The 72089-nt window shown below is 39.8% G+C and overlaps 1 protein-coding gene across 1 annotated transcript; it reads left to right on the forward strand.

Moving 5' to 3' along the window:
- The first annotated feature begins 26848 nt into the window (after positions 1 to 26848).
- LOC141627572 (uncharacterized) lies at positions 26849 to 27151 on the forward strand. Its single transcript, XM_074440811.1, has one exon. It carries the CDS (start codon positions 26849 to 26851, stop codon positions 27149 to 27151), a length of 303 nt encoding a protein of 100 aa, XP_074296912.1.
- The last annotated feature ends 44938 nt before the right edge of the window (positions 27152 to 72089 follow it).

The following is a 72089-nucleotide window of genomic DNA, read 5'->3' on the forward strand; positions in this document are numbered from 1 at the left end:
TTATTTTTGTGTTTTTTCTGATGAGAGGAGGCAAGAAGCATTGAAAAATTAGGTTAGGATTATTAGGGTAGAACAATGAGCTCCCTCTTCCTCTTATTCTAACCAAAAAAGAGGAGTGAATGGGGAGATATTTTTACCCTCCTAATTTTCGGCCCAATGCTAACCGAAATAAGAGAGATCCATTTCTTTTTTTAGGTTTTTCCAAAAATGTATAAAATGTGTTAAATTGTCATCTAATGAGGATCGAATCCATGACCTCTTGGTTTGAGTACCCTCACTATCACCACTATGACACATTCATCTTGTTGATATTGAATATAACCGATTACATTTAATTACGAATTAACAGATTAATTCGTCCAAGCTAACATTACATACATTTAATTAAATATAACTTATTATATTCAATTTACGAATTGACAGTTAATTCATCTCAACTAATATTATTTAATCTTCATTAACTAATTATCTAGTCAACACATTGACTAACTGTTTAGTCATATAAGGCATCAATGTGATTATATTTCTATAACCACATCTCTCAAACACATCCTATAGGTGTGACCTTTAGGGACCAGTTGATCACCGCCATCTGTATGATAATAACGTCAAACTTTCTAGCAAGCCAACCGTTATTAGGTAATCGTTAATCAACTGATTAAAATACGAAGTATACCCTTGTGAACCTTTAAGAGATTTATTAATGTTATAACACTAATTTGTGGAGGACACAAGCTCCAACAGTAATAGATGATTGTGTTGTGGTTATAGGCTTTGCTTGGTTGCTGGATATGTCATATGTTGGCATGGATTGGTTGCAGTTGCTTAAAGGTAGGTTCGTCTACTCAGTTTCTATAGATGGTCTAGTGCGTCGGTTGTTGTGGTTGTTGTGTATCATCGTAATTGTATTGTGAAGGTTGTTGATTGATTGCTGTTGATGGTTGTGATTGTTTGTCTCTGGTTCTCGAGATGCGTTCTCGACTGAGTGGAGTTACTTGCGGTAGTGGCTTCACGCCCTAGTTTCGCCCTTCGTGGAACCCGCCACGAAAGGGGATGTGCACATTAATGGGACAGGGTTATCGCTCGGTATGATGAGCGGGGATTTGGTGGGTACGGCTGCGGTCTCCCACTGGAAGGGCTTGTCCAGTGGACAGTCGGTGACGGAGATTGATCGGTGTGGGTGTGCTTGTGTGTGACTGATTTTGTTGTGTTTTATTTTTAGGTGTTGTTGGCATTGTTGTATCTTATCTCAGTACTGACCTTGTGTGGTTATCTTGTTGTTTTATGTGTCTGTCGTGATCCCTTATGGTGAGCAGTCTGTCTTAGCAGGTGTTGATATCGTTGATAGCTGGAGTCCAGGCAGGGATGAGTCTTCACGAGATTTGATAGTTATAGCGAGTAGTTTTTGGGTTGTATCGTTTATTTCATCAGTTGGTTTTAAATCACTTGTAATATAACATAATAGTTCTTTTATCGACATTTGATTATTACTGTCCTCGGGCAACCGAGATGGTAATGCCCTTATATGCTAAGGAAGGCCTAGTTAAGGCTCCTCTGGATATGGGGGTGTTACAAAGCTAGGAGCCGAGAAGTTATGGTCTACACCATTGTCATCACAATAAGAACCAAATGATGAGTTTTCGAATTTGGTTCCGTGATCGGTTCTTATTGAAACAAGTTTTAAATCAAGTTTGTTTTGAATCTTTCTTAACCAAATTAGAAACTCATCAAATGCCTCATTCTTAAAGCTTAATAAGAGTGCCCAAACGAACCTAGAGTAATCATCAACAATGACACACATATAACGACTACCACTTCTACTTCTAGTTCGCATTGGTCCACACAAGTCGATATGTAAAAGTTGTAAAGGTTGAGATGTACTCACAATTCTTTTAGATTTAAAGGAACTTCTAACATGCTTGCCTCTAGCACATTCATCACATACTTTATGAAAATCAAACTTCATATTGGGAATGCCTTCAACTAAGTCGAGTCTTTTAAGGGTATTAAGAGTTTTAATACTAACATGACCAAACCTTTTATGCCATAACTAAGAATTATTGTTCATTACACTCATGCAAGACATGGTGTGACCGGAAAGAGTGTTCAAATTAGTTAAGTACACGACTTTGAAACGTCTTCCTTCGAGTATTAGTTCATTAGTAGTGGCATCAATTATTCCACATATTAGCACTAAATTCTACAATATTACCCTTATCACAAAGTTGAGAAATACTAAGGAGATTATGCTTCAAACCTTTGACAAGCCGCACGTTGTCGACACAAAGTAATGGTGACTTACCAACCTTTCCAATGCCAATTACTTCACCTTTCTTGTTGTCACCAAACCTTACCGTGCCACCATTGTATGCTTTAAGTGAGAGGAATTCGCTTCTATCACCCGTCATGTGACGAGAGCATCCGCTATCCAAGTACCAATTGCGGCCACCTCTCACCAAGCCCTACATAAGATTAGATTTTGTGTTTAGGAACCCAAACAAACTTGGGTCCCCTTTTGTGATCAACATATCTTATGGTGTCTTTCCTAATCCATATTTGCTTTATTACTTTGATGTTCTTGTTAATGTCCTCAAATCTTTTTCTACAACCATTGAAAACATGACCATTCTTACCACAATAGTTGCAAATAATGTACTCAGGAAGACCAACGTATTTCCTTCTTCTAAAATCGTTTTAGGCTTACTCGGTGCAACAATCTGTCCATTGTTCCATTTGAAGCCCAAACTCGCAACTTTTTTACATCTCTCGGTTTGACTTGTGAGAAAGTTTAACACGATTTGACTTCCTTCCCATTTTTTAGTGATGTTTTTGGCTTTAACAAGTTCATTGGTCAAGTCATTGACTCTTGAGAGGAGGTGCAAATTCTTTTCTTTTTCCCTCTTGAGTTCATCATTGTTTACACTTTCTAAAGACAATCTTTTCTCAATTATGAAGTCATGGGTGTGGTTGTTGAGCTTAGACACGAGATATCCGACCTTTTCTTTGGACTCTTCATACTTAGATGTCATCTCATCAAGACGTTTGCTTAGATCAACGAATTCATCGGATCTATGATGAGAAGTGGATCTAGAAGTGCTATATTCGGGCATACCCTTTTGAAGAAAAGTAAGTCTTTCATGAAGATCTTCTATTTCTTTCTTGAGACAAACTACCTCACCTTTTAGACACTTGTTTTCATTTACTAAACATTCAATTTTCTCATTGGACTTGTCTAAATGTTTGTCAGAAGCAACAGTCTCAGACACTGTTTCTCTTAGGTCTAGAATCTCAACCACAAGGTCATAGACTTCATTTTCAAGAGCATCTTTGTCCTTCAAAAGATCCTCACGTTCCTTGGTTAGTGAGGAAACTTGCATCTCCAAGGTAGTGTTGACATTTTCAAGGTCAGAGACGTCCGTGGGGGTCATCCTAAGACGCTCTAGTTCTTTAGTCGAATGTTTGTTTAACTTGTTGACTATTTTAACTTCATCATAAGCCTCAGAGGTGACAGTGACACTGTCTGTTGCTTTTAGTTCATTTTTAAGATTAAAGTTCTCTTGAGCAATTTCTTCAATATCATTTTGCATTACCTCAAGCTTATCATTTTGAAACCGACACTTATCAAAAAGTTGGTCAAGAAGCTTACATATTTTCTCTTTGGAGTAAGTTCTAGCCTTGGCCTTTAGATGATTTACCTCGTTGTCGGAATCGGATTCAGAATCATCGGGATTAGCCATGAGGCATCTTAAGTGTTCGTTTTTTGAGGTTTTTGAGACTTTTTCTTTAAGATGACTTGTAAGACACATTTTAGCCTCTAGTTCCTCCTCGATGAGTTCCTCATCTTCCTCGGAGTCGGACATTCCCCAAATAGCACTCATGACTCTATGTTTATAGTCCTTTTTAACCTTTTCTCTTCTTTCCTTTGATTTGATATCATCCCACTTGGGACATTCTTTAATTTGGTGAGTTTTATCACCACATTTAAAGCATCTCACGGTGGAGTTAGGTCGTTTCTTAGGAAAGCGTTTTTTCGAGTAATTATTAGTGAACCTTTTGTTTCCTTGACCATTGACTAACCCGGCTAGATTCCTTGAGAACATATCAAACTCGTCTTCCTCCTCATCTTCTCCATCACTTGGAGAGGATGTGAGGGCGAGACTCTTTCCCTTTGAGGACTCACTAGAATGCTTGTCGAGATTAAACTCGTGAGCCATTAGTGATCCCATTAGTTCATGAAGAGATAGGGTTGACAAGTCTTTAGCTTCCTCTATGGCGGTGACCTTGGGTTGCCACTTGGAGGTTAGACTACGAAGGATTTTTCGAATGATGTCCTCGGACTCGAAATTCCTTCCTAGACTCTTAAGCTCATTAATAATACATGAAACTCGTCCTATGACATTCTAAAAATCTCATATTGTTGCATGAGAAGGTCAACACGGTGTTTTCTTACTTGGGACGTCCCTTCATATGCAAGTACAAGGGAATCCCAAATAGATTTTGCCGTAGGACATCCAGAGATTCGACTAACTTCCCCCTCACCAACACCACGTTGAAGAATCGACATTGCTTTGGATTTCTTTTCGGCAAGTTTGAAGTCATTTTCATTGTAATCTCTTTCCTCCTTTGTTTTGGTGAAACCGTTTAAGATATCGGTTTCCTCAATAACAAGAGGTCCATTTTGGATGATTTTCCAACATTGATAATCTATGCTTTTGATGTAATGTTCCATTTTGAGTTTCCACCATCCAAAATTCGCACCGGTAAAGACCGGGATCTTGGAGTGTTTCTCGGAATCCATTACCCACGAATCAAACTCTAAGGCGATTAGCCTCGATCAAGAGCACGAGTCTCTGATACCAATTGTTGAGTTTATGGATTCAAGTACCTAAGAGGGGGAGGGGGTGAATTAGGTACTATTTAAAAATTTTAACTTCAACTTTATTAATTTAAAGTGAGTTGAATGAATCAAAAGAGATGAGAGAATACTTCGAATAATATTGCAAGATTAAACGAGTATTAAAATGAATGTTTGCTGAAGTATGAAAGTAACAACTGTTCTGACTGTAGCTATTTGTCTCAGTTTATGGAGTACAAACTGCAGACCAAATGTGACAGTATATGGAACTGTTATTTCGAAAGTTAAGCAAAGCAAAGAAAACAATATAAAGAGCAGCGAAGTAAAACAAAGAAAATCAAACACGAGATTTTTGAATTGGTTCGGAAAGAACTCAAGTGCCTACGTCCAATCTACTTTTTATTGATTAATTTTAGTGATCTACTCCGACTACTAAAAACCCGTACAATACAAAGACAACAACCTACTCCGGTTGTGACACAAGTTCAAGAACTACTCCGTTCTAGAACAAGCCAACTAGCAACCTACTCCGGTTGCCAAAGAGTTGAAGACTACTCCGTCCTAAATTCTACACACAAACTTAGAATGTTATAAGGATCAAGTTTCCACTAGCTTATTCTTAAAAAAGAATTGAGATGGACAACTTTTACAAGATCAACAATTCATTAGTGAGAGAGTCTAGTATGTTAAAGTAACAGTAGCCATGATTGTAACACTTGAAGACTTTTAAAAGATTTGCAAAGTAAAGACTCGGTTTTTAAGCTTGAAAAACAATTTGCAAACTTAGATTAAATCTCAGAAAAAAAGTCTTGGAGTTTTGAGAGGGTGAGGCACGTGATGTGGGATGATGTCGTCACTCATCCAATCAAACACATTTATAATACTCAACAAACAACTAGTTAGCGGTAAGTCGAGGTCGATCCATGGGACGGTGTGCTTTGGGTTCTAAGCTTATCTATCTCAATTTATGCTAGTGTCACAATTGATGGGGTTTGTAGTTGTGTCTAGACTAATGCAAACAATAAGGTAGAACAAGTAATAAAAGGAAAGATGTAAACAAATGACTTAAAAGCACTAGGATGTCATGGGGTTATCGGGGATTCATGGTGTTGATCATACAAACATGTTTACAATTATAAGCAAGCAATTAGTGTTGTGGAGAAACCGAGTTGGTTTATGTCTTACGGTTCATAGGAAGAGTTGGGTCCCGGAGCCGAATCGATTAGATTGTACAACACCTACAAGTCGACTTACTTCCCTCATATTCAACTTCTATGCATGGTCTAACAAGACTCGAGTTGGTTTATATCTTACAAGTCAAGTTGAGTAGATAAGAGATGGTAAAAATGCAAGGATTCATAGGCTTAGCATTTTATCAAACATAACATGTGCATAAAGTTGACATCACAACAAGCAAGCAATTTGATTATGAAAACATATTAGATTAAGCATGAATCAATCCCATGTTGGTTTTCCCTAATTACCCATTAATCCTAGCTAAAGAAACTAGTCACTCATTATCATGGGAAACATGTCATTAATGGTGTCAATCATCACAACAAGTATAAACACGATAATAGAATGAAGAAATGAACAATAAAGATTAAAGAGTAAAGGAATTATACCAAACTTGAGATGATCCAAATAATAAAGCAAAGAATAATAGAAGAAACTTGATTGATTGATGAAGGGTTGTCAATCCTTCAATAATAACCCAATAATCTTCAATTACCCAAAAGTGATGAACTTGAAATAATAAACTTGAACAATAATTAAGGAGAGATTAATGTGAGATTTGTGGAAAGATTGAGATTAATCTATTCTAATCTACTCCTAATCTAATCTAATAAAGCTTGATTTAATCTAAGGAAACTTGATTATAGTCTAGTAAAACTTGATGGTTTGATTATTACAAATCGGGTATATATAGTGGGGATTAGGTGTAAGAATTAGGGTTAACTAAGGCTAGACTAGTAATTACACTTTTTTAGATTTAAGCAGGGAAACGCCGGTATTTTTCGAAGGATGGGCATCTTTCACGGAGAAAGAAGAGCACGAAAGTTGCTGTAATGGAGTCCGGGCGGATTGGTGTCCGGATGGGCGGATTGTAGCAGGGGAAGACGGGCGGATTTGAAGCAAGACGCTCGGGCAAAAAGAGGGGAAGACGGGCGTCTTTGTAAGAAGACGGGCGGATTCCTTCAGGGGACGAGCGTCTTCAGTCTCGGGACGCGCGGATTGGTGAACAGCTTCTTTGTTTGAGCTCGGATTGTAAAACGGACGTCATTTTCTCATCCGGACTCCTATTGGAGTGATTCAAAAGCGTAGATCACTTGTTTTTTCGACGCCGTTCCATCTAGCATATTTTTAGAGCCAAAGGAGCAACTCTTGATTTGGTTCCGAGCAATTTCTTCATGTAATGCCTTCCCTCTCGCCATTCTTACTTTTAACCCTTTGATCCTTCTATATACACTTTATTCCTACATCTTTGGTCATCATTCTTGCCTCCTCTTCATACTAGTCCATCTAATATCATCAATAAGCTTCCAAAAATGCACGAAAGACGGGAATTTCCGCCTTATTATCTCCTTTTCTACAAAATATATGAAATGCGAAAGAAAAGCAAATAGGAAGGTTTTGACGGATAAAATGGCCATAGAATGTTATAATAGTATGCAAAATAGGCTCAATTAGGGGACTAAATATGCTCAAATAATGGTCACATTAAATATCCTCAAACCGAACCTTTACTCGTCCCGAGTAAAGAGGTGACAAAAACTAGACCCTTATTTAAACTAACCTACTAATATAACCGATATGAGACAATTAGCGGGTCTCACTCCGCCCCTTCAACTCACAACAAGACAACCATGAGGTAGGATGCCTTCTTGCAAGGCAAGGTGGGCCTTGCCAAAATGGCGACACATCCAAACATTAAGCACACAAAATCAAATAATGGATGCATCTACAAAAGAATAGTCACTTTCCTCATCTAAGTGGCGGAAATTATCTACAAGGGAAGCAAAGGGTACACACTCCTTCATAGATATAAGTTATTCAAACTATTAAGCCTAGAAGGATACCAATAAATCACCTCCAAGTTGTGTCAAGCTAGGGTTCCTTTGTCCTCAATCGTTAAATGCTTTTGTCAAGAGTAGACTCCCTATGGTGTTAGAAACACTGGAGGATCGCGGAATTCCCCCTCTTGCCTAGACAAGAAGAAGGGTCGTCTCCTCTCTACCATGCATAAAAATGGATACGATGGATAAAGGGATCAATAGTATTTGAGTTTCACTTTGGGAGTTTGCTTTTGTTTTTGTTTTCCCCCCCAATTTCTTGTGGCATTTGACATTTTGAGAACACTTTCTTTTTTCCATTTCTTTTTTATTTTTGGCATTTCAACACTTGACAACTTTCAACTTTTCTTTGCATTTCTTTTTGAACATTTTCAAACTCACCTCATATGTAGTGAGGGTGGCTTATATTTGAAGCTTTAGGAGTTCTATTTTCGCTCCTCTTTTCATTTGATGCAATTGCAAACCTTTTTTCTTTTCTTTTCATTGAACTCAAATTGATTTCTTTTTGTGCCAATTCCCTTTGTTGACAAAAATGTGGTAGAACATGGATGATGGATGCATGGTTTCAAGGGTCACCTTGGAATAAACGGTAGCCAAGGAGTTATCACACCACAAGGTACTCTTGACTAGGCCTTAAACCATGGGTCAAAGGATACTAGCATGACACATCCTAGGGTGTTTCACAAGTATTCTAACAAGCAAAGTCTTAAGAAGAAAAAGCATCTACTAGGGCCTATATACACTTGTCAAGCTTCCCAAATAGACGGTTTCACAAAATTTTTCTAACCATGCAAACTACATGCCATGATGCAACTAACATATATACATCCTAATGCGTATGCTTCTACCAACTAGTATGTCATTTAAACTAAATGCAACTCCTAACAACACATAGATACACAAACCGCAACAACAAAATACACCACATCCTCCTTGACATGTAAGCCCATCCTCCTCATATAATGAAAAAGAAATGGAAGGGAAATAGAGATTAGAACGATCATACGAAGCGGTCTTCATTTTCCCTTGCTAATGCCTCAAATGTAGTGTTGTATCTATGTGAGAAGAGAACAAAAGCATAAGTATATACAATTCTACACTACTAAATTAAAGAACATGTTTTTGATTTTTCAAATTTTCAGATTTTTATGGATTTTTGTTTTATGAAATTAAAAGACATATTTTTGTGATTTTTTGAAATTTTTCAATTTTTATGCATTTTGGAATATAAATTCCCATCCTCCACTTTATTTTGGACATTGTCTTCAATGTACATGTAGGAGTAGGAATAAAAAGGAAATACATGTTTTTGAATTTCTGATTTTTTTTTTGAAATAAAGTACAAATGCAATGATATGATATGAATGAATGCATGCTCTAACTAAATGCAATTCTATATGACATATATAACAAATGAATGCAATCTAACCTATATTATATGATGCATGATTTCTAGTAAACTATGGTCACCTATGATCAAACCTCCCCAAACCGATTTAAACATTATTTCTAGTGTAGAAATGAATAGGTTTGGCCATTAGTGACTATGCATGAATTCTAATGTATATGCAACTATCTATATGAATCATGTGAGATATATTACAATGCGAACTATACTATATGAACTAACTAATGTAAATGCAATATGAAATATAATACAAATGCAAGCTAAATGTATATGTAAATAACTAAATGCAAGTGGAAATGTAATGCAAAGTGAAAGAAAAGAATATCTTACAAATGGTGGTTTGAGGGAGGACTCCACCAAACTGATTCCTTGTTGCCATGATTATTGATGTTGTCCATGTTGCTCAATGCTCTCAATAACCGGTCAAAGGCTTGAGCACAATCCTCAAATAAGCATGAATATGGTTTGTTCCAATTCAATATGAAGCTTGGCCAAGGTAGCTTGCCACTTACTCTCTCATTCACCTTGCCCTTGGCACTTGAGTCTTTGTAATGCTTCAAACCGATAAGCCCATGATTCTTGCCAACATAAGGTATGAAGTATGGCTTATTTTCATCCGGAGGTTTCCACTTACCACCTTCTCCTCTAAGTTCGGTGATGATAATAGCACTTTGATTTGTCAATCCTTCCAAAGTATAAGGAGAATTCTCATAACATTGATGATCGGATACCTTAGGAGTTGAGATTGTGGGTGCCAAACCTCCACAAGCACGTTCATTTGCAATTTTCTTCTTGAGCTTCTCCACCAATTACCCTTTATATGATGTTTTGACCTTTTGGAGAAGGTCCACCATATCATCTCCAACAATCATAGGTTCCATGGTGGGTGCGAAAAGGTCTTCATGGTCAATAGGAAAGAGGAATTCATCTTCTTCATGGAAGCATACCTCAAACTTCTCAAGGATGGGCTCCTCAAGTAAGGCAATCTCACAACTCCATTCCTCTTCTTCATTGCAAGACACATATCCCGCATAAGCTTCTTCCATAGGCTTGTCATCATCGATATCTCCATAAGAATCATAGATAGGGGCTTCACTCTTCTTCATTAATTCTTCCTCCACCATCTCAATATTCACATCAAAGGTCACACCCTCATACTCACAAAGGCTAAGAGTATTTGGCTTACTCAACCTCATGTCTTCATCATCAAATACCACGCTTTCATACTCACAAGAGCTCAAGGAGATTGGTTCTTCCCACTTCACATCTTCTTCATCAAAGGTCATTGCCTCAAATTCACATTCATGTTCAATTCTCAAGGATTGGTGGGGAGTGTTTGTTTGGGTTGCTTTCATTTGGGCAATTTTAATTGCCAACTCCTCACCATGGGTAAAAATGCTTTGGAGAACATTGTTCCTATTTTGGCTCTCCTCTAGAATTTGTGTGAAGAAATTTTGTTGGTCTCCCATCATTTGGAGAATCATATCTTGAATTTCAAAGTTAGTCTCATCTTTTTGTTGTGGGTGGGTGTGAAAGTGCTCATATTGTGGTATTTGGAATTGGTTGCAATGTGAGTTTTGGGTGGGTGGTTGTTGATATTGGATGTGGTGATTTTGGTGGGAAAAGTTGGGGTAGTAGTTAGGATTTTCATTGTACAAATAGTAAGGTAGGTTTGTGTTGACTTGCTCCTCAAACTCCCCATACCCATAGTCATACTCAAAGAATCCACCACATACTCCATGTACCAAGTCTTGGGTCATCATAGTTAAGACAAGGAAACAACTACAACATGAAAACTACACAAAAATGGTAAGAACAATCCTTGAGGAACAAGTTCCTCAAGGTGAAGGCAAAATCAAAATAGACAAACAAGTAAAAACTTAATCACATAGCACCATCCCCAACAACGGCGCCATTTTGATGTGGGATGATGTCATCACTCATCCAATCAAACACATTTATAATACTCAACAAACAACTAGTTAGCGGTAAGTCGAGGTCGATCCATGGGACGGTGTGCTTTGGGTTCTAAGTCTATCTATCTCAATTTATGCTAGTGTCACAATTGATGGGGTTTGTAGTTGTGTCTAGACTAATGCAAACAATAAGGTAGAACAAGCAATAAAAGGAAAGATGTAAACAAATGACTTAAAAGCACTAGGATGTCATGGGGTCATCGGGGATTCATGGTGTTGATCATACAAACATGTTTACAATTATAAGCAAGCAATTAGTGTTGTGGAGGAACCGAGTTGGTTTATGTCTTACGGTTCATAGGAAGAGTTGGGTCCCGGAGCCGAATCGATTAGATTGTACAACACCTACAAGTCGACTTACTTCCCTCCTATTCAACTTCTATGCATGGTCTAACAAGAGTCGAGTTGGTTTATATCTTACAAGTCAAGTTGAGTAGATAAGAGATGGTAAAAATGCAAGGAATCATAGGCTTAGCATTTCATCAAACAAAACATGTGCATAAAGTTGACATCACAACAAGCAAGCAATTTGATTATGAAAACATATTAGATTAAGCATGAATCAATCCCATGTTGGTTTTCCCTAATTACCCATTAATCCTAGCTAAAGAAACTACTCACTCATTATCATGGAAAACATGTCATTAATGGCGTCAATCATCACAACAAGTATAAACATGATAATAGAATGAAGAAATGAACAATAAAGATTAAAGAGTAAAGGAATTATACCAAACTTGAGATGATCCAAATAATAAAGCAAAGAATAATAGAAGAAACTTGATTGATTGATGAAGGGTTGTCAATCCTTCAATAATAACCCAATAATCTTCAATTACCCAAAAGTGACGAACCTGAAATAATAAACTTGAACAATAATCTACTCCTAATCTAATCTAATAAAGCTTGATTTAATCTAAAGAAACTTGATTATAGTCTAGTAAAACTTGATGGTTTGATTATTACAAATCGAGCATATATAGTGGGGATTAGGTGTAAGAATTAGGGTTAACTAAGGCTAGACTAGTAATTACACTTTTTTAGATTTGAGCAAGGAAACGCCGGTATTTTTGTAAGGATGGGCATCTTTCACGGAGAAAGAAGAGCACGAAAGTTGCTGTAAAGGAGTCCGGGCGGATTGGTGTCGGGACGGGCGGATTGTAGCAGGGGAAGACGGGCGGATTTGAAGCAAGACGCTCGGGCAAAAAGAGGAGAAGACGGGCGTCTTTGTAAGAAGATGGGCGGATTCCTTCAGGGGACGAGCGTCTTCAGTGTCGGGACGCGCGGATTGGCGAACAACCTCTTTGTTTGAGCTCGGATTGTAAAACGGACGTCATTTTCTCATCCGGACTCCTATTGTAATACTCCGTATTTATAAGTCTTGGGGTACTCTATCGAGTAGCCCTTACTCTGTCGAGTAAGGGCAAGTTGCGAAATAAAATAGTTTCTGACCTGTTGGGTACTCGATCGAGTAAGGGGTACTCGATCGAGTAAGGGGTACTCGATCGAGTACCTTGGGTACTCGATCAAGTGTCCGGTTTTACGGGGAGTTTTCTCGGGTTTTGTTAATTATGCGATTAAGGTATTTAAACATAATCGTCATTATTTTAAATCACTTTTGCAAAACCTAAAACCCTGTTTAAGAGAGAAAGCAACCAGTTCATCTTCCTAATCGCATTCTTAGCAATTCCCGGAGTTCAGACGGTCGGTTCTTGTCGTTATTCGTGTCGTTGAGTTCCTTGCGTCGAGGGTAAGCTTTTAATATAATTTTTATAATGTTTTGTTAAGTTTGGTTAAACCCTAATTTAGGGATTGGGGGGTTTTTGTGTGTAGTATGTGATGTATAGCCTATATGTGTTATATGATAGGAGGAGGGTTCGTAGAAGAGGCTTTTTGACTCAACTGTTGATACCGTCTGACTGTTGTGCTTTCCAGGTAGGATTTCCTACTCGCATTAGTCCCATAATGGGATATTGGTGATGTCTTTGTATTTAGTTGTTTGATATAATGATTGTACTGTGTTTGTGGTTGTGATTGCTGTTGATGGTTCTCGAGATGCGTTCTCGGCTGAGTGGGGTCACTTGCGGGAGTGACTTCACGCCCTAGTTTCGCCCTTCGTGGAACCCGCCACGGAAGGGGATGTGCACATTAATGGGACAGGGTTATCGCTCGGTATGATGATGCGGGGCTTAGGTGGGAACAGTGCGGTCCCCCATCGGCGGTGGCTGTCCAAAGGACGGTCGGTATTGAGATGTTGGGAGTTGGTTGGTGGTGTGTGTGTGTGTGTGACAGTTCAGCTATCTGTTTATCTTGTTATTGTTATCCATATTGATTGTGTGATTAGTACTGACCCCGGTGTTGTTTTGTAAACTGCGGTGATCCATTCGGGGATGGTGAGCAGATATTGAGCGAGTATTGAGTGAAATCTTGAGATAGGCGGGATGCCACGACATGATGATAGGAGTCTTCCGCTGTAGCCTTTAGTTTATTTACTTTTCGATTAGACGGTCGGTTTGAGAATAATGTATCGCACTTTTAGTTGGTTTCATGGATTGTAACTATTCGTTAAACTATTTATAATAAACGTTGTTTCTTTATTGTTGTTTGATTATCATTGCCTCGGGTAACCGAGATGGTAATGTCTTCATACCTGAGTGGTCCTGGTAAGGCACTTGGAGTATGGGGTGTTACAAATGGTATCGTGAGCGACGATCCCGAAACTTGTAACCAATGAACTTAATGAACATAGGAGTCAATTAAAATGAACCCGGGGTAAAAGTTGTAGGAGCTAGTGCAAAGGCTTGGGAGACGTCCTAAAGTCGCAGGGGTCGCCCTACAACTTTGAACCGGTCACATGGGGGAAGTGTTTGTCGAGTTGTATGTGTGTTTGGTTAACTTGTTTACAAATGTGATGGAATGTGTTGATTGATGGATGTTCGAAGTTGGAAGTTGAGAAGGTGAAAGAAAAGTGATGATATATAGAAACTGTTGATGAAATGATAACATGTTGAATGTTTTACAACGTGGCAATTAATAGCATGATGAAATGATCTCGTAGATATAGAAAAGATGTGTAGCATGATTGTTATGATATAATATGTGATTTATAAAGTTTAACATGTTATCATATGACGTAACATGCGGGTAGCTTTTACGAATTAGTGTTACTCGATCGAGTGAGACTGACTCGATCGGGTGGGTTTTTGGCGAGTTTGAGTCCAGAATCGAGTTTTGGGGCACTCGATCGAGTAACTAGGGGTACTCGATCGAGTAGGGGGTCACTCGATCGAGTTGCCTAGATACTCGATCGAGTAGGTAAGAGATCAGAAGTTCTGTTTGGGTCTGGAGTTTGGGTACTCGATCGAGTACGTGGGGCACTCGATCGAGTAGCCCGTTACTCGATCGAGTGGGTTTGGGAACTCGATCGAGTAGGTTAAAGGTCGCGTCTTCGTGTTTTGAAGTTTAGTACGTATGTTCATATCTACCCCTTTTCTTATATATGTATAGTTTCAAGATGCCGCCCAAGAGAACTGCTTTGTACGCGAGAGCTGAGCTTATGACCGTGGATGACATCGTTAAGATGTTAGAGCACCAGGATGCTCTTACTGAGACCCTGAAGAGAGTGAATGAGGATAAGGATAAGAGTAAGGAGAAGGAGGTTGATCATTCTAAAATCAGCCTCTATATTGCGAGGTTTAACCCGAAAGAATACAAGGGGTTGGGGAACCTAACCTTCTTGATAGTTAGCTGAGAGAGATGGAGAACATCTTAGACTTGGTTCATTGTCCGATGAGATGAGGTGGAACAGTGCGTTCTATCGAGGGAGGCGACGAGGCAAGTGGTGGGATTCGGTGAAGGTGAGTGCTAAGGAGATATACACCAACCAAGGCTTACCTGCTATACCTTGGGAGGAGTTTCGTAGGGTCAGTAAGGAAGGAGTTCGTACTGGGAGCATGTAAGGAGTAAGTGGAGGGAAGAGTTTGATAAGTTTAAGATGACCGAGATGTCGGTGAGCCGAGTACTACGAGGCAGTTCAATGAATGAGAAGTCTAGGTATGCTGAAGACATGGGTTTGAGTGAGGAGAATTTGGCTTTGAGGTTTGAGAGAGGGTTGACTACCACGATTATGGATAAGTTACCCGTGGGAATCCTTACCGATGTTAAGGAAGCTTATGAGAGGGCTGGAAGAGCTGAGAGGTTGGTGGAGATGGCTCAGGAGAGGTCAGGTGGTGAGAAGAGGAAGTCTGAGAGCGAGGGTGGTGGCCAATCGAATCACAAGAAAGGCAACCACAATCAGTCTAAAGGATTTTCTTCTGGGTCGGGGTTCGATCTTTGGGCTTCCTTTGGGCGTGGGGGGAGTGTGAGTAATAGTTGGGGAGTGATCTGCTTTGGTTGTGGTGGTGTAGGCCACAAGAGACATGAGTGCACGAGTGCACCGGATCTTTCGAGACTCGCACAGAGCTTCGCGAGCAACATGGGCCGGCCGGATCATGGCCAAACCGGGGAAGTCGAGTTACAGTGGAGGCAACCGCAACGGCGGTAATTCTTATCGAAAACACCGACGAACAACAACAACAATCAAGGGTCGGTGCTAAGCCGACCGTATCAGACGCCAAGATCTTGTCCGGGGAGGTGGGCGGAAGACCAAAGGGCAAGTTATTCATGATGGAGAAGAAAGCAGCTGAGGAAGATGCGCACGTTATCACCGGTACATTCCTTGTTAATGGTATTCCTACCTTTGTTTTGTTCGATTCGGGGGCTTCTCAGTCGTTTGTGTCTTCGAGTCATGTTAAACAGTTGGGTTTGAGAGTATATGAGTCTGTTAGTGAGCAAGTTTTCATACCTTCGGGTGAGTCTGTATCGTGTGGGAGATTGTTTAGGGATGTATCTTTGATAGTTGGGCAAGTTGATTTCCCTGTAGACTTGCTAGAGTTTCCTTTTAACGGTTTTGAGATGATAGTTGGGATGGATTGGTTAGGAAAGTATAAAGCTAAGATAGACTGTCATCAAAAGAAAGTGTCCTTAAGAGGTCCAAAGGGTGTTAGTGTGTCTTACCGTGGGTTTCTAGTCAAACCCAAAGTTAAGTTGATTGCAGCTGTCACCTTGAAGTCTTATCTGAGGAAGGGATGTCCTCTGAACTTGTGCCATGTGAGAGATGACCGGATAGAGATTCCGACGATTGATGAGATACCGGTGGTGGGAGAGTTTGCGAGATGTTTTTCCGAGAGGAGATTCCGGGGTTGCCACCGAAGAGGGAGATAGATTTCACCGTAGAGTTGAAGTCGGGGACGGGCCAATCTCTAAGGCACCGTACCGTATGGGTCCTAAGGAGATGGAGGAACTTAGGAAGCAGTTGGATGATTTGATAGAGAAGGGATACATTAGACCAAGTGTATCGCCTTGGGGAGCACCAGTTCTTTTCGTAAAGAAGAAAGATGGGAGTTTGAGGCTATGCATAGATTACAGGGAGCTGAACCGTGTGACGATAAAGAACAAGTATCCTTTGCCAAGGATAGATGACCTATTTGATCAGTTGAGCGGTGCAACAGTCTTTTCTAAGATTGATTTGAGGTCGGGGTACCATCAGGTGAAGATTAGAGAGGTGGACATACCAAAGACAGCTTTCACGTCAAGGTATGGCCATTATGAGTATGTGGTGATGCCGTTTAGGTTGTCTAATGCGCCGGCAGTGTTTATGGATTTGATGAATAGAATCTTCAGACAATTCTTGGACCAGTTTGTAGTAGTGTTTATCGATGATATCTTAGTCTACTCTAAGACTAAGGAGGAGCATGAGGAGCATCTGAGGATCGTGTTGCAAACTTTGAGGGATCATGAGTTGTATGCTAAGCTGTCCAAGTGTGAGTTCTGGTTAGAGAAAGTTGCTTTTCTGGGGCATGTAATCTCTAAAGATGGGGTAGCTGTGGATCCGGCGAAGATTGAGGCGGTGACAAAGTGGGAAGCAGAAGAATGTTGCTTTGAGGTTAGGAGTTTCTTGGGTTTAGCTGGATACTACGGACGGTTCGTGAAAGATTTCTCCAAGATAGCTAGACCGATGACAGCGTTGATGAGGAAAGAGAACAGGTTTCGTTGGGATGATAGTTGTGAGACGGCGTTCCAAACATTAAAGGAGCGTTTGACCACGCTCCTGTCCTCGCATTGCTGAAGGGAGCGAGAATTTCGAGGTTTATCTGAGATGCCTCGAAGAATGGGCCGGATGTGTGTTAATGCGGAATGGTAAGGTGATTGCCTATGCTTCTAGGCGGTTGAAGCCTTATGAGGAGAACTACCCTACTCATGATCCTGGGTTGGGTGCGGTGGTGTTTGCTCTCAAGATTTGGAGACATTACCTTTATGGAGCAATCTTTAAGGTATTTTCCGATCACAAGAGTCTTAAGTACATCTTCACGCAGAAGGAGTTGAACATGAGACAGAGGAGGTGGATGGAGTTGATTGGCGATTACGACATGGAAATCATCTACCATGAAGGGAAGGCCAACGTTGTAGGCGATGCTTTGAGTAGGAAGAGTGTACATTCCTTGTATACACTCTATCTTTGATGAGGTTGAGGGATGAGGTAGCGAGCTTTGGGATACATATGATGCGAAAGGAGACGCCATGGGTGATATGACAAGACATCCGGGTTTTATGATGATATTCGAGGTAAGCGGGCTTTGGATCCTAAGATAGTGGAGTGGAGAGTGGAGTAGAAAAGGGACAGTGTCCGGTTTTCTATTCATACAGATGGTAGTTTGAGGTTTGATGGTAGGTGGTGTGTTCCTAATGATGAGGAGTTGAAAAAGACGATCATGACAGAGGCGCATTGCACACCATATTCAGTTCATCCAGGTGGAGACAAGCTATACAAGGATTTGAAGAAAACGTTTTGGTGGCACGGATGAAGAAAGAGACAATTTGAGTTTGTGTCCCGTTGTTTGACATGCCAGAGAGTTAAAGGTGAACAGAGAAGACCACAAGGTAAGATTCAGTCTTTAGAGGTGCCTGAGTGGAAGTGGGAATCCATTTCCATGGATTTCATTGTGGGTTTGCCTAAGAGTCAACAAGGTAACAACATGATTTGGGTGATAGTGGATCGTCGTCGACCAAGTCGACTCACTTTGTTCCAATGAAAGATACATGGACTAAGGCACAATTGGCTATGGCCTATCGAAAGAATGTGCTTAAGTTACATGGAGTCCCTAAGGACATAGTGTCTGACAGAGATGCGAGGTTTATATCTAGGTTTTGGAAGGAGTTGCGGGAATCGTTGGGAACAACTTTGAAGATGAGTACAGCATTTCATCCTGCGACAGACGGGCATACTGAGAGAACAATCAAGACTCTTGAGGATATGTTGCGAGCTTGTGTGATGGATTTTGGTGGTAGTGGGAGCGGAGGTTGGACTTGATAGAGTTTTCTCGACAACAACGGCTATCACACCGCATTGGCATGGCACCGTTTGAGGCTTTGTATGGGAGGAGATGTAGGAGTCCAACTGTTGGGACGATAGGGGTTTGAGGCGGTGGTTTTAGGACCGGAGATGGTGCATGAGATGGTGGAAAGACTAAGATGATCGAGAACGGATGAGAGCGACCCGGGATCGACAAAAGAGTTATGCAGATCTACATCGTCGGGACATAGAGTTTCAAGTTGGGGGCAAGGTTCTTCTGAAAGTGTCTCCGATGCGTGGGGTTATGAGATTTGGGAAGAAAGGCAAGCTAAGTTAGAAGTTTATAGGGCATTATGAGATCTTAGAGCGAGTTGGGGAAGTTGCTTATCGTTTGGCTTTACCAGCTGCGTTAGAGAGAGTGCATAATGTGTTCCATGTATCGCAGCTGCGGAAGTATGTGAGTGACCCGTCACATGTGTTGGAGGCAGAGAGCTTAGAGCTAGATGAGTCCTTATCATATCTGGAGGTGCCTAAGCAGATTCTAGACCGAAAGGTTAGAAAGACTAGGAGTGGTGAGACAGTTTTGCTTAAGATCCTTTGGTCTAACCACGAGACCGAGGAAGCTACATGGGAGCCAGAGGAAGCTATGAAAGAGCGTTACCCTTTCCTCTTTGATCAGGTATGTATGGTTACGAGGACGTAACCTTGTTTCTTTTAGGGGGGTAGGAGATGATCGCGAGCAGTTTTTACGAGTTTCATACCCCTTTTATATGTTGTGTCGGTATGTTTGTCGGGATGAGTTGGGTTAGTATCATGTTTTACGTTGAATTTTGTTTGACCTTCGAGTCGGGAAGCTTATGGGAGTACCTTTGTTTAGTAGTGGTTTGAACTTCGGGGACGAAGTTCCTTTTAAGGAGGGAAGACTGTAATACTCCGTATTTATAAGTCTTGGGGTACTCTATCGAGTAGCCCTTACTCTGTCGAGTAAGGGCAAGTTGCGAAATAAAATAGTTTCGACTGTTGGGTACTCGATCGAGTAGTGGGGGTACTCGATCGAGTAACTAGGGTACTCGATCGAGTACCTTGGGTACTCGATCGAGTGTCCTTTTTTACGGGAGTTTTCTCGGGTTTTGTTAATTATGCGATTAAGGTATTTAAACATAATCGTCATTGTTTTAAATCACTTTTGCAAAACCTAAAACCCCTGTTTAAGAGAAACAACCAGTTCATCTTCCTAATCGCATTCTTAGCAATTCCGGAGTTCGACGGTCGGTTCTTGTCGTTATTCGTGTCGTTGAGTTCCTTGCGTCGAGGGTAAGCTTTTAATATAATTTTTATAATGTTTTGTTAAGTTTGGTTAAACCCTAATTTAGGGATTGGGGGTTTTTGTGTGTAGTATGTGATGTATAGCCTATATGTGTTATATGATAGGAGGAGGGTTCGTAGAAGAGGCTTTTTGACTCACCATTGATACCGTCTGATCGTTGTGCTTTCCAGGTTGGATTTCCTACTCGCATTAGTCCCATAATGGGATATTGGTGATGTCTTTGTATTTAGTTGTTTGATATAATGATTGTCTTTGTGTTTGTGGTTGTGATGGCTGTTGATGGTTCTCGAGATGCGTTCTCGGCTGAGTGGGGTCACTTGCGGGAGTGACTTCACCCCCTAGTTTCGCCCTTCGTGGAACCCGCCACGGAAGGGGATGTGCACATTAATGGGACAGGGTTATCGCTCGGTATGATGAGCGGGGCTTAGATGGGAACAGGCCGGTCCCCCATCGCGTGGTCGGTCCAGGTGGGCGATCGGTATTGAGATGATGGGAGTTGGTTGGTGGTGTGTGTGTGTGTGTGACAGTTCAGCTGTCTGTTTATCTTGTTATTGTTATCCATATTGATTGTGTGATTAGTACTGACCCCGATGTTGTTTTGTAAACCTGCGGTGATCCATTCGGGGATGGTGAGCGGATATTGAGCGGTATTGGTGAGTACGAGGATAGGCGGATGCCACGACATGATGATAGGAGTCTTCCGCTGTAGCCTTTAGTTTATTTACTTTTCAGTTAGACAGTCAGTTTGAGAATAATGTATCGCACTTTTAGTTGGTTTCATGGATTGTAACTATTCGTTAAACTATTTATAATAAACGTTGTTTCTTTATTGTTGTTTGATTATCATTGCCTCGGGTAACCGAGATGGTAATGTCTTCATACCTGAGTGGTCCTGGTAAGGCACTTGGAGTATGGGGGTGTTACACCTATTGGAGTGATTCAAAAGCCTAGATCACTTGTTTTTTCGACGCCGTTCCATCTAGCATATTTTCAGAGCCAAAGGAGCAACTCTTGATTTGGTTCCGAGCAATTTATTCATGTAATGTCTTCCCTCTCGCCATTCTTACTTTTAACCCTTTGATCCTTCTATATACACTTTATTCCTACATCTTTGGTCATCATTCTTGCCTCTACTTCATACTAGTCCATCTAATATCATCAATAAGCTTCCAAAAATGCACGAAAGACGGGTTTTTTTCTCCCTATTATCTCCTTTTCTACAAAACATATGAAATGCGATAGAAAAGCAAATAGGAAGGTTTTGACGGATAAAATGGCCATAGAATGTTATAATAGTATGCAAAATAGGCTCAATTAGGGGACTAAATATGCTCAAATAATGGTCACAACAGCACGCCTTTTATAGAGAGGATGAGCAAGGGGGTTATTAGGTTTTGAGGGTCAAAGACCATCACATGTGATGAGTCTCAACAACCTCCCAAACTTGCACAAAAGAAGGTTCTTATTCAAAAGGCAAAAGAGAGAAAGAGTGTTTGACAAGTTTTCAGAAAACAAAGGATGTGAAACAAGTCACATGATGACAAGCTTTCACAAAAATGGCAAAAAGCAAACCTTTCTTTATGAAAGACCAAAGGGTCAAAATAGCACAAAGAGGAAACAATTTGAAAATGATAATTACTCAAACCACTTTTTCTTGAAGGCCAAATCCTTGTAAAAATCTGAAAGTTATCTTTCAAAATATGAGACACGTAAATGGCTTTTGAAAGATAAGAAAGTGCTCAAGTGTTACGAATTGAGGCAACAGTCCAGGCTGCTGTTACTTGTGAAAGTAACAGTGGTCTTGACTGTTTCTATTACTTTAAAATACTTTACTTTCTAACTTGTACATTAGATGACACCTAGGACTCAATACAATAAGATGATCAACAACTCAACACTTCTTAATCCAAGCTTGATTTAACCATAAATCCTGAAAAGGTAAACTAAGAAGGCACACATTAAATGGGCATGTTATCATCAATCAAAGGAACCCAACAGTTACAGTGAAATATAGAATGACTTTGGTGAGTATGAGGAATGAGCGTTCTCTATTCACCAACTTCCAAGTTGGAAAGGATTATAATCCGTTTTCTAAAGGTAACATAAGTAAAAAATTGCGTAAACTTTTGATACTTTCGAGATACCTAGACACCCTAATTATTGTAAATTTGATAAAAAAAATTCAAAACTTTTCAATTATTATGCACGATTACTTTCAGAAGTAGTTATGAGAGTGCTTAATGTGTATGAGCTTGACAAATGAGTTGGATGTATGATGCTATAACCTTTTTCTCTAGCGAAAATTTGATCCTCGTAATTTTGCTTGAATGCTCAGTAGCTCAAGACTGAATTCTTGCCTTTTCTATCTCTATCCTCTCCCATGCTGTTTGATTTCTTTTGTTCCAAAATTTCTTTCCGATAGCCGCAACTCTACAACTCTCTAATATTTTTTTACCAGGTTGTCCCAGATGATGCTTCCAGATTAGCTGATTTCCAGAAAATTATGAACACGTGCTCAGAATTCGAGTCTATATTGAAGAAACTTTCTTTCATTTCCAGTTCTTTTAAGAACTATGAAGGATTAAGTAACTTTGATGACAATGTAGAGGTGCACTTTGCTGTGAGAAAAAAGACGGAAATCTTAGCAAGTGCTAGGCAATCCGTTTTATCCTGTGATTTTTCAATCCCTCAAGTATGCTGTTTTGAACAAGCCTTTGCATGATTGTGCTCATTAGCATGCCCTATGTATTAACACATAGCTGTCAGGGTATAGGATATGGAGGTGGTAAAACTTTAGGAATGGTAACGATAGTGATCGTGTTGTTGATCTGCTTTTTTTTTTTTTTGTCGGAGAAGTGTATAGTGTCTGAAGCTGCATCTAAATTGATGAAAGTGGTGCACCTGACTCTTAAAGTGGGATACTCCCCCCTATTCTTAATAACCCTCCCCTTGGGCACGGGTATTAAGGGAGAGGAGTATTATTATGGTAAAATATTATAGTGGGGTAGGAGATTGGAGGGAGGGAAGGTATTGTGTGATTAAAATAAGTATTGTTATGGGGTACGATGATTAAAATAAGTATTGTTGTGTGGTAAAGTGATTAAAATAAGATAAAGTATGAGTATTGTGGGGTATTGTTGTGAGGTGGAGTGATTAAAATAAGTATAAAAATTTGCCAAATAAGGAAATATGGAGAGTATTGTGAATAGACGAAAAAGGAAATAGGGAGCGTTATTTAGAATAGGAGGGAGTATATATTATCAGTGACTTTGCTCCTTTGCTCCTCGATCATGACTATTGGCGCACTATGCTTATGTTTCGACGAAGTTGATGCAGTTGCACTTCTCAGGCAATGTTTCTTGCGGTTTGAAGGAATTATATTTTTGTTTCAGTGGTTGTGATATTAGAATTTCCTAAGTTCGTAATAAGGCCCAATAGAAATATGTGAACTACGTTGCTAGATGACCCGCTGAAGCACTGAAACATATGGCCCTCGAAACAGTTTTAGACCATTCTTTGAGTTGTTGGATGTTCCCTAAGTCTTGATTTAACTAGATTTAATGCCCGTGCGATGCACGAGCCTGTTAGTAAAATTTTCAAAGTAAAATCTCAATTTTAATAAAACTGTGTACGCCTTTTAATTTATTTGTTTTTTTTCATCTTTCTATTTGTTTTTAGGTGGTCTCCAAAATGGTACTTTGACTGTAGATTTCGATTTGTATATATTAGATAATATATTATATATTAGGAAAGATATTATTATGAGTATCATAGTAATATCCTATAGAATATTATTTAGAAATATGCTTGGAGTATCCTCCAAGATGGTCTCCTATATATTGTAACCGATCTCATTAATAATAATCGAGTCATTCAGTTATATCTCCCTTCTATTAACATGGTATCAGCCTAAAAATCGATCTTCTCAAGAATACTTCCGCTTGCCTACAATGTCGTGGTTAATTCGCCGGCCGAAGATGGTCGTCTTATACCATCTCCGGCGGGTATCCCGTTCATAAAGCCGTATGCACCTTTCATTAATTATTAGTACGTAGTATTTTTTTTAAAAAAAAAATAAAGTCAATCTAGGAAAACCCAATTTCCCAACCCCGTAAACCCTCTTATTGCCTACCTTCTTGCTTGTTGTCCATCTACCTTCATCACGCCATAGCCACCGCTATTACCACATCCGTCCTCACCCATATCCAGCCGACACAAACCCCATCACACCCTCCACCCTCCACCAGACCACCAACCACCGAAACCCTAAATTAAAATATTAGGAAAATAAATAATTTCTATGCCTCCTCCGTTCTCCACGTTGTTGTCCCTCCGTAGATGCCGCCGCCGCTGATTTGGTCCACGTCGAGCTGCCATATGTAATACTTGTTGTTGTCTCTGGTTGCTCAAACAACCTTCTCTGCCTTGTTGCTCCGGCAACCGCGCCACCATGTTAAACCTCTGCCGCGTCCCGTCATCATCTTCTCCTTGTCCGCCTTGAGTTCGCCCAGCAATCGCCCCTGCCAAAAAGCCGGGTGGCATGAGATTCGGCCGTACTGCTGCCGTATCGAAGAGCATGGACGTGTTGTGTTCTTGGTTTACCATTATTGTTTTTCTTTTAATTTAGTTATACTGTTGAGCTTGCTTCGGCCCTCACAGTCCGGTGTTTCACGAGTTCGCTTCGGCCCTCGTGCACCATTTGCTTTTTTTGTTTTTTTTTAGTCGGTGTTTCATGAGTTGCTATGGCCCTCGTGCACCTTGACGTCCATTTAGTTTGTGTCTCACGAGCAGTTTCGACTCTCGTGCACAATTAGTTTTATTCGTATTATTGTAAGTGGCATTTTCTATGGCATGATCGTGACACGCGCAAGGTAATGACAATCCGGTACGGCGTCGACAAATCAACTCGGCTCATCTACAACAGTTTCATCAACTATATTTCGTCCAGTCAAAGCGTCCGTTATCTACCGTTTCGACTGAGGGGGTGTATTAGATAATATATTATATATTAGGAAATATATCATTATGGGTATCATAATAATATCCAATAGAATATTATTTAGGAATATGCTTGGAGTATCCTCCAAGACGGTCTCCTATATATTGTAACCTATCTCATTAATAATAATCAAGTCATTCAGTTATATCTCCCTTCTATTAACAGTATATATTAACAATTTAACATAGTATTTCATGAAAGATTTTTTCCATATTATATACGTAAATATTTTATTTTAATCTAAAACTTGTTTTTTCTTTTAACTGATAAAAAGTCAAAAATTGCTTCCTTTAACCCTCAAAAAGGTATGGAGAATATGTAAAGATAAAAAATGAGAGAATATTTATACAACCTTCGTATCATATCACAAATTCTCATTTATAAGACAAAAATAAAATGCATATATATTAGCAAAAGACTTGTCTTTTATCTTACGCAAGTAGCATGTGTATGACCCGTTTTGGTCTTAAGACGGAATCTACGGGCAAAATCCCGGGATTTTCTTACAACCTTCCTCGCCATAACATAAGAGCGTTTGAAGGAAGAGTCGTTTCGAATGGTTGACTTGCTCAGTCTTATATCGACCCTAACCTTAGTCAGTCCCATAACCTCAAATCTTTTAATCAGCCAAAGCGTCCTCATTAATCTGCACTTGGAGCAGTTTCCTCCCTCTCTCGTTTTTCACGTGTTCCTTGGAACGAAGCCGATGCCGAACTATAAATAGTCTCACGGGTAGCAGGGTAACATGATCATCCTTATTGAATATCACAATATACGCATCCCTTTTCTTTCTCATAACAATTGAAATTACTCGTGGTTAATTCATCGTAAGATTCTTCAAACTTTATCTCCTCTACGTTTAGATAGTGGTAACACAAAATTTCTTTATCAATAGATTTGTACTCGTACTCTCTATGTTTTATATATAGAAAAAATTTGGTACTCCATGTGGGATCACTTGTGTATTAGCAAAATATTTATCAATTGAAATTTAGTAGGGTAAGAATATTATTCTACGTACTGCATGCATGTGAGACTTTTAATCTTCTTAAATTAATCAAACTACTTGTATACAAAAGAAAGACGGTTGGTCTTATTTAAGACCGTTTCAGCTTAAAAATCTCTGACACTCCTTTTATTTCCATTTTTCTTTTTTAATTGGGTGTAAAAACCATTTTATGTTAAGATGATTTTAAATAAGAATTATGAAAAATAAGCACGGCAAATTAATGTGTCAGCTCTCAACCACTAAATCGAAAAGGAAGATAATTGTACGTAGCAAATAAAATTATGTTGTGATGCTAACATATATATGTGTTGAAGTATGAGACTTTTAGTGTATTCTAGATGTTTTCGGAATGTTCTAAACTTATCCGGAATGTCCTGGAATAATGTAGAAACAACGAGAAGAGTCTAGAAGAATATAGAAGAGTCATGTATGTTCTAGGTTTATGTAGAATAACCTAGAACCTTCTAGACATGTGTATAAGTGGTAAGCAACTCTAGAGAGTTCCGTGTCTAGGCCACTCTTGAATGTCCTATTCTAGAGTGTTCTTAGGATGTAGGAGAAGGAGAAGGAGCTCTATAAAAAGAGGACCTCTCCTCCCATTTCAATGAACCCAAGTGTAACCAAGTGTATCCCAACAAATTCACAACAAATCAATACACAAACTAAATCCTTTAAACTAAACTCCAACTAATCAACCTTCAACTAATCAACTAAACAAACAACTAATCTCCACTCTACTTCCTATACTCCCCCATACACCAATAAGTTGTATCAAGAGCTCTAAAGATCTTAGGGCAACAAAATAAAACTATGGCTTCTGCATCAAACACTCCATTGCCCGCTCCTCTAGATTTTCTAGATTTATTTAGAGGAGAAAATTATGACCATTGGTGCATTAAAATGAAGCTCTTCTTAAGAGCAAATGCACTATGGGAGATAGTGGAAAATGGTCCCCAAAAACAACAAGAAGGTGTTCCAACCACCGAAGCCACCTTGAAGAAAATAAAAGTGGATGAAATAAATGACGCCAAAGCCCTGTGTTTCATCTTTGATACCGTTTCGGAGATCATTTTTCCAAAAATAATGTGGGCTTCTACCGCAAAAGAAGCATGAGATTTACTCCAAAAATAATACTATGGTGATGAAAGGATAAGGGCATTACGTCTTATTGCCTTAAGAAAACATTTCGAAAATTTGAAAATGGGGGAGAATGAAGACATAAAAACCTACACTTGGAGAGTAATGGAGACAATTAACCAAATGAAAATATATGGTGAAGAAGTCGCCGACACGAGGATTGTGCAGAAAATTCTCGCAACATTGACAAAAAAATTCGACATGATTGTCAATGCTATTAAGGAATCAAGGGATGTATCGAAGCTCACTCTAACGGAGCTAATTGGATCCTTACACACCGATGATCAGAAATTCAAGATTCAGGAATCTTCTTCCGAGGATACATCTTCTTTCCATGATGATCAGAAATTGATGAAGACTCGAGAATCTTCTTACAAAGATGCAATCTGGAATTGGGAAGAAAAGAGGATAAAAAGAAATGTGACCCTAATCCCTGATCATCCCCAACATTTAGACGGCGATGTTTTCACAACCAACAACAATGATCCTTCTACACCTCCATCAACTCCTAATACACTTTCTCTATCCTCAAATGACAATTCAGAGAATGCTACGGGAGCACAAGGTAAGAAAAATCTATTTGAAATTTATGTAGAATGTCCCTCCATTCAAGATACAGAAGAGTGCTAAAGATGCTACTTCACTTTTGAGGAGCCAAAAGACTTTGATGAGGCTTTCAAACACAAGGAGTGGCAAGAACCTATGGAAAAGGAGATAAATATGATAAAGGAGTTGATTGACAAGCCAAGAGATCGAAAGGTAATTGGTGTTAAATGGTTTTATAAAACTAAGTTGAATCCTAATGGCTCTATCAACAAGCACAAAGCAAGAATAATCAGCAAAGGATATTCCCAACAAGATGGAATTCACTATGAAGATACATTTACTCCGGTTGTTCGTCATGCTACCAGCTCGAGGAGGAGACGTACATCGAGCAACCTCTGAGTTTGGCGTTACAAAAGAAAAAAGAAAAAGAAGAGGAATGATCAAGCTAAGTGTTACACCAAAAGTCTCAAGGAGGAGTGTTGAAGTATGAGACTTTTTGTGTATTCTAGAAGTTTTCGGAATGTTCTAATCTTATCCGGAAAGTCCTGGAATAATGTAGAAACAACTAGAAGAGTCTAGAAGAATATAGAAGAGTCATGTATGTTCTAGGTTTATGTAGAATAACCTAGAACCTTCTAGACATGTGTATAAGTGGTAAGCAACTCTAGAGAGTTCCGTGTCTAGGCCACTCTAGAATGTCCTATTCTAGAGTGTTCTTAGGATGTAGGAGAAGGAGAAGGAGCTCTATAAAAAGAGGACCTCTCCTCCCATTTCAATGAACCCAAATGTAACCAAGTGTATCCCAACAAATTCACAACAAATCAATACACAAACTAAATCCTTTAAACTAAACTCCAACTAATCAACCTTGAATTAATCAACTAAACAAACAACTAATCTCCACTCTACTTCCTATACTCCCCCATACACCACCAATATGAAGTATATAACTCAAATATTTGGCTTTTCAGCTTGCAAGGAACTTGGAGATAGCAGTTTGTACCAATATTAATCATACCTAATAAATTGTTTGAACACTTTTCATCCATGAGCTCAACCATCATGTTATACGCTTACCCTAATTTTATTTGTACCTGCAATATCAACGCACGTACTATTAATACATATGATAACCCTATATAATTGCTAAATACAACTTTGTTGGAATATAATAAACACGCATAATATATACTTTATCTATGTAACACGGTTATGCTTTATTCTTCTATAAGAAAATAAATATACAAATGCAATATAATATAAATATAAATGGAACAATAGTAAATTAAACAAATCAGTAAGGAGAAGAATATATATAAGCAGGGAAGAATTTGATTTGTGTGCGTGCTTATATTTAGTACTCCATATGCACAGTTGTTTGAAGTGTTTGTAGTGTAATTGAACTTTCTTTCTTTTCATAGTCTCCGTCAAATATTATCACTATCCCAATTCTGTTTTTTTTTTTTTAATATTAAGTAGTTCATATAACATGAACTCTCTATAATCGCTCGAAAAAAGCTTCCTTTAATAATATAGATAGATTTTTACAGGATGTTTGTGTATCGTCCCCGCGAGTGGCACTGGAATTTTATCAAGCTGCCTGAGATGCTCCGTAGCTATTCGAAGCTATGATTCCAATGAAGGTATTTATTTATTGAATTACTAAAAGTTTGAGTAAATTTGAATTTCCATCATTCATTATTATAAGGTTGACGTAGGGAACCACAGGTGGAGGACTTGTACAATAAATTTTAGTCAAAGTAATCAAGTTGTCTAAGTTAATTATATCTCATACCTCAGGCAACCACCATCCAAACCTGTCTTTACCTCCAGATTCACCCAACCCAATACTGCCACCAGATCCACTGTCATCAATACCAACCTACCACCAGATTCTTACGTTAACACGGTGTGGACATGGGCCACCCTCGGCGCACGCGAAAGGGCTAGAATAAGCGTGCATTTGTGGAATTGCCACCAATTTTTATGGGAAATTGAAACCGTTCGAATACCTCGTGCCATGTCAAGACACATAGTAATGACATCAACACTAAGAACTCGTTACCCTTAACATTCTATGTCTAGAATGACTCTCGTGGATGCCAATGAACACGGATGTTTACAGAGATCTGGAGTAAGGGGTGAGGGTACGTATTAGGAAGCTCTTTAATTGAACACCTAATCCCGCCCGCCTCGATAGTGGCCTCTACTAATAATTAGGGAAGTCGTTCATAGTTTCTATGTCGTCGATGTAATGCATGCAATGCAACAAACAATGTATTAATCCTAGCATGTGAATTAAACTAAGTCGGTTAACACGTAATTGAGCAAACAATTGGGGTTGAAGTTGGAAGTTAGATTAATTTCATGTGGAAATCAAGTAAATAAATCATACAAGGGCGATAAATAAATAAATTACAATAATTACAAGGTTTAATTGATCTACATCAAAAGCACGCTCAAAACAGAATTTTAAAGAAGAAAATAAAAGAATTAGGATTAAAAGGTGAAAACTACGTCATATTAGAGACGATAATACGATTAATAGTCGATTTAATACATAATTATAAGCCACGTCAAAGCGAGAAAGAGTTCAGGGACAGAAGCCAACCCGGAACAGGCGCAGCATCTGCTGCGTCCTCTGGAAGAGGCGCAGCATTCCCTGCGTCTATTCTCCAGTTGGACTCTGTCTGTGAACTCAGAACCGCGGTCTGTTAATATTTATTGGTAAATTTAAGATCAATTATTAATTGGGAACTCGAGTATAAGTGATTTAGCAGGTTATATACATCTGGAACCATCATAAAAGCGACAAAAACAGATTAAAACGAATTAAAACAAGTTATATTTTATTTACGGTGTCGGAATTAATTTATTTACTAAACTTGGATTTAAGACGGTTGGAAAACAAAACAGAACAGAATATGAAAAGTATGTACAAAATACGAATCCCATAAACTTGATATGGACTAATCGAGTTCCTAAAATCCGGGTTTGATATAGTGACGAAAACCCGCAAATATCGAATTATAAGGGATTTAAGTCTAAATAAAACGTTATAATTCGAAGGGATTAATAAAACACGATTATGTACTGATAAGAACAAAGAAAAGAAAGAAATAAGAAAAACAAGAAAGTTGCAGAAGGTCGAGGAAGAAGAAGAAGAGCAGGAGCAGCGGCAGCCTATGGAAGAGGCGCAACATATACTGCGATTCTTCGAAGAGGCGCAGCTGCTGCTGCGTTTCTTCTCGACGTCAAACCTCTGCTGTTTTGTAAATACGGTTTTGAAAGATGGTTTTTAAGACGGTTTTGAACGTGCTTTTGATATAAATCTACATTAGTGATACAAAATAAAAATACATTAAATAAAATAAATTAAATAAAATTGAGATTTTACACCCTCAAACTTACATGTTAGCGTCGCGAGATTTAACTAAATCGGTTTTTAGTGGTAACGCGACTCAATCTATGCAAATATGAAAGTGCCATTGAAAAAGAATATTAAAAGATTGATTAATTATGGTGTAGTGGTCAAATTGGTCGGTCATGCAAACGTGACTGGTACTCAGAATGATCTGAGCTTACGTGGTCGATTGATCAAGCACGTAGGCGTCGAAAGCTTAGAGCAAGGTCTAGAATGCAAAGAGAGAAGAGAAGGGCAGACACTCGCGTGAAAAATATGTGAGGCGAAGGCCTCTATTTATACCAAACACACGAAGGAATTATGATAAGAATAGGATACAGAAGGAAAGATCCGAAAACAACCGACTTAGGTTGAAACACGGAAACTTGACAAAAAGAAAGCCCTGAGAAAAGGCGCAGCAGGTACTGCGTCCCATAGAAGAGGCGCAGCACTTACTGCGTCCTTTCTCGGGTAGGGTTCTTCTGCGCGAGAAAACACGTTTGACAGCCTGTCGTATTTTAGGCATAACATTCTCTACAAGACTCGGATTAAGGTGATTTTGGTGGCGTTGGAAAGATAAGAGAAACATGTAGAACTTTCTGTGAAATAGGCTAGACCCAAAAAAGTCGTTATCACCTCGTAAAATGGGCCTAAAGCTGGGTTGTCATTTTAGCTAAATGAAATGCACATTTGGAATGTAAACTTTAAGTTTAGCCCAAAGAAGTGACATGGGACTCAAAATGAAGACGGTTTTTGACCCGGACTCCAAATGTAGACAAGAACATTTGATTTTGATTCGGGATTTGACGGTTTTAGGAAATGAAGACGGTTTTTAACCCGGACTCCAAATGTACTCTAATTACTGCCAAAACGACCGTAATGACACCTAGATGAAAACCAAGGGGTAGACACAAGTGTATGAGTTACCTTTTATTTACCGATTTATAAAACGTCATAAAATCGCGACATATACTAAACATGCGGCCCAATCATCACTGGGTGTTTGGCGGGAGGTGTAGAAATGAGGTATCTACAGAGCCCCCACTTTGACTGAGGCTTGGATAAGGCGAAAGTCAAAGTATAGCCCTCAGGTCAATCGAAGATTACAACCTAAAGACTATGGAGACGCGACGCGGCTCAAGGGGTCTGAACCAATGACCTGTCATCGGGAACATTTTAGAGTTTGTCGACTATCGAGGAGGGTAGTTTAAAATCCATTAGACTACGTAAGGAAGCTCGCCAGCCATAAGAAGAAACCATACCTGAGACACCCCTGGGTGAAACGAGACTGAAGGCGCTTCAGCAAAACTCTTTGGTCTGAAGATACCTTGGTGTCTGAAGACATTAGGGGTTACAGGGATTCTGAAGAAACTTCTTAATACTTCTGAAGGCTAACTCTGAAGGCTATCTTTAAAGGACTGAAGGATAACTAAAAGTTAACTGAAGATATCTTCTGAAGATTACTGAAAGCTATTATCTGAAGGGATTATCTTGAAAGTTGTCTGAAGAAATAAAGGATTATCTGAAGATTATCTGAAGAAACAAAGGCGGAAGGAAAGATTATCCTGAAAGGGTTATCTAAAGGTTATCTGAAGGGTTGTCTGAAAGATATCTAAAGAATCTGAAAGATCTGAAGGTTTATTCTGAAAAGGGATATCTGAAAGATTACGGCAATTTTCTGAAAGATCTGAAGGTTTGTCCTGAAAGGGTTATCTGAAAAGACAGAACTCTCCGGGAATTGTTTCTCTCGAACTCCGTGGGGAAGAAATCATATGTTGAGTCAACAATGGTGCACCCTTGGCACCGCGGAAGAGAAAACAAAGGATCGACAATGACGCGTCCTTAGCATCGCTGAGGAAAATAAAGGTGTTTGATCGACAACGGCGTGCCCTTGGCACCACTGAGGAGAAAATCCGCTCGGGTTGTAGCAAGCGAAATTCCGATAAAGAGGAGAAGCCCGTGAACTGTATTTAGTGATCATGAATTCTTGTAATTTTCTTGATTGTCATGGAAGAAACCTTGAGCAATACTGCGAACACTGCTGGGGAATGTCTTGAGCGTCGCTGGGGAGAACGAAGACTCGAGCGAAGCCCCCAGTTGGAGTAAGCACTGCTTCTTATACTCACCTACATGGTTCGTAGATACACAAGAACGCAATCTAATAGGAAAATAGCACATAACACATGAGGAAACACACAAATTTTGAAAGCCCTTTCTTTGTTTAAAATTTGAAATAAAGATGGAATTTGTAATGCGTTATGCATATTCAATGGGCTTTAGACATATGACTGACGCGGACGCAGACCTTATACGAACGCGAAATGTAGACTTAGGTTTGACTAACGCGACACAGGGATGACCTTGTCAGACTTCGCTTAAGTATGCGCAACCCCTAGCCAAGTACGGGTGACAATGCGTGTCAGTTCCAAAGGTAGAAGAATTGAAAGAAGGCAAGGCGTGAGCCATGGATCAGTTGTCTACTTGGACACCTTTTTCTGTAGCTTGCTGTAAAAGAGGCTCCTCCCTGAGGCACGATAACTTGGAGAATTGATCTAAGACCTTTGTCATTGCTTGGACCGAGCACTAGCTTGACTTAAAATAAGAGAGGAATAAAGGAAGGGTGGCATCTCGGAAGAGAATCCCCCATGATGAGAGGATGCCTCTGGAATTTGGTAAAAAGGGAGACTGGGCGACAAGAAGGTGTTAGGTTCATAAACCTATTATTAGACTCTTCTAATAGTGAACAAATTAATATTTTAATTTTTAGTTCATTAGATCTAGTGCATGCATAACTAATAAGAGATTAATAAGAAAAATAATATCCCTTACATTATTATTTTCGGATTTATGGGCACAAGTAAGGTCTCCTACCTTCACTTGTTCTTGAGCTATGATGAGTATTAGGATGATCCTCCAAAACTCTATATTAAGAGCTCTCTTTTTTATTGCATCCAAGATTTAATCCTTATTACTACTAAATAATATTTGCTAGATATTTATTTAGTAATCTACCTTAAAATTGATTACTAATGCTCATATATTACAATAATAATATTAGTAATGTTGTTGAACAATTTGGATCATCATTTCTCAAGTTTTAGAGAAAGATGAACTAAGAATATGTGAGAGGAAGGCTTTTGCATGTGAATGAATGAATATGCATGAGAAGAATGAATATGTTGTGTGTAGTAGTTGAAAAATGAGAACAAACTCTCATTATAGAGGAGATGGAGCCGGGTAAAAGAGGCCAAAATGGCATCTTCTTTTGCCTTTTTCTCTTACCCAAAATGTAGGCTTGTAAGACTAGTGTAGCTTAGGTATAATTAACTTATTTTATCTCGTAAAATAATTCACCAACTAACACCTATCATCCTCAATTTTTCGGTCCACATACATAAAATGGACTACCATTTTATTTTGTCAATTTGTCATTTGTCATGCAATATGTCACATGTAGTATGTTACATGTTATTAATTAATTTAATGCATATTTATCAAATAAATATCAATTTTATAAATTAATTAAATTACATACAATAAATTGACTAGTGATACTTGATCACATAAATAAAATGGGTCATATAATTATAATTCACAACATCTTGTAATTATAATTAACCATTCATTCTTATCTCTATTGTTTCACAAACAATAAACAGTTTTAGTAATAAAGTATTTCAATTACTAAAATAAATCTTATTTAATCCCATTACAATAAGATATAAATATTCTATAATGTGCCTTTTACACTAGTTGAAATGCAATAAAAGCTTGGCAAGTGGATATATCATATATCCGAACATTCCAACTTTATGAATTGCTATTTCCTTCTATTCAATGTTATCTCTAATGACATGAATTTATCTAAGTATATGTCTAGTTTTCTTACTAGACTTGGGCTCTATAACTTGAAAGATGCTCCCACTGTTATCACATAACTTGTGATAAAGTCAATTGTAGAGGGATTCACTCTTAATCCTTATGTTGACCATTTTATCACAATTTGCTTAGATTTTTTTTGTAGAATTTGCAATGGTTGAAACTAAAACACTTTTCTAGTTTCTCACTCCTTGGTCAATAAAACCAGCCTAGGATTTTGACAAATCCATCTCGGTTTGGAAACTAAAGTTTGTGTAACCCTTTAACACATAACTTAGTTTATCATCCAAACAATTGAACAAATCCTCAATTGTTCTTTAAGCCTTTCACAAGACCATCTTATGAATTAACCTGTTATTGACTTATTATGCTCCTATCATATACTTCATCACGGCGTGTGCGTCTGTTGGCATACATGATCATTCTAATGGCGGAATCATCAGCAAATGATTTTGTGTGATCAACAACTTAATAGGTTCAGTGAATGACCATGACTCCGCCATAGTAATTCCACTTTCATCACCATGAATAACCTATTCAACCTTGTTGATTTTAAACAGATTTGAAATATCTTATCATCATAAGACTCTTAACTCTATGCCAATATTCTCTCACATAGATTCAGAAATATTAGAATATATCGCACCTTTTTCCAGTCTCCCAATCACTCTTTCACAGAAGAGAACATTGGCACATTATTCTTAATAAGTAATATGATATCAACATATAAGAAATGGAAAAATAATTATTGCTCCCACTTAACTTCATGTATAATCGTGATTCTTCAATCATATGAATGAACCCATTCTCAATATCACATAAACGAAAAGTATAATCCTTGATGCTTGCTTAAGACCATTTTAGGATCACTTAAGAAAGCTACGCATAATATGTTAGGATTCTTAGATCTTCATCAAAGATTTTGTGTTCCAAACACATTCCTTTTCTAAATTCCCATTTTAGAAAAGCGAATCTTTATTATCATTTGCCATTCTTCATTAAAATGAATTGTAGCAATTCCTAACATGATTTATCTTGATCAACATCTTCATGTCGATCTATGCCCTTATTTACTCTAAAGCTCTATTCACTTTAAGGAGACCCTTGCCTTTAAGTAAATCTACTCTTTGAGTAACAATATTTGGATTGTAATGCTATGGCTCATATGTAACAAAGTCGATTTGGGACAATACCATTACTTTCGCAAAGCAACATTTTAACAACAAGACATGTGTGCTAAACTCCTACTGGACAATACTCCCACTCTATCTTTATAGATTATAGTTCCATTACTTTCACAAAGTAACACATTAACTATAAGACATGTTTGTGACGATCTAATCTACTCACACTCTATCTCTTAGAAATACCTCTATGTTCTTAAGAGATAGCTTTGTGAGTTACAAACATATGTGGTGAATTTATTTGGAAGTTTGTCTAGACTGACATGTTAGCACATAAAAATACCATCTCTATCATGGCAGTTTGATTCATGTTATATGCGAATCTGATCCATGACATTTGTTAAATAGATTCTCTATTTCAGGTATTTCCTGGTTGACCATCTGCTTAGAATTACGTGTCCGTTTTGGATTGTAAATTCCCAAAATTGAGTTCGATAACTCAAACCGACACATATTAGTTTGATCTTATGGGTAGTGACACTAGGTCATAATCTATATTTAATAAATCAAATTCATTACTTAGATCTTTCCCACTACGATCAAATCGTAATGCTTTAGTACTTTGTTCAATTGGTTCTCTACATCATTTAGAAATTTCTCAAATGCTTCACTTTATATTTGATTAAGTAAATATACCCATATCTACTTAAATCATTGGTAAAAGTGACAAAGTAGTCATAAATTCCCCTTGCGGTGATGCTCATTAGAACACATACATCGACATGTATTAGTCCCAACAAATCACTTGCTTGTGTCCCTTTACCACTAAAGGAAGTACAAATCATTTTGCGAAGGAGACAAGATTCACATATTCCATATGATTGAAAATCAAATGGTTCATTTAAATCTAGTCGACACTAGCTTTCAATGCGTTTCTCATTTATGTAACCTAATCGAAAAAGCCAAATGTACAAATCATTTGGATCATTAGTTATGAGTCTGTTGGTTTGTATGTTATAGATATCTTTAGTTGAGTTGGAAGTGTCTAAAACATAAATACCATTAAGAGAATTGACTTGGCTCCCAGCCATGTCAATTTTAAAACAAAATAAAACGATTGTTTTTTATGGCAAAATATGAATCCTTCCATGTCTAACATGAAATAATGTTTTAGATAAAATGGGTACATAATCACCATTATGTAGATTACAACTAAAAGCTATTAGCTAAAACAAGTACACAAGTCCCTCTCGAAGTGGCGGCTACCCTAGCTCCATTTCCTTGTCGGAGATTTATATCACTCTTGTTTAGCTTTTCCACATTTCCAAGTCCCACTTGGAGTAATAAGTCCAACTTTGATATCTCCCAAATACTTGGGGCAATTTCGCTTCCAATGGCCCATGACATTACAATAATGACATTCTTCATAAGATTGGGCACCCTTCTTGGTCTTGGTTGTGGTAGTCTCACTATCCATTTCCAATTCATTATCAGGTTTGGGTTTCTTACCCATCTTTACCTTTCCTATAATAATACCAATACTCCTTTCAGTTGCAAGGACACTCTTGCTAGAACTTCCACTGAATTTAATATTTCTCCTTGTTTCTTCAAACAAGGATGCCTTGGGTTTAGTGAGATTTTCTTCACAATATTTTCTTACCAAAGTGGTGGGCATTAATATTGGAGTGGGGGGTGGGGAGGTGGTAAAGAAGCAAGGATTTCCATCCTGACCAATGCCAATGCGTAATCCTCTAATCGTATCATTGTCATACTCGGAGCACTTTTCATCGAATGATTGGAGCCATGAATTAATGGTGATTGATGTAAGAGTATTAGATGAATCCATTGCGAATAAATAATTACAAGAACGGAAATGAAGGAAATAATTAACACTATCGTTTTAATAATACTTGTAAACACTTTAAACAAGTTTTAAGCATTTATATAGTGACCTCTACCCAACTATTATAAATGATTCCGAGATCCGAATTCATATTAACTCGGGCACGGTGAGCCGATTCATCCCTTATCAATATAATTCGATGGATTAACTCTTTAATCGATTCTACTTCTAGAACTCTCGGTCGATAAAAATTACTTTAATATTTATCTTTAGCCCGGAACACATGTGACTACGGTCAGGAATACTTCCATTGAGCTCTATCCAAATTTCGATGTAATAACATTTTATTACCCACTTACCCAACGTAACAAGTTTAGCACCCCGGTGAGCCGAGCCTACTTCCTCATGAAATTAGGACTCATGGTTTCTACTATTTGGTAAGGCTAATTTTCAATTATTATAAGTGGGAGGTCTTGTCAATTTATTATCTATCACGTTTTAAGTAAACTAAAGCGGTGAACTACGATAATTATAATTGACACGGTCGATGACTCGATATGATATTGTAGACACCTCAAAATGTCTACCTGGCCTTAAGGGTACCCGATGATGAGGCTAAAATTCATTGACTAAATGAAAATTGACAATGTTATAATTATATGGCGCTTTACGCTTATTACTCGATAAACCACATAAAATGGGTCTAAAACCACCTTTTGTTCATATTCAATCCACTTCATATTATTAACCATTCGGTAAAAACCTAAGAGTTATTCGAGTGATTATTGGCCCAAAACCAATTGATACTAAAGAAGAAAAGCCTACCAAGCTGTAAGGACTTGCACTACGCTGAAATATTTTAGCCATATTCCAAAGAATGAAGTTGTTAGTTGGGTCGAATACGGCAGCTATACGAAGCGGACTTTTGATCAAGTTTCCGTATAGAAAAGGGCTTATGGAACTTCTAGGATAGTAGTCACGTGATCAAGTGCATTGTTGAAATTGGTAGACAAAGGACGAATGGATAAGTACGAAGCATTGGATATAGAATGGGTTTAAGATGAAAAGAATTTGTTTTGACTTTTCTTTATCAGGGTGAAAACCAATTTCATCTTGGATTGTGAGATGAATTTTACATGAGATGAAATATCTGCCTATACGGTTATACCACAACTATAAATAGCAACATACAGAGGAGAGAGGGGACAGAGAATTCCACGAAAGACAAACAAAACAGAAGAGATCTAATTCCATACTCAAATTCAATACTCTCTCAAATTACCGTCTCAAATATACTACCATAGTTTCAAAATCAAACCTCATACAAATAAATTGTCTCGGTTCATATAAGCGCATAAGAGCCGTTAATTTACGACAAAGTTGAAATTCATTAGTAGTCAACATCCACATAGGCCTGAGGGTACCGACATCAAATAAGTTTTCTTTACTTTTTCTATTTCGTTGTTTTATTTATTTTATTTATTTATCGTATAATTTGTATATAATCTAACCTAGTTAATTTGTCTTTGTCTCAAATTTATATCGACTTCTGTATAAAATTGTATAATTAACATTCTTTTTATTCAAATTTCGTCAAATATATAATATTACAAATAAATAGTAGAGGTCGTTAGTTTGATGGGCGGTCTGGGTGCCTAACACCTTCTGTAGATACCCGTATCCGTCGATATTGGAATTTATAGAAAACCCGACAAACACCCGATGATGATAGGACACATGTATTGTTTAGTTGTCATTGTCATTATTTGGAGCTCGTTTTACGAGGTAGAATGGGCGTCGTCGATGAAGTATTTTATTAATTTAAATGATATTTAAATTAATGTTTTTTTAGTGAATTCATTCTGTTAATTTAAATGATATTTATTTTAATGTTTTTAGTGAGTTCATTTTGTTATTTTAAATGATATTTAAAATTAGTGTGTTTTTTTAATGAATTCATTTTTATTAATTTAAATGATATTTAAATTAAAGCTTTATTTTGAATTTATTTTCTTAAGTTTATTTTATTGAAAATAAAATAAATATTTGATTTGAAAAATCATTTTATGAGTATATTTGATTTGAAAAGTCATTTATTTCAATTTATTAATTGATTTGAAAAATCGATTTGAAAAGCGAGGAAAACTCGTTTTGAACATTTGTTTTTGAGCTCGATTTTAGCTCGGTTTTTGAGCCCGTTTCCTTTACGAATTGGCACGAATCTCGAGTACACTAACCCACCTAGACCAATACCCATCCACCCTTGTTCGAACCCCCTCACAAGCAGCCCAAATTCTCGTCCCAAACCCCTCACAAGCGAGCCCGCAACCCAATCCCGTATACCCCGTTTTTTGCAGCTCAATTCGCGAGCCCAAACCCGCTCCAAACACTACCAAGACCCGTACCCATTAACCCTAACCCATACCCTAGTATCCTACCCATATTATCCTAGCTTAATCACCAAGAAAACCCCCCTCAAACCCTCACAAAAGTCGATGGACAGCAGCCATCCGTGAGCTAGCCCGATTTGCCCTTCCTCCCTTTTAACCTACTTTAACTCCCTATAAATACCACCCCTTCACCATACATTCATTCCTCGAAGTTCTCCATACATCCAACCATCACCCACAAGCTTTAAACCTCAGAAACAAACCCTAATTGCCTCTCAAAATCCCTCCACAAAACCGACATACAAACTGGAACTGTTTGTGTGTCCTCTTCGAAAACCCTTTCGTTCCTCCATCAAACCTTCATAAAAACTCGAGTTTCTTGTTCCTAATTAACCACATAACATCCATCTACACATTAGACAAAGATTTACGAGCCAAATTGCCCTTGAGAGTACACGAAATCCCTCGAAAAACAGAGTGAAATAACACTCTGTTTTCGCGGTTTCTTCTTGTCTGTCCAGTTCTGTTTGTGCTCGTTTTTCGTGCCCAATAACCCAAAACGAGCAGGGGTTGCTTTAAGATCCCTATTCTCCTCTCTTTCTAGTTTCCAAAACATCTTTCAAATCGAATTTTCGTCGTGAAACGAGGGAGATATCATCGTTTGAAAATCGCTGTCCAGAAAGTTTCCAAAACGCGTGTTTGCTTTATTCTTCGTCGACGACGGCCTCTCGAGATAAAATCTACCATCGATTACGACCCAAGACGGTGTCAACGATACATGTAGGTTGAGGGTGCATCAAATCCTCCTCTTTTCCCTTTTATTTCGTTTGTTTTATGCTTCTTTTTTATTGTCTTTTTTTGTTTGTTTTCGTTTGTTTATCGTTTGTTTTAAATTAACTATGAAACTAGTTAGTCCGAGTATGAGTTAAAGTACCACCATGAACACCCGCGTTGACTTGAGATGGGAAAAGAAACCGCTACTTCTGTCGGTCGTACACCCCCGTCTCATTTACATATCCTCGTGTTCAAGGTAGGGCATAAATAAAACAATTGTCTAACTTTCTTCGCTTTCGACCCCCTTATTGTTTCGGCCAAATCGACATACCCTAGGACCCGTTGTATGTTAGTTTAACCTCTGATTGTTAACCTATGACGTATTTAGATGACATTAAATTAATTTAATAACCTAATTAGACACATTAGGGTACATCGACATAGCTTTAAAAATCGACTAACAATTCTGTAAATAATTGAACGCATCTTTCTTATCACTTGATTTCTCGCTAGCATAGGAGTGCGTGATTAGCACCTTCCTATTAACACTCGACGAGTAAGCATTAATCTTATGATATCTGACCTAATTGGACCCTTTAGGCCGTGTGAAACACACTTTGCGCGACAATCAATCAACTTTGTTTTTAACTCGTTTTCTAACTTGTTTCCTATCCCTTTTCGCAATCATTCGATCTAACCAATGAATCTAACTTAGGAACTAGGTTGGCTTTATCTTGGCCGTGGCTTTAGGCCGTGGGGTTAGCCACGTCTTTCTTTGTCTCGCTTTATTTCTTACCTTTCGTTCTTTGTCGTTTGTTAGCTTGTAATTTATCGTTGTTTATTGAGTTGTAATTTTCGAGTTTGTTTTACTTCTTTTGAGTCAAAACCTCTTCAAAAACCTTGGTCTTGTTTGGTTAGACGGTTGTTCCCCAATGCTTGTAGGAGCGTAGTAAACCGCATGTTGTTTAAAGCAACATGGCCCGGTTTATGCTAATGCATGCTTTGGTGCGTAGCCTTATGTCTAATTCGATGAGATTAAGCGCGAGCACGCATTACGAGGAGTGACCCAAGGACCGTGGGTCATGTGAGCCGTGGGCCACCCTCATGTGCACGGTTTTCAAGGCCCAATGGCCGTGTGTTTTGTGTCGTGTATTGCGTCGTGTGTATAGCGTTGTATTTAGATCGAGTTGTATCTTTAATTTATCGTTGCGTCGGCATGAAATGCCTGGTTTGTAATAGGTAGATCCCAACGGCTCCCCCATTCCCCCTTAAGCCTTGCTTGATTTGTTTTGTATGTTGCTAGATCAATCAACCCACATGCTAAATTACAACTTTGACAAAGTTAGTTTAGTTGCATCTAAAACGACATAGAAATTGTTGTCACATGATAGGGTTAAAACAACGTTTGCATATCATACATCGTACGTAGCTATGACCTTGTTTGAAATCCGACATTTGACTTAGTAGAGGCCGTTATCGACGGGCGGGGTTGGGTGTCCTTATGGGCTTCCCAACACGTACCCTCACCCCTTACTCAAAGATCTATGGTTTGTGGATCCGTCTAAATACCATTGGATTACGAGAGTCATTCAAATCGAGTGATATAGGGTACAAGTCTTTATCTTTAATCACTCGTAGTCGATTGGCTTTATGCTTTTCGATGAAAGGTGTAAAGTTGACTTGAACGGTTCCAAGTTCCCAAAAACTTGGTGGCGACTCTAATTGGTCTTAATTCGATTCGAAAGAACCTCGAGTCGATTATGCCGGTGTGGATCCCTCGGACGCAGCCTTCCGAGGGCCTTGTCCACGATTTGGCGACTACTGGGGAAAAGAGGACTAGTTACACTGTGTTTCTAGGGTCTTTTCCTCCGAGGTGAAACTTGAAAAGAAAGTGTTGGAAAGTAAAACATTACTCATAGTGCTACGATTCATGCATAAACCCTTAAGGACTTGCCCGGGCCGTCCCAGCGTTTCTTCGTGATGCGTGGGGGGCGACGTCCCACTATGCCAGGAAGCTGCACATTGCTCGCTTCCACTTCGCCTCGCGTGGTTCTTGATTGTGGGGACGATCTTCTAGGTACTTTACCTTAAGACACCTTGCTCTATAAGACCGCAAAAGGATGGAGGGCATAGACCTTCTCGTAGAAGACTTGCCGAGACTTAGAGATGTCTAGGAGCATACATCCTTATAACATGAGAATGACAATGTGCAATTTGTTTTCCCAAGTCTTTTTTTCGAAAATTCCCATGTCCTTTTCAAAACCGAACTTTTGAACAACTTACTTTCAAACTAGCATGGTTTTAAAAACGCGGAATGCTGCCCAAATAGGACTAGAATTTTCAAAATGAGCTTTTATAGCCGGCATGCTGCCCATTTCAAATCTCATTTTCAAATCAATCCTTCGTTTTTTCCAAATCCGATCCAAAATGTTTCTCGAACCTCAACCAAGCATGAAATGCGTCAAGTCGTGTCCGGGTCCTGGCCGTGTTAGGCTAGACGTTTTTTTTTTCATTCCAAGAGTCTAGAACACGACCTTGTTGGGTCACCCAAGCTCACCTCTTGGGCTTTGAGTCATGTTGGTCGACCTTTTGGTCTAGGATAGTCCACAAAAAACGTCCAAGCTAGGCCCTTATGGACGTTTCACACGAACTCATGGGCTATGTTAGCCCAATCACGGTTTTAGTCACACCAAGTCCAGTTTAGAATCGAGTTATGACAGTTCGAGTCATGTCGTTTTGTCGAGTCTAAAATGAACCGATGCCTAAATCAAACCGTGAGTCGAACCCTTGTTTAGTCAATCTCAAGTCGAGTCTTTGTTTGAGTCAAGTTGGGGTCGTGTCCTTAAGTGTGCAGGGGCTCTTACTTTAAATATTGACTCGACGGGGTTTCTTGTAGAAAGGCCGCCGAAAACCCGACGTCAAGCAATGGAAGATGCTGTTAACAAGCTCACTGAGGCCGTGAACCTCATGATGACCCGAATGGATGCGATCGAATCTAAGTTGGTTGAAGATTCCTCTTCATCTACCCCACCTCTGACTGATCTGGAGAAACGGTTCAAGTTCATCGAAGACCGTTTGAAACTCTCTCAGGGGAAGAACATCCACTATGAGAATGCTAGGGCCTATGCCCCAGTTCAGGATAAGTTGCCCACGAACATGGTACTCACTGACATCCCAAAGTTCAAGGGCACCGAAGATCCAGTTCACCATGTTAAGGCCTATAAAGGGTACTTAGCACTGAAGGGAGTACCTGCTGATATGCTCTCTGAAATTTTCGCCCAATCTCTGGGTGAACACCCAAAGGCTTGGTTCTACAATATTGACCTCAAGAACTTCCCCACTTTCGAAGATATTACGGTGGAGTTCTGTAAGCACTATGCTGACAATGTTGAGATTCAAACCAACATAAGAACTTTGGAGGTGATGACACAAAAGGAGAAAGAGGGCTTTACTGAATTCCTCGCAAGGTGGCGCGCTGAAAGCGTAAAACTAGCTAAGAAGCCTGATGAAGTCGAAATGGTAGATAAGTTCGTGAAGAATTTACGACCTGTTTACCGTAATACTCTGAAATACCAAAATTTTGGTTCTTTCAAAGAATTGATAAGAATCGGGATAAAGGTAGAAGATGATGTCATAAGGGCAGAGGCTGAAAAGCCGAAAGGGTACCAAGGGGCCTCATCGTCTAAGGCCAAGGCCCCAGCAACGACCCATATTGATGAAGCCATCAATCTCTTAGAAGGGCAATCGAAGAAGTCGCAGCGCCAAATACCAAGGGCATTCACCGATATCGGATGCACTTATACATATGCTCTCCAAAGGCTCATGGCCCAAGGAAAGTTGAAGCCCATTGGTCTAACTCCGGACCCACCTGCTGAACAACAAGGCAAATGGTACAAACCGAATGCCTACTGTGCCTTTCATCAAGGGAAGGGACACGATACCGAAAGGTGCTTTAGACTAAAGCACGAAATTCAAGATATGATTGAGAACGGAACGCTCCCAATCCCGGCCATAAAGCCTAACAACGTCACCAATCCGTTTGGCGACCACACTAACTTTGTCTCTACCGAAGATAGTGTCGATTACTCTCACTTGATTCGCCCATGTCGTCTGAAAGGGGTTTTCGTCGGAAGAATATTCGTGGATTGCTCCAAATTCCTACCAAGCTCGAGAAACGAGATTACATTCGGGGATTTTGTTGTCAATTGTACTCCTTACATACTCCGAAGCGGCAATGAAATCAATGGTGTTTGGGCCGATGACGAGGATGATGTTTACCTCGTCAAAGGTGCGACAATTCCTCACACCCAAGAAGAAATCTTAAAGGTGAGGCAAGATGCCCTAGAGTCAAACCATTTGACTAGATCCGGACGCCCATATCGTGTGGAGAAAGCTAAGGATACCCCGAGCAAGGCACCTCAAAAGGAGCCGGCAGTGGTCGAAGTTCTTGGTGAAGGGTCGACCTCCGAGGCTTCCCTCATCAAGCAACTCCAAGAGACTAAGGCCGACGTATCTATCTGGCAACTTATCTTGAGCTCTTTCGAGCATCGTCAAGCTTTGTTGCAAGCTTTGATGAACATGACCGTGTCGTCAAATACTACTCCTGCGGATATGGTCACCCACATCGCCCAGAATCGACCTCAGATCACCAACGGTGTGACATTCTCCGACGAAGATCTGCCGCCGTTCGGGCCTCGACATAACCTGGCCCTCTATATTGCTACCGTGTGTCTCAACAAGCATATCCCTATGACCTTGGTTGACGACGGATCGGCTGTCAACGTACTCCCCCTGAAAACGGCGCATATTCTGGGCTTGGAGAAGAATGACTTCATCCCCACTACGCAGACAGTTCGGGCATTCGATGGCACTGTGCGTCGAGTGAGTGGACTTGTCGATCTAGTAGTACAGACTAGGCAAGTGGAAAAGAAAATAAGCTGCCAAGTGATTGACATATGCTCATCCTTCAACTTATTGTTGGGAAGGCCACGGATCCATGCTTTGCGAAGGCCGTAACATCAACGCTGCATCGAAAAATCAAGGTCCCACTCAATGGCAAGACCGTCACCATTGACGCCACGCCACCATCGTGGCGGGAGGAGACATTACTTCTGAAGTAAGGGTCGAAGCTACTAATGACGCATGTGGTTTCGAGATTGTCAACATGATCGAGCTGAACTCCGAAAATATGGATCTATATACGGGAAGTCATGTCTGCAAGGTGATTCTCAAAACTGGGAAGTACTTCGGTTTCTCGTTATATCCTAGAAAGGAGGAGGCTTTCGAGTTGAAACCACCCGTAGCCAAAGGAGTAACTTTCGGGCTTGGATATGAGCCCACTGAGAAAGATCTACGGGAAAAGAGGGGAAGAACGATCGAAGATCGAGATATTAAAATGGGACCGTATCACCTAACTCTCAATGGTCACTTCGTGAAAGCTGGGGAAGAACTCCCTTGCATGGACTTCCCCGAACCTATCTTTGACCCAAAGAAGAACCTTATGGTCCCAGGAATCGAAGTATTCCAAGATTGCTACTACATCCCTGAAGACATTCTGACCGTGATGCCAGTAGAAACCAAACCGGATCCAATAAATGACGAGAAAGCTATGGGTCTCCTTTTCGGTGAAGAGAAGAAATCACCAATACCAAACGAAGATTTGGTAAGCATGATCCTGAGAAGCGAGCGGTTCGACCCATCTACCCTCATCACCGATGTGGATCCTCTTAGGACCAACACGGGATGGCGGAAAACAATCAAGTGGACTGACAACAAAGGACTTCTTTTCAAGTTGACAACGGGAGAAGGAGAGATGTTCAAGCCGGATGATGTTACCGATTCTCGAGTCCGAGTCGAGTCCGAGTCCGAGTCCGAGTTAGTTCCTAAGATTGAGTCTAAGGAGTCAGGTGTTGAAAATACCCCTCCCCTAGCTTTTCCTTCCTATGCACCTTTTCCTAATGGTGGTATTCCGGGGCATGTCCCCGAATACCCTATCTCGCCACCGAGCTCTGACCAGTTGGCTCAAATGTTAGCGCATTTCGCGCAATTTCAAATCAATAATAATATGAACCAGTTTGCTTACGACTCGTCTTACTTACATTGCAATTCAATTTCTGAAAATGATTGTTTTAATAATGACATTGAGACTGAGGTCGAGGATGAACAGTTGGTCGAAGAAGAAGAAGAAGAGGAAATGGAACCACCTCTACAGTTGATAAAAGGGTTGGAAGAGTACGAACAGAAAACCTCGGTCATCGAAGATACCGAAACCATCAATGTAGGTACAACCTTAGAACCACAGGAGCTTAAAATAGGAACTACTTTATGTCCCACCGAAAGACAGGGGTTCATTGATTTGTTGCATGAGTTCAAAGATGTTTTCGCATGGTCCTACAAAGACATGCCAGGCATTGATAGGGAAATTGCGAGCACGGATCCCAATCAAGCCGGGGTATAAGCCATCAAGCGAAACTACGCAAAATGCACACTGATTGGTCTTTGAAGGTCAAAGAAGAAATCGACAAGCAACTCAAAGTCGGGTTCATCAAGGTGTCGAATACTCGGACTGGGTGGCTAACGTCGTTCCAGTGCCCAAGAAAGATGGCAAAGTTCGGGTTTGTGTCGACTTCCGGGATTTAAACAAGGCAAGTCCGAAGGACGATTTCCCATTACCTCACATCGACATCCTGGTTGACAACACGGCAAAACACGCGTTACTATCCTTTATGGATGGATACGCCTGGTTATAATCGATTAAGATGGCGAAAGAAGATATGCATAAGATCTGCGTTCGAACGCAATGGGAACCTATTGCTACACAGTAATGCCTTTTGGGTTGATAAACGCAGGGGCCACATACCAGAGGACCGCGACAACATTGCTACATGATTTGATGCACAAGGAGGTCGAGGTTTATGTCGATGACATGATTGTCAAGTCAAAGGAGCGTGATGGCCACCTTGGCACACTACGCAAATTCTTCGAACGGTTGCGCAAGTATAACATGAGGTTGAATCCACAAAATGCGCATTCGAGTCACATCCGCAAAACTGTTGGGTCACATCGTTAGCCACCGTGGAATCGAGGTGGACCCATCGAAAATAAAGGCCATAATGGAAATGCCTCACCCGAAAACCGAGAATGAAATTCGAGGTTTCCTGGGAAGAATCCAATATATAAGTCGGTTCGTGGCAAAGCTAACTATGATATGCGAGCCAATTTTCAAGAAATTGAAGGTCGGGGAACACGTCGTATGGGATGATCACTGCCAAGCTGCGTTCGATAAGATCAAAGATATACTATCTTCCCCTCCCGTGCTTAGCCCACCAACGGCTGGGTTACCACTTTTATTGTATCTTACAGTCACGGATACTGCAATGGGGGCAATGCTGGCGCAGATAGTCGATAAAGAGGAAAGAGCAATTTACTACATTAGTAAAAAGTTCTTGGAGTATGAAATCAAGTATACTCAGCTCGAAAAGACATGTTTGGCTTTAGTATGGGCGACAAAGAAGTTACGGCACTACATGCTCAGTCATAGTGTCTGCATCCATTCGAAGATGGACCCAATCAAATACTTGTTTGAAAAACCAGTTCTGAACGGCAGAGTGTCAAGATGGACTTTAATGCTTTCCGAGTTCGACCTGAAATATGTACCGCTAAAAGTGATAAAGGGAAGGGCGGTTGCAGACTTCCTGGCGGATAACCCGATAGAAGAAACTGAGGTTGTGGATACATGGTCATTTCCCGACGAAGATATCGTTCACATAGACAATGATACGTGGGACCTCTATTTCGATGGAGCATCGAACTATAGGGGATACGGGATAGGAGTCTACTCATTTCACCGGAAGGTGAACATGTTCCTATATCGATCAAGTTGGACTTTAACGTCACTAATAACGCGGCTGAATATGAAGCATGCCTACTCGGTTTGCACAGTGCTCTCGAGTTAGGCATCAAAAAGCTTGTAGTACATGGAGACTCGTCGTTAGTGATCAATCAAGTGGCCGGGACGTGGAAAACCCGAAGTGATAGTTTGGCTCTGTACCAAGCAAAAATCGAAGAACTAGAAAAGTTGTTCACCGAGGTCAAGTACGTGCACCTCCCCAGAGACGAAAACCAGTTTGCTGATGCACTATCAAAGCTAGCTGCTCTGATCAACATACCTGATCATATGGATACTATGCCGATATGTGTCGAACGAAGATCGTCACCTGCTTATGTTAATGTAATCGGAGACACAGAAGAAACCGAGGCCGAACCTTGGTATCATGCTATTCTGAAATTTAAAGAATCAGGAGAGTATCCACCCGACATGGATAACCGCGGAAAGCGCGCTATTCGAATGCTAGCCGCTCAGTTCGTTAGAACCAATGACGGACAATTGTACAAGAAGACCGCGCAAAATATCCTTCTGCGATGCATAGACTCACCAACTGCGAAAAGAGTCATGGAAGAAGTCCATGACGGAGAGTGTGGCCCACACATGAATGCCCATATGCTGGTTCGTAAAATCATGAGACTAGGGTATTATTGGACAACGATGGAGACAGATTGTCGCCAATATGTCAAACATTGCCATAATTGCCAAATCTTCGCAAACATACAGCATGTGCCGCCATCACTGTTATACACTTTGACATCACCATGGCCTTTCTCAACATGGGGAATCGACATTATTGGAAAGGTCAACCCATCTGGAACAGGTGGGCATTGCTTCATGTTAGTCGCCATCGACTACTTCACGAAGTGGGTAGAAGTGAAATCATACAAAGTCCTACAAGCGAAGCAGGTAGCAAAGTTCATTCAGAATGAAATCATTTGCAGATATGGGGTGCCGCATGAGCTCATTAGCGATCATGGCACTCACTTCCAGGCCGAAACTGCCGTAATACTTGAAAAGTATAAAATCAAACACCACAAGTCGTCACCGTATCGACCCCAAACAAATGGTGCGGTGGAAGCCGCCAACAAGACAATCACTTTGTGATTCTCGAAAGATGACCGACAATTATCGCGAATGGCCGGAAAAGATACCGTTCGCACTATGGGGATACAGAACGTCTATTCGCACAGCCACCGGAGCAACTCCGTTCTATTTAACATATGGGATGGAAGCGATTCACCTATCGAATTAGAGGTACCTTCTTTAAGGATCCTGTTAGAAAGTCGGTCCTCTGGGGTGATCGTCTGCAAGCCGAGTATGATTCCTTGGTCATGCTCGACGAGCGACGGTTAAATGCACTACATCATGTTCAACTCTATCAGAAAAGGATACAAAGGGCATTTAACAAAAAGGTGAAACCTCGAGGAATAAAAGATGGAGATTTAGTCCTAAAGTCCGTTCGCGCTTTACTACCAATTGACCCGAGGGGAAAATTCAAGCCGAATTGGGCCGGTCCTTACCTGGTAAAGAAGATATTATCGGGAGGCGCAGTCAGACTGACAGATCTAGATGGAAATGACTTCGCGAATCCGACGAATTTGGATCAATTGAAGAAATACTATCCGTAGAACTCATTCTCAATGTCGTAAAATAAAATTTTGAATTGCAGTGCTCGTGAGCGAGTCTAGGCCGCGGCACTTTTGCTTCGCTGCTTTTTGTGCGTTATAAATCGATGATTGTAGCGCATTTGTTTTGTGGAACTACGAGCTCGGTTTGATTCTGTTGATAACAGATACGTAGGCAGCTTTTTAAAAGAGTACAACCGACCCTTCTTTGAATAAAATTGAAATTTTATGCAGAAACTGGAATTTTTAATAGATAGTAAGTCTTTTTAAAGATCGGGCGATGCCCATTACATCCTTCAAAAGAAAAAAAACAACTAGCAACAAATAATAAGTAGTAGTATTAAATAATATATTTGGAGTCGAAGGCTCCTACATCTTCTTTTTCCCTTTGCCTTTTGGGTCACGTGACCGAGGCTCCTGTGGGGGAGGGGTAGTTGTGTTCTGTCTAGCGCGCTTCTTAGGAGGAATCGTCATTTCCTCCCGAGGGCCCAACCTATCTTTTGCACTCAAGCGAGGACCAAGCCTCCCTTCTAAGGCTGAACCCGAGTGTGCCTTTGAACCCAACCGTTTCCACACACCTGTCGCCTGTGAGTCAGTCTTAGGAGTCTTCTCAGTATTAGCTTCAGGTCTAGATGAATACGAAAGATCGTTAACAAAGAAGTCGCGACTGCTTCTGCTTTTGTCATAATATTTGATGTCGACAAGTTCATCCTTCCGACACAAGTCCTTACCTGATTCGGTCTTCTCTTTAAGCCATTTAGTATAAGACGGGGATACCCAGGTAGTCTGAGAGCGCGGATACGTACCAAAGACGCCTTTGGTGCCACCTTTTGAGCCAATCATCACATATAGAGGAATTCAGCTCTCTTGCTCGTCCCAATGACCTCACACTTGGGAATTATTTGTCTGCGGCCCATCGACGACGGGACGCGGTCAGGGTAAATGTGAATAGACCTCTCTAAACCCAGTAGCTGCAAACGTCTGGTCTTGTCATCTTCCGGAAGGATAGTAAAGGATTTGAGGCGAAGCCAAGGCATGAACCAGCAAAGAGGGCGACATTCCCCTCCTGTCAGTTTGTTTCGCCAATAGGCAAGGTCATTTTGATGCTCGTCTTCATACCGCTTGGCACGCATAGTCAGCATGCGAGCGAGATACGAGCTGGGCTCACGCGGCGGGGCGAAGAGCCAAAACCTCTCGCAAAGCCACACCTGAAAAAAAATGAAATGAAAAAGACGAAAAAAAAAAGAAAAAGACGAAAAAAAAAAAAAAAAAAAAAAAAAAAAAGAGACGAAAGAAAAAAAAAAAAAAAAAAAAAAAAAAAAAAAAAAAGGAAAAAACGAGACAAAAAAAACGAAAGAAAAAAAAAAAGAAAAAGAAGGAAAAAAACGGAATTGTGGCAGGAATCATGGCAGAATACAGCAAAATCGTGGCAGAATACAGCAAAATCGTGGCAGAATGCAGCAAAATCGTGACAAAAACGTAGCAAGAATTGTGATAAAGGAAAATTGATCAAGGAAGCGAAATCAGGAGAATAGATTTTGTTACCTGCAATAGACGGGAGCATCCCGACCAATCAGTACTAGGGTTCATTTTCTTAGCATCTAAACCCCGGAGAGTTTCAGCAAGAATAATCCAAGAAGGGTTATGTCCCGTCTCCATCTGAGACACAATGGACAAAAGCTTCGCTTGTCCTACACAAGTTGTCTTGTTCATCCTACCTTCGAAGACATAGAGGTGAAGCATGATCAATCCAAAGGCCCTGCGGCAATACGCTGGCAGTAAAGTACTGTTTCGCAAGATACAAAATTTCCGATGGATAGCAAAAAGGTTGACTTCGTCACCAGTAACTATCCCCTCAGACTCCGTCCTGGAAAGGCCAAGGCAGTCTAGATATGTTCCACGCCACCCTGAATGAAATTTAGGTATAGCCGGTATGGCCTCAGCATCCCATCCTCCCGGGCGAAAAACTCTTCGGGTAGGGGGCGAGATCTCCCCCTCGGGAAAAGCAAAGACATGGTTCGGAGGATCCCAATAACTAAGGCGGTGTTCCAACAACGCAGTTGAAGGGGATCTGCGTAAGGGAAGTAATTGCGCCAGTTGAGCGGTCTTTAATTCTTGTTTCTCTGCGCCAGTGAAGTCTGTCTCCCACGCTCGCATAGCACTCGCTAGATTATTCATAATGATTTATGTTATTCGCACCAGTTTGGGGAAGAAAGCAGAATAAATTTGGCAGTACAGCTCTTCCTTATATATAGAAAGTATAAGGGAAGGAAGCACCTAGGATGACACCCCTAGGGTGCCGTTTCTTTGAGCCGTGTAGGCCTCGGATCGCGCGCCTCTTAGGCCCGCCCCAGCTCACACCAGTCTTTGGCACGATGCATCGGGTTTCCGCACATCTATCGCGTTTTGGGGAACGCCGGAACGGCCGATTTACATTTTCTACCCTCGACAAGTCCATATTTGAATTAAAGCCCGTGCACACTTACGGTTTTATTTTCTTTTTTTGTTTTGCGGTAGCGGGCTACGCCCACGTTGTTTACCGGTCGTATAGAATGTCTGAGTCGCATTTCATGCTCACCCATCAAGGTTCAATTTCAAAATTTCAAAATCTCAAAAACTTTCAAAATTTCAAAAACTTTTTGGGTCGACGACCCAGCATCCAAGTGATTCATTTCAAATTCAAAATTTGGGTCGATGACCCAGTCTTTCAAATTCAATTTTCGGGTCGATGACCCAATCATTCAAAATTTTCAAATTCAATTTTCGGGTCGATGGCCCAATTATTCAAAATTATCAATTCAACTTTCGGGTCGATGACCCAGTATTTCAAATGATCCAATTTCAAGATCGATGATCCAAATGTGCTTATGTAATGATTATTGCTAGTACGTTTTTGCGTTCCAATTTTAGCAGGATATGCTTCAACTGGGGGCTCTAAAGTCTTCGACTTTAGAGCCATTGCAAATCGGGGCTACGGCCGTCGGCCAGAGACCATTATCAAGATGAAAAGGATGACATCCACTCAAAATTCAATTCAATACAAGAGTATGAAATGGAAGAATTCCGTAGCTGAAAGCAAATGATGAAAGCGACGGCAACCTCCTCGGAAAGTCCCGTCCCATTCGGACAAGTGCCAGCAGATGATAAATTTTGGGCAAATGTCAGCAGATGATGAATTTTGGACATACGCCAGCAGATGATAAACTTTGGGCATGTGTCAGCAGTGGCCGAACTACGACGCGGGTTTGATTCCGTCAGAAACGGATACGTAGGCGCCTAAGGATAAGGCTCAACCCACCATTTATCGAATTTATTGGGTCGATGACCAACAATGATATTTCGACGTAACAGAAGCAAGAGTCGATCTCCAACGAAGTTTCAGGTATGATCTCTTCTTATGGCTGGCGAGCTTATATACGCAAGTCTAATGGACTATAAACGACCCGCAGAATCCTCAGGTCGAAAGGGACCTGGGGTATACTTTGACTTTCGTCTTGTCCAAGCCTCAGTCAAAGTGGGGGCTCTGTAGATACCCGTATCCGTCGATATTGGAATTTATAGAAAACCCGACAAATAAATAGTAGAGGTCGTTAGTTTGATGGGCGGTCTGGGTGCCTAACACCTTCTGTAGATACCCGTATCCGTCGATATTGGAATTTATAGAAAACCCGACAAACACCCGATGATGATAGGACACATGTATTCTTTAGTTGTCATTGTCATTATTTGGAGCTCGTTTTACGAGGTAGAATGGGTGTCGTCGATGAAGTATTTTATTAATTTAAATGATATTTAAATTAATGTTTTTTTTAGTGAATTCATTCTGTTAATTTAAATGATATTTATTTTAATGTTTTTAGTGAGTTCATTTTGTTATTTTAAATGATATTTAAAATTAGTGTGTTTTTTTAATGAATTCATTTTTATTAATTTAAATGATATTTAAATTAAAGCTTTATTTTGAATTTATTTTCTTAAGTTTATTTTATTGAAAATAAAATAAATATTTGATTTGAAAAATCATTTTATGAGTATATTTGATTTGAAAAGTCATTTATTTCAATTTATTAATTGATTTGAAAAATCGATTTGAAAAGTGAGGAAAACTCGTTTTGAACATTTGTTTTTGAGCTCGATTTTAGCTCGGTTTTTGAGCCCGTTTCCTTTACGAATTGGCACGAATATCGAGTACACTAACCCACCTAGACCAATACCCATCCACCCTTGTTCGAACCCCCTCACAAGCAGCCCAAATTCTCGTCCCAAACCCCTCACAAGCAGCCCGCAACCCAATCCCGTATACCCTGTTTTGCAGCTCAATTCGCGAGCCCAAACCCGCTCCAAACACTACCAAGACCCGTACCCATTAACCCTAACCCATACCCTAGTATCCTACCCATATTATCCTAGCTTAATCACCAAGAAAACCCCCCTCAAACCCTCACAAAAGTCGATGGACAGCAGCCATCCGTGAGCTAGCCCGATTTGCCCTTCCTCCCTTTTAACCTACTTTAACTCCCTATAAATACCACCCCTTCACCATACATTCATTCCTCGAAGTTCTCCATACATCCAACCATCACCCACAAGCTTTAAACCTCAGAAACAAACCCTAATTGCCTCTCAAAATCCCTCCACAAAACCGACATACAAACTGGAACTGTTTGTGTGTCCTCTTCAAAAACCCTTTCGTTCCTCCATCAAACCTTCATAAAAACTCGAGTTTCTTGTTCCTAATTAACCACATAACATCCATCTACACATTAGACAAAGATTTACGAGCCAAATTGCCCTTGAGAGTACACGAAATCCCTCGAAAAACAGAGTGAAATAACACTGTTTTCGCGTTTCTTCTTGTCTGTCCAGTTCTGTTTGTGCTCGTTTTTCGTGCCTAATAACCCAAAACGAGCAGGGGTTGCTTTAAGATCCCTGTTCTCCTCTCTTTCTAGTTTCCAAAAAATCTTTCAAATCGAATTTTCGTCGTGAAACGAGGGAGATATCATCGTTTGAAAATTGCTGTGCAGAAAGTTTCCAAAACGCGTGTTTGCTTTATTCTTCGTCGACGACGGCCTCTCGAGATAAAATCTACCATCGATTACGACCCAAGACGGTGTCAACGATACATGTAGGTTGAGGGTGCATCAAATCCTCCTCTTTTCCCTTTTATTTCGTTTGTTTTATGCTTCTTTTTTATTGTCTTTTTTTGTTTGTTTTCGTTTGTTTATCGTTTGTTTTAAATTAACTATGAAACTAGTTAGTCCGAGTATGAGTTAAAGTACCACCATGAACACCCGCGTTGACTTGAGATGGGAAAAGAAACCGCTACTTCTGTCGGTCGTACACCCCCGTCTCATTTACATATCCTCGTGTTCAAGGTAGGGCATAAATAAAACAATTGTCTAACTTTCTTCGCTTTCGACCCCCTTATTGTTTCGGCCAAATCGACATACCCTAGGACCCGTTGTATGTTAGTTTAACCTCTGATTGTTAACCTATGACGTATTTAGATGACATTAAATTAATTTAATAACCTAATTAGACACATTAGGGTACATCGACATAGCTTTAAAAATCGACTAACAATTCTGTAAATAATTGAACGCATCTTTCTTATCACTTGATTTCTCGCTAGCATAGGAGTGCGTGATTAGCACCTTCCTATTAACACTCGACGAGTAAGCATTAATCTTATGATATCTGACCTAATTGGACCCTTTAGGCCGTGTGAAACACACTTTGCGCGACAATCAATCAACTTTGTTTTTAACTCGTTTTCTAACTTGTTTCCTATCCCTTTTCGCAATCATTCGATCTAACCAATGAATCTAACTTAGGAACTAGGTTGGCTTTATCTTGGCCGTGGCTTTAGGCCGTGGGGTTAGCCACGTCTTTCTTTGTCTCGCTTTATTTCTTACCTTTCGTTCTTTGTCGTTTGTTAGCTTGTAATTTATCGTTGTTTATTGAGTTGTAATTTTCGAGTTTGTTTTACTTCTTTTGAGTCAAAACCTCTTCAAAAACCTTGGTCTTGTTTGGTTAGACGGTTGTTCCCCAATGCTTGTAGGAGCGTAGTAAACCGCATGTTGTTTAAAGCAACATGGCCCGGTTTATGCTAATGCATGCTTTGGTGCGTAGCCTTATGTCTAATTCGATGAGATTAAGCGCGAGCACGCATTACGAGGAGTGACCCAAGGACCGTGGGTCATGTGAGCCGTGGGCCACCCTCATGTGCACGGTTTTCAAGGCCCAATGGCCGTGTGTTTTGTGTCGTGTATTGCGTCGTGTGTATAGCGTTGTATTTAGATCGAGTTGTATCTTTAATTTATCGTTGCGTCGGCATGAAATGCCTGGTTTGTAATAGGTAGATCCCAACGGCTCCCCCATTCCCCCTTAAGCCTTGCTTGATTTGTTTTGTATGTTGCTAGATCAATCAACCCACATGCTAAATTACAACTTTGACAAAGTTAGTTTAGTTGCATCTAAAACGACATAGAAATTGTTGTCACATGATAGGGTTAAAACAACGTTTGCATATCATACATCGTACGTAGCTATGACCTTGTTTGAAATCCGACACTTGACTTAGTAGAGGCCGTTATCGACGGGCGGGGTTGGGTGTCCTTATGGGCTTCCCAACACGTACCCTCACCCCTTACTCAAAGATCTATGGTTTGTGGATCCGTCTAAATACCATTGGATTACGAGAGTCATTCAAATCGAGTGATATAGGGTACAAGTCTTTATCTTTAATCACTCGTAGTCGATTGGCTTTATGCTTTTCGATGAAAGGTGTAAAGTTGACTTGAACGGTTCCAAGTTCCCAAAAAACTTGGTGGCGACTCTAATTGGTCTTAATTCGATTCGAAAGAACCTCGAGTCGATTATGCCGGGTGTGGATCCCTCGGACGCAGTTCCCGAGGGCCTTGTCCACACCTTCCCTGACCGTACCTTTACCCCCGAATTCGCAATCTTTGGTTCAGACCGGAGTGACGGATCAGTCCTCATTCCAGGGATCAAAAGGGGCCTTTTCCGTTAACTTATTTTTGTATGTTTTTTTATAAAACCTACTGGCGACTCCACACTATTTCCTTATTTTTCAAAAAGGAGATTTTTTCAGGGATCTCACAGTGGCGACTCCGCTGGGGACTTATTAAGCGGGTAAGATTTGAAATTTGTTTGTAATCTTGCATATATGACGAAATTGATTTGTTTGTGTGAGTACTTGTTGTTACCCGAGAGAAATTGCACTTTTTGTCAAAAACAATTTAGCACGTCGAACACTTTATTACCTGAGCAAATTGGACGGCAACTGTACGTGAAATTAGTCAAATTACCCATTGAAAATAAGATTGAATGCACGTGCATTGATAGTGGAATCTCGTTGACGCTGCAAATTACAGGTATGACTAATGAGTTGGTTGCTGATTTTTCTTAGCATGAATGCAATGTGTTGGATAAACTTTTTATTCTCATTGATATTTTTTTTTTTAATCGTTGTTTTTTTTTCATCTATTTTAATATCATGTCTCAAAAGACAAAAAAAGGTGTGGGCTCCCCGTCAGCCAATATCATGCCATTTAAGTTACCCTATTTCACCCTTGGTAAAGTACGATGTATACTTAGAAGGTCCACTCGACCGACTAGGCCTTACACGTATTTTCCACCTCATGACTGTAACACCCCTTCATACCAAGGTGCTTTACCAGGACCACCCTACTATGAAAGTGTGTTACCATCTCGGTTACTCGGTTACCCGAGGTTAGTACATATCAAAAGCGTCTGAACTGAGCATATTTATTAAATGCCATAAAGGTTAAAGTTTACATCAAACCAAAATCCAAAAACTGATTCAATAATACAAATCCAATGTCTGACAGCTAATAAAATCAAAACTAAAACTCGAACGGTGATGCTATGACTGGTGATGACAACGCTCCCATGACTGCCCCAAGCTCACCACTAGCAATACCTGTCAAGCCTGCTCACCATCCCCGAATGGATCACCGCAGATTCCACAAACAACAACGGGGTCAGTATTACTCAAACAATATAAGACAAACAGACGAGATAACCAGCTGATCATCCTCCAACTCCAGTCTCCCGATCTCACACAGTAACCGACTACACACCAGGTGTGTAGTCCTGCCAAATTACCCATCGCAATAGGTAATCCTCGCCGCCAGTGGGTAACCGCAGCCGCTCCCACCTAGTCCAGCTCATCAACGAGCGACTAACAATCCATGTCCCTTAATGTGCACATCCCCTCCCGTGGCGGGTTCCACGGAGGGCGAACTAGGGTGTGAAGCCACTCCCGCAAGTGACTCCACCACAATCACAATCACACAACATCACAGCCATCACAACATCTCCACACCAACACCGTCACCACAACACTCATATTCCGATGATCAGCAGATAACAATATTCACAAAACAACCATGTCTTAACAATGAATAGTAAACTGAGTAGGGAAACCCTACCTTAGCAATCAACAGTAGAACGAAACTCGGGCAATCAGAAAGGGTCCTCTACGAAGTCTTCTCCTATACAATAATCACATACACAATTACACATTGCATAACCCCCATATCCCCAATTTCATAAATACAATGATCCCAAACGAATACAAATAACAAGGAGATGAAACTTACCAAAAGTAGAACAAGAGATTATACGCAAAGACCGCTACAATTGCACACACCAAAAGATTAGAGGATGATTAGGGAGTGATTAGGGTAATCCTAAAATGATGAGGTTTGAAATTATGTTTTAGAAACTGACGCGGGATATAAAAATATCCCTAAACATTCCTAATCAAACCGTCAAAATACACTTCGCCAGACCGGATACTCGGTCGAGTAAAGTGTATACTCGGCCGAGTATCCTCTACTTGGTCGAGTATTAACTATACTCGGCCGAGTATTCCTCGGCATAACCAAAACAGACTATAAAAACAGCACTACTCGGTCGAGTAGGCTCCACTCGGTCGAGTAGTCACCAAAGAAAATCCGTAGTATTACAGTCTTCCCCCATTAAAAAGAACTTTGTCCCGAAGTTCACACTCCACCCCAAAACAAGACACTACACAACGCAAAAAGACTACACTAACAAGCATTTATCAACGCCAAAGAACCACACAAGACACCACAAAACTCACAAACTCACTAACCCGACTCAAAAATAAGACAAAACATAACCGCGACCATCTCCTACCCCCCTAAAAAAAGACAACGGTTACGTCCCCGTAAACAAACATACCTGATCAAAAAAACTAGGAAAACGTTCTCGCATGGCTTCCTCGGGTTCCATGTGGCCTCTTCCACATTATGATTAAACCAAAGGACCTTGAGTAAGACCGTCTCACCATTTCTTGTCTTACGAACCTTGCGATCAAGAATCTCTTTAGGAATCTCGGCGTAGGACAAGGATTCATCAAGCTCGATATTCTCCATCTCAAGGATATGCGATGCATCACTCACATACTTCTGAAGCTGAGAAACATGGAAAACATTGTGAACTCTATCCAAAGTTGGTGGCAAAGCTAATCTGTAGGCTACCTCGCCTATACGGTCCAAAATCTCATAAGGACCTATGAACTTTTGGCTTAGCTTACCTCTCTTCCCAAATCTTATCACACCTCGCATAGGTGACACTTTCAAAAGGACTTTGTCACCTACTGAGAACTCAATGTCCCTGCGGTGTAAATCGGCATAACGCTTCTGACGATCTTGAGCTGCTCTCATCTTTTGCCGAATTAACTGGACTTGCTCAACCATATCCTGTACCAGCTGTGGCCCTAAAACCACTGTCTCAGAACTATCATCCCAACAAACCGGACTTCGGCACTTCCAGCCATACAAAGCCTCAAAAGGTGCCATCCCGATGCTCGTATGATAACTGTTGTTGTATGAAAACTCGATCAGATCAAGCCTGTCTTCCCAGCTGCCCCCAAACTCCATAAGACATGCCCTCAACATGTCCTCTAAGGTCTTGATGGTTCGTTCTGTCTGACCATCACTTGCTGGATGAAAGGCTGTACTCATCTTCAAGGTTGTACCCATCAACTCCTGCAGTTCTTGCCAAAACTTGGATATGAACCTCGCATCACGATCAAAAATGATATCTTTAGGTATACCATGTAACCGAACCACATGCCTCCTGTAACCCAGTGCCAGCTGCATCTTAGACCAAGTATCTTTCATGGGAACAAAGTGAGCTGACTTGGTTAACCGGTCAACAATCACCCAGATCATGTTGTTACCTTGCTGCGACCTAGGCAACCCCACAATGAAGTCCATAGAGATTGACTCCCACTTCCACTCAGGTACTTCCAAAGATTGTATCTTACCTTGTGGTCTCCTTTGTTCACCCTTGACCCTTTGACATGTCAAACATCTGGCCACAAACTCGGCTACATCTTTCTTCATGTTTGGCCACTAGAAAGTCTTCTTAAGATCTTTGTAAAGCTTGTCACCACCCGGGTGAACTGAATAAGGAGTGTAATGAGCCTCCGTCAAGATCACTCTCCTCAACTCTGCATCCTTATGGACACACCATCTCCCATCAAAACGAACACTCCCATCTGTATGGATAGAAAACCTGGAAACCGTCCCACTCTCTACTCTTGACTTCCACTCCTGAATCTTAGGATCAAGGTCCTGCTTATTCTTGATGTTCTCATACAAATCTGGCTCGATCGTCAAATCCCCGATGGTATCTCCCTTCCTTATCATAAAGATCCCCATCCTAGACATCTCATCCCTCAGCTTTAGCAAAGACATGGCTGTACATAGCGAATGAACGCTCTTCCTACTCAGAGCATCTGCGACGACATTAGCCTTACCCTCGTGATAGATGATCTCCATGTCATAATCTCCGATAAGCTTCATCCACCGTCTCTGTCGCATGTTAAGCTCCTTTTGAGTGTAGATATATTTTAAGTTCTTATGATCAAAAAACACCTTAAAGGTCGCTCCATAAAGGTAGTGCCTCCAAATCTTAAGAGCGAAAACAACTGCACCCAGCTCCAGATCATGAGTAGGGTAGTTCTCCTCATATGGCTTCAGCTGCCTCGAAGCATAAGCGATGACTTTCCCTGCCTGCATCAAAACACAACCGAGACCATTCTTTGAAGCATCGGTATAAACCTCAAAGTTCTCACATCCCTCTGGTAAAGCTAGGATAGGAGTTGTGGTCAAGCGTTCCTTTAAGGTCTGAAACGCCGTCTCATAACTCTCATCCCAAACAAATCTGGTCTCTTTCCTCATCAAAGATATCATAGGCCGTGCTATGGTGGATAAATCTTTCACAAATCTCCTGTAGTAACCAGCAAGGCCTAAGAAACTCCGAATCTCAGCAACATTCTTCGGTGATTCCCACTTGGTTACATCCTCAATATTACTAGGATCCACAGATACCCCCTTCTTAGATATCACATGGCCCAGAAAAGCCACCTCCTCCAGCCAGAACTCGCCCTTAGATAGCTTGGCATAAAGTTGATTCTCTCTCAGAGTCTGCAAGACTATACTCAAGTGCTCTTCATGCTCTTCCTTAGTCTTAGAATAGACTAAGATGTCGTCGATGAAGACAACCACGAACCTGTTCAAGAACGGTGTAAAGATCCGGTTCATCAAATCCATGAAAGCTGCTGGTGCATTGGTCAACCCAAAAGGCATCACCACGTACTCATAGTGACCATATCGAGATCGGAACGCTGTCTTAAGAATATCCTCATCTGCTATCTTCAGCTGGTGATATCCCGACCTCAGATCAATCTTGGAAAACACACCTAATCCACTTAGCCGATCAAAAAAGTCATCAATCCTAGGCAAAGGATACTTGTTCTTCACTGTGACACGATTCAGCTCTCGGTAATCAATGCACAGTCTCATACTCCCATCTTTCTTCTTTACAAAAATAACTGGGGCTCCCCACGGTGACACACTAGGCCTGATATAACCCTTGCTTAGCAACTCATGTATCTGCTTTTTCAACTCTGCTAACTCTTTAGGTGCCATACGGTAAGGTGCTTTGGATATCGGACATGTTCCCGGTTTAAGCTCCACGCTGAAATCAACATCCCTCTTGGGAGGCAAACTCGGTATCTCCTCAGGAAAGACATCTTCGAACTCTCTCACCACAGATATCTCAGAAGCTGTCGGTGGCTCTACTCGGTGATCCCTCACATGGCATAGAATCAAGGGGCACTTCTTCCTCAAACGTGACTTTAAAGTCATCACAGCTATGAACTTACACTTAGGTTTTACCACAAACCCTCTATAAGACACCCTAACACCCTTAGGACCCTTTAAAGACACTCTCTTCTGCCGACAATCTATCTTGGCATCATACTTACCCAGCCAATCCATCCCGACAATCACCTCAAACCCATCCATAGGAAACTCTAACAGATCTATCGGTAAGTCTACCCCTCCAACCACCATGGACACACCCTTATACAACTTGAGACACGACACCGACTCCCCTGAAGGTATGAACACATCATCTTTTACAACCTCAAACTTAGCCAAACCCATAGATATGGCATGACCCTTAGACACAAAAGAGTGTGTAGCCCCTGAATCAAACAAAACAAAGGATGGTACATTATGAACAAGAAAGGTACCGGTAACTACCAAAGCATCATCCTGTGCTTCCTGTTTCTCCATCATGAAAAGCTTCCCACTGTTTTTCTGTCCTCCACCCTGAATTGAAGCATTGGAGGTACTTGGCTTGGCTGCTGAATCCTGGGTGGTGTTGTTGTTCTGACGTTGGTATGACCCACCACCACTGCGGTTATAACTGCCCTGGTAGCCCTGTCCACCTCTGTTGCCCCATGATCCTCCCGGTCGGTTACTAGCAAAGCTCTGAGTTGGCCCCTGAGAGAAATTCCCTTGCCGAGCTCCTGAACCAGTGCCAGGCCTATAACTCGTGCATTCCCGTCTCCTTTGGCCTATACCACCACAGTTGAAGCATGTAAGGTTAGAGTTGTCACTCACACTCCGACCTCCATTCTTTCCCCAGCCACGAGATCCCCCCGAGAAACCAGCTCCACCAGAAAAAGCCTTTGCATGATTGAAGTTCCTTTTCTTGTTGCCGACTGACTGTTGCTTCCACTGTCAGCTTTCCTCTTTTCAGCAGCAGTCCTCTCATTAATCTCTCTTGAGAGATCCACTATTCTCTCAGCTTGGCCCGCTCTTAGGTACACTTCCTTGAGGTCAGTAGCAACCCCAGCTGGCATATGACTCACGATCTTGGCAGATAAACCCCTCTCAAAATGGAGAGCTAAACCCCTCGGTCCTAGCTTCATGTCGTCAACATAACGAGATAGCTCCATAAACTAATGATAGTAGTCAGTGACTGTCATCTCCTCACTCATGGTGAAGGAATCAAACTCGGATCTCATCTTGTGTCGGATATGCTCCGGCACAAACTGCTCTCTCATAGCGCTCTTCAACCCAGACCATCGAATAGCTCCCAGACCCTCAGCCTGCACTACAACAAATCACCACTTGCGCCACAAATTATGCCACGGGAATTTACTATTCGTGGCGAAAATTCACCTCGCCACGGGAAAAATCATAAATGAAAAATGTTATGAAAACTTATGCCACGGGAAAATCCTAACCGTGGCGAATACTCAATTGGGCCACGAGTTATGGCCGCGTCCGTGGCAAGTTTTGACTTTAGCCGTGACTAGGCCACACCCGTGGCAAATAATTGTCTTAGCCACGAAGAGGCTATTTGTGGCTAATAATTTCTTTCGCCACGGGAGCAATATTTGTGGCAAACAATTATAAAGTAAATTTTGAAAATAAGTGAATAAAATGGAATAAAATAAACTAAACTATAGTGTATATTATCGAGGAAAGTGTGAAATGAATGTATAACTTGATAGTAATTAAACCGCTGCAAAATAGAGTTTCACTGATATCTATAATTAATAACTATTATACGGTAATAACAGACTTAGAACACTTTTTTTTTGAAAATATAAATAGAGTTTTCGCATTGTTCGTATCTCTGAGAAACGCAATTTTTTTTAATTGGACTCCTGAGTCCTGAACATAAAGTTATGATCTTTAAAAGTATTTTCGTACTTAAATATAACTTTTTTTCTTGAATCAAACACAACATTAATTGATCAGTAATACGGTATTTAAACTATATCCGAGTGTAGAAATTTACTATTAGTAAACAAAGGTTATTATTTATCCGTCTTAAGCAATGAAACGGGACAAATAGATTAATGAGACAAAACGTTAGATAAACTGACAGAATGACAAAGTTTTGTCTTATCTATTTATATGAAGTAGACCTAGTAAAATCAACCTAACCTGATTAACCAGACTCGAAGAGACTGACCCCGATACCCGAAATTAACCCGAATTACAGCACAGTGTGACCCAAAACCCGAGTTGACCTAAACATAACCCAAGCTTTATTGGACCGTAAAGGAATTGACCTAAAATCACCCGATCCAAAACCCCCAACCCAGAAATAACCCAACAAAATATAACTCTAATTAAAGTAAAAAGACTTGAACTGATTAATTTAAATAACACTTGATATAATTTATGTTAATATAAAGAAGCAATCATCAAAACTAAACTATAAATAAGTAATAATCTAAAACATATTTTTATCTCTCATTACCATTGTCCCGAAAATGATCGGCCCAAAATAACCAAACCCGCTTGACCCTAAAATAATCCAATCAATATAATCGAGTCAGACCCAAACCCCAAAAGACCAGGCCCGTACTAACCTGATAATGTGACATATCCGAGCTGACCCGACTCGAGCAAGCTCGAACCGAAGCGACCCAACTGGACCGTCTGCCAGATCTAAATTATGGAATAATATTTGATCCATTTTATATTTAAGACAGATATAATAGTCTTAAAAACTAATAATAAATGATAAGTAGACAACCGACAAAAGTAGAGCTGGCAAAAGCTGACCTGACCTAAGGAACCCGACCCGATCCGCCCGAAATCCCAGCCGATACAACCCGAAAATTGGGTGAACCGAAACCGAACTGACTTGATAACCGATAGCAGCCTTATTTTTCTAACCCGACGCGTGACCCGATATTTTCTCAATCCGATAGATGACCCGTTAATGAACTAGCTTAATAATGGTTTAAATAACACGAAATTAACATTCATCTTAATTATTTTAACTTAAAACTACAATTAATACACCTACCCATTATTTAAACATAAAATAACCATCTAAAACTAAATATATAAGATAAAATATATACTGATAACCTGACCCGACACTGATCCACTAATGACCCGACCCGACTTGCCACATGTTGATGACCCGACCCGAAGATGACCCAACATGAACCGAACCGACCCGAACCCGTCACTGACCCGACATAACCGAACCCGATATGACCCGATCCGTCTTAACCCGATTGCCACCACTAGACAAAAGATTGGAAGAAAAAGGAAAAAAAAACTAAAAAAAGACGAACAATATTCTCATTTAGCCTAATTACGTTTCCTTTTGTGTTCTTTTAGTTATTGTCAAACCCTTGTTTTCTCTTTTGTCAAACAGGCGAATACAACCTACAAGGGCTACAACGCAAGCCACAACCTTCTTCGTCCTTTTTTCTGGTAAATATTTCTAATCTTCATCTTTTAATTTGTATAATTATGGATATACACCTTCGGTAGCGAGTTTATTTTGGATGATTGATTACAATTCCGCTTCTTTTTGCGATTTTTGTGTGACTTTTGCGTGATTAATCATCTCTTTATATTACCTGTGAAGTCGATTTTCAAAACTTTTGAGTAGAATTCAGTAGTGATATGTGGTTGTTAGATTGTTTAATCGATTTGTTATTAGTTTGAATTCAATCTCATCTATATGGTGATACTGGTCAGTTTTAGTAATTATATCGAGTAGTATTTTTATTGTGAGACGGTCTCCCCTTTGAGATTGTACTTTTATATAAAACCACTTATTGATAGATGATACCGTCGTTTAGTACCAAAAATAATATTTATAACCTAAATACTACTAACAGAAGCTAGTGGCAGTCAGGGTCGATCCGCGGGGAGGAAGGGAATTTCAGTTGCTTTCAATCTTAATCTAACGGTAACAATGGGGGTTGTTTTGGTTGATTGATTCTAAACTAACTACTGAAAATTAAATGAAGTTTAAGTAGATAATAAAAGGTAGCTAGGAATTTCGGTTCACCATGGCTTAAGGGTCAGTTTAGTAAAGTCAAGGTCTATCCAATACCGTCTCAGGATGTCAAATAGGTCGTCTAAGTCCCTATTCAAATTAAGCCTTTCGGTCTCTTATCCACCCTAGAAAGAAACTAAATTACTTTTTCACTATAGTCTTTCCAATTACTTGCAAGAAGCCAAACTTTGCTAATCTCTCAATCTAGCAAGGGGTAAAAATCTCACAAAGGTAAATAAGGCCGGTACGGGTTCAACCTAGACTAAATAAAATTAACTCATGACGCCATGGATTCCCTAATTCCTAGCACATGGATATTTAGCTACTCATAGTTGTGATAAAAACAACAATGAAATTAACGAACAAAGATATTGAATGCATGATTAAACTAACGAAACAAGCAATTAACATGAGACGATAAATTGGCTTTTGGGAAACTACTCTAACAATTCTAAACTATGAACAACATAAAGCAGTAAACTGAAATTGGAACAAAGAAATACCGAATGGAATTGCAGAGAAAAGGGAGAATCCGAAAAGCAAGCAAGGAACTTTATTGAGAAATTAATGTAAACTAAAGAACCCTAAATTTTTGATGATTAAAACTGAATACATCAAGTTACGTTATATAGGAATATAATGTAACACTTATTCCTAAACCTAATATACAATGGGCTTAGATTAAAATACTTTAATTCTCGTCTTTAAACTCTCGTCAGACTCGTGGAGTGGTCGATCGACCACTTGGACCAGTCGATCGACCAACAAATACCAGACGGTGCACTTGCATTCTAACGATTCTGCGCAAGCGACCGATCTTAAAACAGCTGCCATATCTTCGTTACTTGGTCAAATCATGCGTTCTATGCGGCGTTGGAAAGCTAAGAGGATAAGCTTTCACATCCAATTGGAATCACTCGATTATCTACTTTATAACTTGAGATATAGCCATCTGAAACAGCCTGTAATGTCGAGAAGCATTCTGACGGTCTATAGACCATGTAGGTCAGTCTATAGACCACTGTAGCTGGCAATCCGCTTCTAAAACTCACGCAAATACACCTTTCAGGCCTTGAAATGCATTCTAAACCTCAAGTCCGAGTCAAATATTCATGTCCTTCCTAAGCTTAGCTTTCGAGGTCAAGATTTGGTTCATTTTCTGCTCATTTCCGCAATAATCTGCAATATTACATAAAAACACGAGAGTAGACATAAATAGGGGAAATAGTAGAATAAACTACATATAATAGACATAAAATGCGTGGAAATAAAGATGTAAAACATCATATTATAGACACGCATCAAACTTCCCCAAACCAAACCTTTGCTTGTCCCCAAGCAAACTAAATGCAAAACTAAATCTAGATAGTAAGGAGCAAAACATGGACAAACTGAAAATCGTCTACTTAAACCAATTTAATGCATATGAATCAACTACTAATAGCGCAATGTCACGCAAACGAATTTATGCATATTTCGAAAAGATAGATGCTGAACGTTTGACCTTGCAAGACTTTCAAGATTGGACTCTCCCGGGTCACTCTTCTCTCAACAAAGCAAATGGTAAGCAATTCATATGTAAGAGAGAAAGAGACGAAAGTCGCTCACCTAGACTCAACCAACATGATCATGCATGCAATATAGTATGATAAGTAATTCTAGCTACCGTGCACATACATTCCAACCATTCAGGGTCCATCACATGCCGAATACTTGCAAAAATTTGGATAAGTGAGGCTATGGGTAAGAAGAGGCAAAACAATATGGGAATGAGAGGGAAATAGCCAAGCTAGCATCCTAACAAACCGAATAAATACATCCACTTCTAACTCAATGAAATAAGCTCAAATGCCTTAATGAATTAGGCAAACACTTCACTAATCCAAACTTAATACTCCTCATAAAATATAAAGCAAACATAGGAGTAAACTTTTTTCTCTTTTCTTCTTTTCCGTTTCTTTTTCTTTTGTTTCCTTTTTCTTTTTGTTTTGTTTTTCTTTTTTCGGCAATCACTATATTTTTTCCATTTTTCTCCTCTTTTTTTTTTCTTTTCTCCTTCATTCATTACCAACTTCATAGAGCGCTAATCGAGCCAAAATTGATACAATACAACGAATACCACTAAAACTACTAAACTAGCTCAGCAAAGGCTAGGCTTAGTTTATGGATTGTTGCTAAAGGGTCAACTGGCAATTTTTGGCTAATGTGAAGCTAATGGGTAAAATGAACAAAAGGGATTTTCGCAAGCATTCTCTAAACATGCAATACCAACCACTAACCCGAATGTATGCAGGCAAAAAGCAATTAAATTTCATACTTGTGCAAATTGATGTTACACGATATGCAGGGAGTAACTACGCACAATCCTAAATGAAATTGGTCATGAATGACACCAGTTTATAAAGCTCTAATTCCTTAGAAAGTTTTGTAGCTTGCCAAAACTTCAAGTCAAGTCTAGTTGTTCAACAAATTTTGAAACGAAATTCGAGACATTGCAAAAACTTTTGCTAAAAGATGTGAAACAAAATTCGACCAACAGCGCTGTACAGAATTGCATTCTGACGATTCCTGCAGCGCGCACCGATCTTAAAACAGCTGCCATTTCTTCGTTACTTGGTCAAATCATGCGTTCTACGCGGCGTTGGAAAGCTAAGAGGATAAGCTTTCACCTCCAATTGGAATAAATCGATTATCTGCTATATAACTCGAGATATAGCCATTTGAAGCAGCCTGCAATGTCGAGAAGCATTCTGACGGTCTATAGACCATGTAGGTCAGTCTATAGACCACTGTAGCTGGCAATCCGCTTCTAAAACTCACGCAAATACACCTTTCAGGCCTTGAAATGCATTCTAAACCTCAAGTCCGAGTCAAATATTCATGTCCTTCCTAAGCTTAGCTTTCGGGGTCAAGATTTAGTTCATTTTCTGCTCATTTCCGCAATAATCTGCAATATTACTTAAAAACACGAGAGTAGACAGAAATAGGGGAAATAGTAGAATAAACTACATATAATAGACATAAAATGCGTGGAAATAAAGATGTAAAACATCATATTATAGACACGCATCAATAGAAATAAAAGTGAATGGCTTCAAATAATTAAATGTTTAAGTTTGCTCCAAATACTTCCAATTAACTATGCAATGATGGTAAAAGTCGGTGTGAATGACGCTAATGCCATTAAGTGTTAGTGCGATAGCCGAGAAGACTTACCTTAGTCTAAACCGTTCGAGAAGACATAGCTTAGTCTAAACCGCCATTATACATAAGGGCTCGTCCCTTTTTCCTTTCTATGATTAGCTATTCTGTATCCTTATGTTTGGTGCTCTTGCGCATATAGCTTAATATGAGCTATAGAGAGTAATTTCTAATGGTGATGTTCTTAAACTATATTTGCATCGTAACTTAGCGGTGTCATTCTTTTAAAAAGACTAAGGCCATGTTTGGATAGAAGGATTTGGAAGGAGAAGGAGGAGAGAGATTTGGATAGAGGCAATTTCCATTATTTGGATAGTAAAATAGGGATGGAGGGATTTGGAGGGAAGGAAAAACGGATCCCTCAATTTCCCTCGCCCAGGCAAAATGTTTCCCCTCTAACAAAGGAAATATTTGGAGGGAAAACTCTAACCCACCATTCCACCTCCCCTTCTCTTCCTATTTCCCCTTTCCCTTCATTTTTGCTATTTAAACAAGGCCTTAATGGTTTCATTCTTACTACCTCATATTAATGATAAAAAATCTTGTTCAGTAAACATATGAAACTTGTATGACACTCACACCCATCGTTTGTTAATTGTATTTAGTGATAAGCATAGTTCTTGGCCTAATGGCTCAAATCTTGTGCGAAGAGTTATGAGATTCCTTGTATATTGTCTTAGGATTCTTAAGTTGCTTATTGAACTTATTAAATTACCGACTAAGTTGGTTAGTACATATTAATGGCTTCTAATAAACTTACTAAAATTACGTTTCTCTTACTTTTATATTTATAAATTATATACGTCTTTTTTTTTCGTCTCAATCATTAATTTATCTTTTACATTCTTTATAAGTGGTATTTTTGCCGAAGGTAAACAAATTGTTTGGACAAGGGGAGTAATTATTTTTCTTTTTACTAAATCCCTCTAGGCATGGTATGGAACCTTCACGTTATGGCACCTTCTCATAGAGGTTACTACAAACATTACATTTTTATACCAAATATTACATAATCTCACAAGTTATTTAATATGTGAAAAAGATAGAAACACTGAGGCAAAATTCGTCTTTGTACTTTTTTTTTTTTAAAAAAAAATTACGACTTCTTTTTTAATTGCAGGTTACTAGAGTTGAAGCATATCATCCTCATGAAGCAGACAAATATTTAAATCATTTCTAGCTATATTCTTAAGTTATTTAACGAGGAACAATTTTTTTATTGCTATAAATTGGGATTGTAACTTTTGGTTTGGGTAAAGCCAAATTTTTTATGTGTGATTGAATATTTTGGTAATAAAACCGCATTATTTTGTAAGTATGCCTCTAATGCATTTGTTATTTGTGTTAATATGTTTCATAAAGTTGTATGTATAAAAAACAAAAGCACATTTTTGTGTATATTGTTATTTCTCGGAAAACATTAATGTTTATAGCCACGGCAATTTTTGAGGCTAGCCACGATAAAAAAAGTATTGGCCACAAAAATTTAGCCACGAGAATTTTTTTGTTGCCACGTTAGTATTAGCCACGAGAGTAAATTTTTGCCACGAATGTATATCTTGTGGCTAATAAGGTGTTAGCCACGGGAATAATAGTTTGCCACGAATTCTAGCCACGTTAAAACCCGTGGCAAAAAAAATAAATTTAGCCACATATTAAGTTTTCCCGTGGCTACTTAGTAGCCACGGCCACTTGGGCCACGGAATATTTTCCGTGGCAAAAAGCTTTAGCCACGGGAATTCGACACTTGCGCCACGAATTTAGACGTGGCGCAAGTGATTAATTGTTGTAGTGCTGGTAATAAGCTCTAGCATCCTCCTTGACATTTTGCCACCAAACTGCAGCTTCACCTCTCATGTAGTACACTACCTGCTCAACGATCATGTCTTCGGGGCACTTAACCATTTCCATGAGAGCTTCAATCTCACGGTGCCACTTCTCGAGTAGCTTTGGTTCACCTACCCCTTCATATGTGGGAGGGTTGAAGCGAGCAATGATGATGCTGAGCTGAGTAGCATCCATCGACTTCTCATTACCCTTT

This window comes from Silene latifolia, chromosome Y (assembly GCF_048544455.1).
Source record: "Silene latifolia isolate original U9 population chromosome Y, ASM4854445v1, whole genome shotgun sequence".
In the NCBI taxonomy this organism is placed as follows: Eukaryota; Viridiplantae; Streptophyta; class Magnoliopsida; order Caryophyllales; family Caryophyllaceae; genus Silene; species Silene latifolia.

Excerpts from the sequence above, each read along its gene's own strand:
- LOC141627572 (XM_074440811.1), top strand. The coding sequence starts at position 26,849 with ATGGCTTCTGCATCAAACACTCCATTGCCCGCTCCTCTAGATTTTCTA.